This window comes from Gymnodraco acuticeps, unplaced genomic scaffold, assembly GCF_902827175.1.
Source record: "Gymnodraco acuticeps unplaced genomic scaffold, fGymAcu1.1, whole genome shotgun sequence".
Lineage (NCBI taxonomy): Eukaryota > Metazoa > Chordata > Actinopteri > Perciformes > Bathydraconidae > Gymnodraco > Gymnodraco acuticeps.
In genome coordinates, this window is record NW_022992341.1 from 265575 (window position 1) to 337663 (window position 72089).

At 41.3% G+C, this 72089-nt stretch overlaps 1 protein-coding gene across 1 annotated transcript; it reads right to left on the minus strand.

Moving 5' to 3' along the window:
- Positions 1–428: 428 nt before the first annotated feature.
- Positions 429–43984, minus strand: sv2ba (synaptic vesicle glycoprotein 2Ba). Its single transcript, XM_034208719.1, has 13 exons — positions 43858–43984; positions 39289–40006; positions 23349–23529; positions 20365–20516; positions 14324–14457; positions 10690–10779; positions 9568–9681; positions 9054–9142; positions 8010–8174; positions 6667–6800; positions 5927–6127; positions 4659–4818; positions 429–1448 (listed from the first exon to the last, which is right to left on the minus strand). The coding sequence occupies exons 2-13, from the start codon at positions 39770–39772 to the stop codon at positions 1265–1267; spliced, it is 2088 nt and encodes a 695-aa protein (XP_034064610.1). The 5' UTR covers positions 39773–40006; positions 43858–43984; the 3' UTR covers positions 429–1264.
- Between the last annotated feature and the right edge of the window lie 28105 nt (positions 43985–72089).

A 72089-nucleotide genomic window follows, 5' to 3' on the forward strand; every position in this document is an offset into this window, starting at 1 on the left:
GATGTCATGGCAAGATGTGACAGATATTCTACGTTTTCACCACTCATAATCACAGCTCTACTTTAACAAACACACACAACGTGTTTTCGAGGGACAAGAAGGAGGAGAATCCAGTCCGCTGTTCCAATAAAATACAAATAAATAACTCCTACATTTCATTAAAGGTGGGGTAGGTAAGTTTGAGAAACCGGCTCGAGATACACTTGTTGTTATATTCCATGGAATGCTCTTAACATCCCGATAGCAATGAATATCTGAAATGCTTTGACAAAAAATCCATTATGAAATCTCATCCGTGGAAGCCGTGGCGCTGTAAAAAGCTCGACCAATCATCTAAGCCGGCTAAAGTAACTGGATGGCCTACCTGCCTGTCAGCCTTCCATCTGGGCACAAACTTATCTCGTGCCCTCATTGGTCATGTGCGCGTTCGTGTGTGTTGGAGGAGGGAAGGAAGGAAGGAAGGGGCAGATTTCTTCCGGCTGTGTATTTTCAAATTCTAGCGCACTCGAGCTGCTTTCTCCAAAATGACCTACCCCACCTTTAAATGGTCAATCCAGGTTTAAGTCTGAGCAACAACATGTGGACTAAAGAAGACTATACACACAGGACGGACAGAATAAATAACGTCTGGTGAACAAAAGAGGTGTTTTCTCGGAATAACAACTGTGATATTGCTGCTGAGACTCGGCGAAAATACAACGGGATTCAAATCCAATTCGACTATAAGTCCTTCCTTTTTCGTATCCAGCGGGGGAATGAAATGAAAGCACAACATGGTAACATGAACTACCTTTCAAGTACACACATCTCTTATTCTGTTACACAAACCTCAAACAAAACACATGTTGCTACAGTGTGTGTGTGTGTACACTGAAGTGCATTATGTCAACAACTTTCCCATAATTAGGTTATTTAAAAGCAATCATATTAAGTTGAACCTATTTAAATGATTGTTTTCAGCTAACCTAATACAGTTATGTGGAGTTTGTTGACATAATACATTTAATTAAAATCAACGCTTTAGTTTTATCAGTGTGGAGGACGGAGAGTAAATGATAAAAAGGAACCACTAGTTTTTTTTAACAGGAGCCTGAGGAGCTCACAGAGGGAATAGAAAGCAACCACAGGTTCACGTAGGCAACCAGACAGGTTTTCAATTTTTTTAAATTATAACACAGCAACCAATTCAGTTGAAGCTGATACACTTTCCCAAAAAGCTTTCCTCATAGCGATACAGCGGTGGATGCTGCAGGAGTTTGGCTGTTCACTGGAGGATTTTCTCCCGAGTTTCCGGCAGCTTCAGGGCGACCAAACCTCCGCAGACGAGCGAAGCGAAGGCCAAGAAGATCGGGACTATCTTCGTGATGCCGATGAATTTGGCGAAGATGAAGCTGGCGAGGATGGCGGCAAACTTACAGATCCCGTTCAGGATACCGAACGCCGTCCCTCTGCAGAGACACAGAGCAATATTACCGAGTGCCAGAGATGGCAAAAGTACACACATCCTTTACTCAAGTCAAAGTAAAGAGGCTTTGAAATGTACTTCAGTAAAAAGTACCCATAACTAGCAGCTGTTTTAAAGAGTACCTGACCTCCCTTTATATGAATAGAACTATAATGTCATTGTTAGCTAATGAATGTTTCCATGCTGAACAACGGCAACATGACAACGTTTCCATTGGTCCCTCTTCTTTAGAGAAGACCAGGAAATGATGGATACACGGATCGTGTTCAAATCAATAGGCACGCAATGACTCTAAAGAATAATGATCACGCATCAAACACACATTCAAACTAAAGGAACCAGCTGTTTGGAAAATGAGAGAAGTAGAAAGTACAGGTATTTGAGTTCAACATGTAAGAAGTAGAAAGTACAGGTATTTGGGTTCAACATGTAAGAAGTAGAAAGTTCAGGTATTTGAGTTCAACATGTAAGAAGTAGAAAGTACAGGTATTTGAGTTCAACATGTAAGAAGTAGAAAGTACAGGTATTTGAGTTCAACATGTAAGAAGTAGAAAGTACAGGTATTTGAGTTCAACATGTAAGAAGTAGAAAGTACAGGTATTTGAGTTCAACATGTAAGAAGTAGAAAGTACAGGTATTTGTGTTCAACATGTGAGAAGTAGAAAGTACAGGTATTTGAGTTCAACATGTAAGAAGTAGAAAGTACAGGTATTTGTGTTCAACATGTAAGAAGTAGAAAGTACAGGTATTTGAGTTCAACATGTGAGAAGTAGAAAGTACAGGTATTTGAGTTCAACATGTAAGAAGTAGAAAGTACAGGTATTTGTGTTCAACATGTAAGAAGTAGAAAGTACAGGTATTTGTGTTCAAAATGTAAGAAGTAAAAGTAAAAAGTCGTCAGAAAAATAAGTAATGGAGTAAAGTACTGATAGCAGAAACATGTACTTAAGAACAGTAACGAAGTATTTGTACTCCACTACTTCCCACCTCTGCCGAGTGCTGATTTCAACATGTTTTCACAGTGCAAGTCATTATTTCCCTCCTTGGTGAGAAAGATTCAGACTCATGAATATAAAAAGATTATATTGCAAGAAAGGAAAAGTTCTAGGTGTGCTGGACGAAATGAATAAGCGCCTCGTATCAGATGACCTGTTGTCTTTGTACAGTTGAATGAGATTTTCTTTTAAATTCTCAGCCAGGAGAAAGGGCAACGTTTCCCTGGATCTTTGGTGCAAGAGGGTTGGGCCATAGAAAAAGAAGTAGAAGTGACATTAAACTATTTGCCGTGTTGTTTGGTTGTCAATGCATACTCTTCATACTCCTGAAACAACGCTAACTTGTATCGGTCATAACCAGCCACATGGCTTCAGATGTTAAACGGTTGTTGTTCCTTTTTACGGTTGTTTCCTGTTTTTAGGTCACAGTTTATTATTTTTTACAAGCATTTATCTCTATTTTGACATGATTGCTTATATTTGTTCTGCTCTTATTCTATCTCTTTATGAAGCATCATGACTTTGAAAACTTTTTACAAACCATTCTCTTGTTAGCTGTACACGAATCACTGGTTTAGCTAACAGTTCAATATCACTCTTGAACACATTTAAAACAACCTCAGTTGACCAAGGGAACAAAAACAATATATAATAATTAGGGCCGGGACTTTAACGCGTTAATTAAGATTAATTAATTACACAAAAATTAACGCATTTTAATCGCACTTATTTTTGCACCGCGGAACGTTTCTCACTGGATGAGTTTCAGGCGTACCGATTATACTGGAGCACCAACTAACGTTCATGACTTCAGACAACAACAAACCACAGTGAACAACAGTGGGAAATGTTGTTTTAAAAAACGGACGGATGGAAGCGTCGATAAGAGCACGGTTGTGTGCAAATTATGCAAAAAGGAATTCGCATATCACCGCAGCACACCAAGCCTCAAGTATCACCTCAATGCAAAACATATAGCAGCTAGCGTGGAAGCTAGCGTGGACGTTAGCCTCTTTTATCGCGTTCACACCAAAAAGAGCCGGTACTAAAATTAGTTCATGAGAACCTTTTTACCCCCACGAAAGTCCCTGCTAGAGAGCAGAGAGCTGCTAGAGAGCAGGGACTTTCGTACGGCTCTCTTGTGAGAAAAGAGCTATATTTCTGATTGGCTGGGCGGATTGCAAACCACGCCCCGTAAAACTCCCAAAAAGTTTTGTGAAGCCGCCATTTTATTATCCTCGCATTAGCATTATTAGCATTAGCATTATCCCAGCGCAGAAACGCAGAGAGACTAACTTATGGCAACACAAAATAAAACATGGGAGCGGTGGAGATGAGGAGGTGTCGGCGTTCTGGCGATTTACTCGGAAGGCTGCTGGGACTCCCAGCAGCTTCTACTGAAGCCAGTCCCCAACTCCGGGGACTTCCGGCCGGGGACTTTGGGCGGCAGTATACGCCGTGAAGTGGTTTGCGGCCTGCCAGTAAACCCAAAGCAGAAGAAGAAGAAGTGACGTCAGCGGCTTCATTTGCCTAATCCTCCCCCAGGTTCAAAGAGTTCTCATGAACTAAATTCTCATGAACCTTTGTGGGAAAAGTACTGCGGTGTGAATGCGCCTAATGGTATACTAAAATCCATGCGAAAAAAATTGCTTCTCACTGTTCTTAGGTCAAATATTTATATGTGATTAAAAATGCGATTAATTTCGATTAATTCATTACAAAGCCTCTAATTAATTAGATTAATTTTTTTAATCGAGTCCCGGCCCTAAAAATAATACAATAGTAGTAAGATAATAAAACAATAATTAAAAACAAGATAACAACATATAGAAATGTCTAAATGTCATGTTCAACTAGCATTAAGATTGAGATTGAGCTAACAGTTAATTAGCAGAAACACTTAGGGAAGTTGTAGAGACAATATTGGAGAAGATTGGACTGGATCTCTGGATCTAATGATGTTCGATACATAACGGTTTTTGCACTAAATACTGTAAATATTTACATTAATTATGTGACCATCCATGTTTCCTGTAATTATTGAATTGCTCTTTTTACCGCACTGTTAGTGTACAGTTGTATTATTTTTGTGCTGCTGTGTTTATTGTATTTTTGTAACTTTGGCACAACAATTTCCTTCGGGATGAATAAAGTCTTATCTTATCTTATATGTTCCCGTTGGGATAGTTGTACTTTACCTTTTGGCGGAGGGGTAGAGCTCCACAGAAATGACCTGTAAGCCGTTCCAGGCCGCCACGCTGGTGCCGTAGAAGAGACACTGCCAACATATTACCGCTCCTTGACTGAAACTCAGCAGCAGCAAGAAAGTACAGGCGGCCGACGCCAACATAGAACCACCTGGAAACACAGATTCAGATTTTTGTCAAAAACAACACTTAAAAAACCCTCTAAAATGCTGCAGGATTTAGCTCTGAAACCTGGAAATGTGATAGCACTTTAGCACGTTCTGTTCCCCCATCTGGACGTTTGTTTGTTGTTGTCAGCCTGAAATAAGGTCTGTGGTTAACACAAGCTACTACTTAAAGTTTGTCAGTAAATACCCCACTGTTGAATTTAAAAACGGAGTGAAAAAGTGTCTAAATGAGACGACTAAACGTCATCACGTCCAACATCAGCCGCCTTTAGCTTAGCGGTGGTGACGTGAGGTCATGTAACCGTGCTGTAGTGCCTTTATAGCCCAACATTAGCCGCCTTTAGCTTAGCGGTGGTGACGTGAAGTCATGTGACCGTGCTGTAGTTCCTTTATAGCACAACATTAGCCGCCTTTAGCTTAGCGGTGGTGACGTGAAGTCATGTGACCGTGCTGTAGTGCCTTTATAGCCCAACATTAGCCGCCTTTAGCTTAGCGGTGGTGACGTGAAGTCATGTGACCGTGCTGTAGTTCCTTTATAGCCCAACATTAGCCGCCTTTAGCTTAGCGGTGGTGACGTGAAGTCATGTGACCGTGCTGTAGTTCCTTTATAGCCCAACATTAGCTTCCTTTAGCTTAGCGGTGGTGACGTGAAGTCATGTGACCGTGCTGTAGTTCCTTTATAGCCCAACATTAGCCGCCTTTAGCTTAGCGGTGGTGACGTGAAGTCATGTGACCGTGCTGTAGTTCCTTTATAGCCCAACATTAGCCACATTTAGCTTAGCGGTGGTGACGTGAAGTCATGTGACCGTGCTGTAGTTCCTTTATAGCCCAACATTAGCCACATTTAGCTTAGCGGTGGTGACGTGAAGTCATGTGACCGTGCTGTAGTTCCTTTATAGCCCAACATTAGCTTTTTACTTCAATAATCATAAAGTGGTGTTAATATGTGGAGATTATCCGGTTTAACAGAAAGTTTAAGCGTCATAAATGTTCGACACAGAGTTTATATTCTGAAATGTTCCAAAATCCAATGTAAAAATCCCTTGCTTGCGATGCTAACTATAATGTGTTTCTTCCACATGATGATCTCACCTATAATTCGTATCCTTCCTATCTTGTCCATGAACAAAGCAGAGAGGATGTTCCCCGGTAAGACGGCCAGACTCCCCAGGAAGCTGACCATATATATTACGATGTCGTTTTCCTCCAGGAAGTTCAGGTGGCAGCCTTTCTTCGGGTGGAGGAAGGTGGTGTTCTCCATCTTGCAGTCTTTAAACTTCTCCTCCCAGAGGTCTGCAGAGAACACAGGGATATTAAAGGATAAACATTTTTGATTTACATTGTAAACTAATTATTGTAACTCTTAGAGCTGCATGATTAACATATTTGCAAAGTATTAATACTTTTTATTTAATTTCTCATTTATGGCAGCATTAAAGTTTCAAACTATATATTTTTTTTTATTTGAACTAAATCAACATTTCTGGCTGAAGCTGAGAGCAGCAAAGTTACTGAAATATTTTGTAACAAACTATCATCATAATATCCAGATTTATTTATCTCGCAACCGTGAGTTAAACTTTTTTTTTAAATAAAATACATCCAATGAATTGTGGATATTTACCATTAACACATCAAAGCTATTTGTTTTGTTTCTCTAATATAAAATCAAACCAAACAAAGATCCCACAAAATGAATATTTTTCCATCCATTACCTTCAGTTAACTGTTTATTTTGTCTTTTATAAGTACATTTATTGAGCCATAAACTTTAAGAAATCCACGTAAAGTAAAAGTCATATTAAAATGTTTTTACTAATTCTGCATGGTACCTGTGTTATAGAAGACGGTGTTTTTGATGGTGCAGTTCTCAAAGAAGGTGTTGGTGGACCTGACATCCTCAAAGTAGCAGTTTTCAAACAGAGAATCCTCGAACTTCACAGACTTAATCTCAATGTTTGCAAACCTGAATGAAAGGAAAAGGAATCTCATCAAACATAAACCTAATGTGCAGGGGCGGTTCTAGGGGGGGGGCTTAACCGGGGCCAGTGACCCCGTAACACTGACCAGGGAACCCCCTGTGGCCCCCCTCCAAAAAAAAGGTTACAATATTACGATTTATTGGAACTAAATAAAATCAGAGACCCGGATGTACAGTGGAGATTAAACTGTCCATTACCTTATAATAGCAAATACTGTTTATGTTTTTTAATTAAATTGTAACTTAAATGTACTGAAACAAATACCTCTACAAAAACAAATACCAATTACTGTATTTTATGTTTATTTTACACAATTACTTTATACTGTCTTTGTCTTTTTAACCCGCTTTTATTGTGCCCTTCTCATGAAATAACTGACCCCACCCAGCCTGGCCCCCCCAGTAAAATTGGTCAAGAGCCGCCACTGCTAAAGTGACTTTAAAGATCTCCTATTATACAATTTTTAGGCATATATAGGTCTCAGATATATAAAAAAACATGTCTTTGATGTGTTTTGCTAGAAAACACCAAACAGATCACCCATTCTAGCCTCATGCCTCATACTCCTCTATTTAAAATGCTGATTTAGCTTTTTAAAAAAAATAATAATAGGGGGTGGAGCCAATGCCTGCTCAGAATTCTACCGGCAGATTCCCAGCTAAATGCTGCCGTGATTAAACGACATATCATGTTCCAAACCACATCAAGGATTATTTCTGAAACAGTATGGAGCTCAAACTCTTTCTCTCTCTCAGGTTTATCACAAGGTGAGTTCCTTTTTATTTTCTGCTTTTTTACACATGCTCTCTCCAGTAGAGGTTAGCTCTGAGTGTTAGCGATGCTAATGTAAACAAAGACCATATTACGTCTAAAACACGTCAGGCATTGTTTTTGATAGCAAAGTTTCTGATAGGGCCGTGGGTCTAAAGCCCGCCCACATTTCAGATATTACGTCATATCGGACGCCAATCTGGATCATCTCCGTTGTAGTCCCGTTTTTAAAAGATTTGGGTACGGAGGAAAAGAGAGAGGGTTTTATTTTCTGACACTTCGTGAGTTCCCTGACACACCGGGGACACATAGTTATGTAGAAAAGACATCACAAAGTGCATTTTGCATGATAGGAGACCTTTAAAGGGCAAATGTAATATGAATATATGCAGTATGTTAGGGACGGAGAGTAGGAAACGTACTTGTCGTGGATGTACTCGCCCTCGCGGTGGATCTGGTTGACTAAAGAGAAGTTGAAGTGGAAGCGTTCGACTCGTTCTCGGTGAAACACTCGGACCTTGGACTCGTACTCTTCGTACTGCATGTATTTGATCATATCAGGAAACCACACTCCCAGCCCGTGGTAGCTGAAGCACAGAGAAACATAAACAAACTAAATAACCTTCATATATACACTTTTACACTTCTATACTTAAGCAAAATAAACAAAAACAATATTAAAATCTAGATATTATCAAGTGAGAAAACCTCTTTTTGTGATTTGGACATTTTACATTTCCAGTGACTAGTATAAGAATATCCACCCATATACTTAAAATACATGATTCGAATGAATATCCACCAGTAGGGATGTAAAAGTATTATATTAGGATATTTATGCCTTAAATCTCAACGATATAGTGCATATTATATTATATTATATATGTAGTATCATGGTATATAAGGGTATGAAAATGTACGGTTATCATGCGGTGCTCATTTGCTCAGTATTTCTTATAACTGACTCATAACTTGGATTTTAAGTTGAAGGTACACATGTTGTAAGGTCCTAGCCAGCAAGTTCATTTTTTGTCATCATTCTGATATTCCTGTTTTATTTTGTTTCTCACCTCTCCTCTCATTTCAGTGTCACCACTTCCTTCCTGTGATTGAACCCCACCTGTGTAACCATCCCTAATTAGTCTCACCTGTGTCCCGTTATCATCCCCCCCATCTGTATTTAGTCTGTGTTCACATTCCCCTCAGTGCCAGTTCATCTTTGTTCTTTCCAGCAGTACTTTCTTTCTAGTATTTAGTTTCCACGTGTACCTGACCCTGTTCCGGCCTCGCCTGTTTTGGTTTCCTTCCTGAGTGACCTACCGTGTACCGAACCTTTGCTTGTATAGACCTTCTTTGTAACCGAAGCCTCTGTCCCTAAGTCGTGCTATTGAGTCCTCTACTTGTGTTCACTCAGTCGTTACACTTGTGGATTATTCAAAGTCATATGACGTGTTTTAAAGAGCTACCTGAAGGCCAGGCAGAACCAGACGATGAGCAGGAAGAGGCCCTGCAGCCGGAGCTCAGCGGCAGAGAGCGACATGATGTTAGCCATCACCTGAAACACACACACAGGTAGATAAGGTCTGCAGAACTACACATGCAGTTTAAGTCATGCAGTCATAACATGATAAAAGACCTACACTTGTAATGATTCTGTTTGACTTTCTATTGGGTACCAGTCCCTGACAAAATTGTCAAGACTTCCTTTTAACACATTGGATAACGGTTTTTCAAATGATGCTCAAATATAATTACACTATTTGTGTAATATTGTGAGGTGTGCATTTACATGTGTCTGTGGTCAAAATAAGAGTCTAATCCCAGAACTAAATGATACAGATTTAGTGGTATCCATCCCAAATGCTTCCTGGGAAAAGGTTCAAATGAGGGCGCAACCACATACCAGGATAATATTTACATAGATGAGATCACATGTGTTATGTCGATACAAGTAAGTGCTATAATGTATGAAGTGCAGACCTGCTGCAGCATGGTCATGTGACGGACGGTCCAGCGCTGGAAAGCCGTCCCCGTGTCGCTCTGGATCTCGATGAAATCGTCCTCCTCAGTCTGTGGAGTCTTGATGTTGGTCGCCTTCACCAAAAAGAGAGGAGTTTGGATATGAACACAGTGATAACCTCCCGGTATGTCGACATACATGCTTATATTATTCTATCTCTTTGTGAAGCTTTCATTTCAGTCCAACACGATAAATAATACGTCATTGTGAGATAAAGTCGAGCATTTGAACTTTATATATGAACTATTTTAGATTAAGAAATTAGAGTTTTGGAAAAATAAATAGTCTTTTACTATCATGTGACCGAGAGAGAGGGAACGTCATGTGACCGAGAGAGAGAGGGAACGTCATGTGACCGAGAGAGAGAGGGAACGTCATGTGACCGAGAGAGAGAGGGAACGTCATGTGACCGAGAGAGAGAGGGAACGTCATGTGACCGAGAGAGAGAGGGAACGTCATGTGACCGAGAGAGAGAGCGAACGTCATGTGACCGAGAGAGAGAGGGAACGTCATGTGACCGAGAGAGAGAGGGAACGCCATGTGACCGAGAGAGAGAGGGAACGTCATGTGACCGAGAGAGAGGGAACGTCATGTGACCGAGAGAGAGGGAACGTCATGTGACCGAGAGAGAGGGAACGTCATGTGACCGAGAGAGGGAACGTCATGTGACCGAGAGAGAGGGAACGTCATGTGACCGAGAGAGAGGGAACGTCATGTGACCGAGAGAGAGGGAACGTCATGTGACCGAGAGAGAGGAAACACGTTTCATGCCAACCTCTTTCATTTATAATGCTATTATTGGGTACCAGTCCCTACAAATATCTTCGAGACATTGAATAACAGTAGATTGAAGCTTTGATTGCTTTTAAATTGTCTATTGTTTTTTACTTGCACTTGTTTTATGGTGTGTGAGCTGAGCTGTGTGATACTTGTGTTTATTTTACAGAACTTTGGTATGGAGGTTTTAAAGTTCTTTATAAATAACGGTGTATTGTAACAAAAGAACAAATCATTAAATATATAGATTTTAAACCGATTTAATGAAAATCTGAAAAGGTAAATAAATCTATTAAAAGTCTTACCGTGAAAACTCTCTCTGGTTCCCCCTTTGCCTTCCAGTTGGTGTCGTGAACTCGCCTGAGAACCATCCACGCTTCATCATGTCGAGCAGCCTGAAACACAAACAAATAAACACGTTTTTATTTAGCTTTGGAGGTCGAAGAAGTACTCAGATCTTGTTCTTGACTAAAGTAGAAGAATTCAGATCTTGTTCCTGAGTAATAGTAGAAGTACTCAGATCTTGTACTTGACTAAAGTAGAAGTACACAGGTCTTGTACTTGAGTAAAAGTAGAAGTACTCAGATATTGTGCTTGAGTAAAAGTAGAAGTACTCAGATCAGGTACTTGAGTAAAAGTAGAAGTACTCAGATCTTGTACTAGAGTAAAAGTAGAAGTACTCAGATCTTGTACTTGAGTAAAAGTAGAAGTACTCAGATCTTGTACTTGAGTCAAAGTAGAAGTACTCAGATCTTGTACTTGAGTCAAAGTAGAAGTACTCAGATCTTGTACTTGAGTCAAAGTAGAAGTACTCAGATTACATTACATTACATTGCATTTAGCTGACGCTTTTATCCAAAGCGACAATGCTACAATAAGTGCGTTCGACCAACAAAATACAAACTTGAAGAAAACAGAATCATAAAGTACATCAGGTTTCATAGAGCAAAAACATTTCAAGTGCTACTCAACTGGCTTTAGGTAAGCCAGTCCTTTATTAGTATAAAAGTGCTTTGTTAATAGTTCTATCGCTCGAAGTGGAGTCGAATGAGATGAGTTTTCAGTTTGCGCCGGAAGATGTGCAAGCTATCTGCTGTCCTGATGTCAATGGGGAGCTCATTCCACCATCTTGGAGCCAGGATAGCAAACCCACGTGTTTTCGCCGAGGGGAACTTGGGTCCCCCTCGCAGCGAGGGTGCAGCGAGTCGTTTGGCTGATGCAGAGCGTAGTGCACGCGCTGGGGTGTACGGTTTAACCATGTCCTGGATGTACGAAGGGCCAGATCCATTCGCAGCATGGTAAGCAAGTACCAGTGTCTTGAAGTGGATTCTAGCAGTTACCGGAAGCCAGTGAAGGGAGCGGAGGAGCGGAGTGGTGTGGGAAAATTTAGGAAGGTTGAAGACCAGACGAGCCGCTGCATTCTGGATGAGCTGCAGAGGTCGGATGGCACATGCAGGTAGACCAGAGGGAGTTGCAGTAGTCTAGGCGTGAGGTGACGAGAGCCTGGACCAGAACCTGCGTCGCTTTCTGAGTCAGCTGGGGACGTATCTTCCTGATGTTGTAAAGCATGTATCTGCGGCAACGGGTTGTAGCAGCGATGTTTGCAGTGAAGGACAGGTTGTTATCTAGGGTCACACCCAGATTCCTTGCAGTCTGAGTCGGGGAAACAACAGAGGTGCCGATGTTGATTGTTAGGTCAAGAGTGGGACAATCTTTTCCCGGGAGGAAGAGCAGCTCAGTCTTGTCAAGGTTGAGCTTGAGGTGGTGAGCGGACATCCACTGAGAGATGTCAGCTAGACAAGCAGAGATGCGTGCGACGACCTGGGTCTCTGAGCGGGGGAAGGACAGAATTAATTGGGTGTCGTCAGCGTAGCAGTGGTAAGAAAAACCATGCGGGCTAATGACTGATCCGAGCGAGTTTGTGTACAGGGAGAAGAGGAGGGGACCAAGAACAGAGCCCTGAGGGACCCCTGTAGTTAATTGACAAGGGTCGGACTCAGACCCTCTCCAAGTCACCCTGTAGGTACGGTCTTTCAGGTATGAGGTGAGGAGGGAAAGAGCAGAGCCTGAAACTCCAAGTTTTTGGAGAGTGCGAAGGAGGATCTGATGATTCACCGTGTCGATCTTGTACTTGAGTAAAAGTAGAAGTACTCAGATCTTGTACTTGAGTGAAAGTAGAAGTACTCAGATCTTGTACTTGAGTAAAAGTAGAAGTACTCAGATCTTGTACTTGAGTAAAAGTAGAAGTACCAGAGTGTAGGAATACTCTGTTACAGTAAAAGTCCTGCATTCAAAATGTTCCTCAAGTGAAAGTATAAAAGTATTCTCATCAAAATATAGTGAAAGTAGCGACAGTGAAAGTAGTCGTTGTGCAGATTGGTCCATTTCAGAATAATATATATGATATGTTTTATAATGATTGATCATGAAAGTGTTCTCAAAGCTGGTCAAGGTGCAGCTAGTTTGAATGGCTTTGTATACTGCAGGGTAGCTGGTGGATTTACTCCAGGTGGAACTAAAGTCTGATTCAACACTTGATTATATTTCACATCATTCATCCACATCTGTGAAGTAACTGAAGGTATTAAATACATGTAGTGGAGTAAAAGTACACCATGTACCTCTGAACTGTACTGGAGTCGAATTACACAGTAGCATAAAATGGAAATACTCAAGTAAAGTAACAGTATGTCAAATTGTACTTAAGTAAATGTACTGAGTTACTTCCCACCTCAGCTGTTCTTCCCAAAAGCACTAAAACCAGTTGAGTTGTTCCCATGAGGTCTGCTGCCTCTTATCAGATGGGGAAATGTGTGATCATTCTGGTGTGTGTGTGTGTGTGTGTGTGTGTGTGTGTGTGTGTGTGTGTGTGTGTGTGTGTGTGTGTGTGTGTGTGTGTGTGTGTGTGAGAACATGTTGGAGCAGTCACATACAAACACAATACCACATGTGGTCAGAGGTCTTTGTCCTGGAGGAGAAACGTTGGGTGGGTGGTGGCGCCTTAGCAGCCTGTCGCTAACTTAGCACAGCAGTGGCATGTTGCTGAGGATGACTCAGCATAACCAATGTTTAACACTCATATATAGTCTAGTTGCCACCATGGTGAACCCCGGAAATGTTGAGTACCCCAAGATTCTCACAATTAGCATAAATTGTGGGCAATAGTTGAAAATGGCTTGGTCGATTTCAACAATTGTGGAGTGGTTTTGGGGATCATTGAGGATGCTGAATCCATTTCTGACGTTTTAAGGATCAGAAATTTCCATATTATTACCAGAAAGTAGCAATATTTGTCCTCTCGGTGGACTGATTTTTACTACCATGAGCAGTGTTGCAACCATTGGATATAGAGAGCACAAGATGGAAATTATTGTGCTATTATGACAACTTTTCTTCCAAAAAATAGGCAATCTGTCCAATTAAAATGATCCAGAATCCACTAAAATCTCAAAATAGACGCAACATTTATAAAAAGTAGTCCAAAAATATGGCAATTTTCTGGTTAAAACTGCCACTACGGATCCTGAAAATATCAGAAACTGACATAATCTTAAATAACCCCCCAAACTACTTGTCCAAATCGGCCAAGCCACATCCAAACTATTGTCCACATACTGTAGGCTATAGTGGTAATTAATGCTAATTAACGCAACTTGTGCTAATAGTGCATATTGCCCAACATATGCAAGATATAATCCGGCAGTTTCTATGAGCTGGGGACCCGTACTATACATTTCTAACATAAAACGTTGGTACTCAACATTTCTGGGTTCACAACAAGACTCTGAGCCGTCAACTAGACTTACAGCATAATGCATATTAGGATAGAAACGCTACGTGTTATTGTGTTCGATGTTAATCTTGCTTTCAGTGTTTTTATGTTTTGCAGAAAATAAAACCACTTGTTATTTGAATTAATTTGGAGACATTGGCTCTGACCTCCAGGAGGAAACGAGGGCTCTCCGGCATGAAGATGACTCCGATGAGAGCAGCCAACGCAGGGAAGAGACACACGAAGATGAATAATCTCCAACTGTGGATCTGGATCTCTGTCCCGATGGCGAATCCCCAACCTGGGAAACAATCAGGAGAAGAGTCTGTTAGAGAGGCCCTATTCTGCTTCTTGGGGTTTTCCCTTTCCTGTAGTTTGTTCGTTTTTGTGCATGTTAGAAGTAATGGGCTTTGAAATGTACTTCAGTAAAAAGTACCCATAACTAGCAGCTGTCTTAAAGAGTACCTGACCTCCCTTTATATTAATAGAACAATAATGTCATTGTTAGCTAATGAATGTTTCCATGCTGAACAACGGCAACATGACAACGTTTCCATTGGTCCCTCTTCTTTAGAGAAGACCAGGAAATGATGGATACACGGATCGTGTTCAAATCAATAGGCACGCAATGACTCTAAAGAATAATGATCACGCACCAAACACACATTCAGACTAAAGGAACCAGCTGTTTGGGAAATGAGAGAAGTAGAAAGTACAAGTATTTGAGTTCAACATGTAAGAAGTAGAAAGTACAGGTATTTGAGTTCAACATGTAAGAAGTAGAAAGTACAGGTATTTGAGTTCAACATGTAAGAAGTAGAAAGTACAAGTATTTGTGTTCAACATGTGAGAAGTAGAAAGTACAAGTATTTGAGTTCAACATGTGAGAAGTAGAAAGTACAGGTATTTGAGTTCAACATGTGAGAAGTAGAAAGTACAGGTATTTGAGTTCAACATGTGAGAAGTAGAAAGTACAAGTATTTGAGTTCAACATGTGAGAAGTAGAAAGTACAGGTATTTGAGTTCAACATGTAAGAAGTAGAAAGTACAGGTATTTGAGTTCAACATGTGAGAAGTAGAAAGTACAGGTATTTGTGTTCAACATGTGAGAAGTAGAAAGTACAGGTATTTGTGTTCAACATGTGAGAAGTAGAAAGTACAAGTATTTGAGTTCAACATGTAAGAAGTAGAAAGTACAAGTATTTGAGTTCAACATGTAAGAAGTAGAAAGTACAGGTATTTGAGTTCAACATGTGAGAAGTAGAAAGTACAGGTATTTGTGTTCAACATGTAAGAAGTAGAAAGTACAGGTATTTGTGTTCAACATGTAAGAAGTAGAAAGTACAAGTATTTGAGTTCAACATGTAAGAAGTAGAAAGTACAGGTATTTGAGTTCAACATGTAAGAAGTAGAAAGTACAGGTATTTGAGTTCAACATGTGAGAAGTAGAAAGTACAGGTATTTGAGTTCAACATGTGAGAAGTAGAAAGTACAGGTATTTGAGTTCAACATGTGAGAAGTAGAAAGTACAGGTATTTGTGTTCAACATGTAAGAAGTAGAAAGTACAGGTATTTGAGTTCAACATGTAAGAAGTAGAAAGTACAGGTATTTGGGTTCAACATGTGAGAAGTAGAAAGTACAGGTATTTGTGTTCAACATGTAAGAAGTAGAAAGTTCAGGTATTTGGGTTCAACATGTAAGAAGTAGAAAGTACAGGTATTTGAGTTCAACATGTAAGAAGTAGAAAGTTCAGGTATTTGGGTTCAACATGTAAGAAGTAGAAAGTACAGGTATTTGAGTTCAACATGTAAGAAGTAGAAAGTACAGGTATTTGGGTTCAACATGTGAGAAGTAGAAAGTACAGGTATTTGTGTTCAACATGTAAGAAGTAGAAAGTTCAGGTATTTGGGTTCAACATGTAAGAAGTAGAAAGTACAGGTATTTGAGTTCAACATGTAAGAAGTAGAAAGTACAGGTATTTGTGTTCAACATGTAAGAAGTAGAAAGTTCAGGTATTTGGGTTCAACATGTGAGAAGTAGAAAGTACAGGTATTTGTGTTCAACATGTAAGAAGTAGAAAGTTCAGGTATTTGGGTTCAACATGTAAGAAGTAGAAAGTACAGGTATTTGTGTTCAACATGTAAGAAGTAGAAAGTTCAGGTATTTGTGTTCAACATGTAAGAAGTAGAAAGTACAGGTATTTGAGTTCAACATGTACGAAGTAGAAAGTACAGGTATTTGTGTTCAACATGTAAGAAGTAGAAAGTACAGGTATTTGTGTTCAACATGTAAGAAGTAGAAAGTTCAGGTATTTGTGTTCAACATGTAAGAAGTAGAAAGTACAGGTATTTGAGTTCAAAATGTACGAAGTAGAAAGTGCAGGTAGTTGTGTTCAACATGTAAGAAGTAGAAAGTTCAGGTATTTGTGTTCAACATGTAAGAAGTAGAAAGTACAGGTATTTGTGTTCAACATGTAAGAAGTAGAAAGTACAGGTATTTGTGTTCAACATGTAAGAAGTAGAAAGTACAAGTATTTGAGTTCAACATGTAAGAAGTAGAAAGTACAGGTATTTGAGTTCAACATGTGAGAAGTAGAAAGTACAGGTATTTGAGTTCAACATGTGAGAAGTAGAAAGTACAGGTATTTGTGTTCAACATGTAAGAAGTAGAAAGTACAGGTATTTGAGTTCAACATGTAAGAAGTAGAAAGTACAGGTATTTGGGTTCAACATGTGAGAAGTAGAAAGTACAGGTATTTGTGTTCAACATGTAAGAAGTAGAAAGTTCAGGTATTTGGGTTCAACATGTAAGAAGTAGAAAGTACAGGTATTTGAGTTCAACATGTAAGAAGTAGAAAGTTCAGGTATTTGGGTTCAACATGTAAGAAGTAGAAAGTACAGGTATTTGTGTTCAAAGTGTAAGAAGTAGAAAGTACAGGTATTTGTGTTCAACATGTAAGAAGTAGAAAGTTCAGGTATTTGGGTTCAACATGTAAGAAGTAGAAAGTACAGGTATTTGAGTTCAACATGTAAGAAGTAGAAAGTACAGGTATTTGTGTTCAACATGTAAGAAGTAGAAAGTTCAGGTATTTGGGTTCAACATGTGAGAAGTAGAAAGTACAGGTATTTGTGTTCAACATGTAAGAAGTAGAAAGTACAGGTATTTGAGTTCAACATGTAAGAAGTAGAAAGTACAGGTATTTGTGTTCAACATGTAAGAAGTAGAAAGTTCAGGTATTTGGGTTCAACATGTGAGAAGTAGAAAGTACAGGTATTTGTGTTCAACATGTAAGAAGTAGAAAGTTCAGGTATTTGGGTTCAACATGTAAGAAGTAGAAAGTACAGGTATTTGTGTTCAACATGTAAGAAGTAGAAAGTTCAGGTATTTGTGTTCAACATGTAAGAAGTAGAAAGTACAGGTATTTGAGTTCAACATGTACGAAGTAGAAAGTACAGGTATTTGTGTTCAACATGTAAGAAGTAGAAAGTACAGGTATTTGTGTTCAACATGTAAGAAGTAGAAAGTACAGGTATTTGTGTTCAACATGTAAGAAGTAGAAAGTTCAGGTATTTGTGTTCAACATGTAAGAAGTAGAAAGTACAGGTATTTGAGTTCAAAATGTACGAAGTAGAAAGTGCAGGTAGTTGTGTTCAACATGTAAGAAGTAGAAAGTACAGGTATTTGGGTTCAACATGTAAGAAGTAGAAAGTACAGGTATTTGAGTTCAAAATGTACGAAGTAGAAAGTGCAGGTAGTTGTGTTCAACATGTAAGAAGTAGAAAGTACAGGTAGTTGTGTTCAACATGTAAGAAGTAGAAAGTACAGGTATTTGGGTTCAACATGTAAGAAGTAGAAAGTACAGGTATTTGAGTTCAAAATGTACGAAGTAGAAAGTACAGGTATTTGAGTTCAAAATGTACGAAGTAGAAAGTACAGGTATTTGAGTTCAAAATGTAAGAAGTAGAAAGTACAGGTATTTGGGTTCAACATGTAAGAAGTAGAAAGTACAGGTATTTGAGTTCAAAATGTAAGAAGTAGAAAGTACAGGTATTTGAGTTCAAAATGTACGAAGTAGAAAGTGCAGGTAGTTGTGTTCAACATGTAAGAAGTAGAAAGTACAGGTATTTGGGTTCAACATGTAAGAAGTAGAAAGTACAGGTATTTGAGTTCAAAATGTACGAAGTAGAAAATACAGGTATTTGAGTTCAAAATGTACGAAGTAGAAAGTACAGGTATTTGGGTTCAACATGTAAGAAGTAGAAAGTACAGGTATTTGAGTTCAAAATGTACGAAGTAGAAAGTACAGGTATTTGTGTTCAACATGTAAGAAGTAGAAAGTACAGGTATTTGAGTTCAACATGTAAGAAGTAGAAAGTACAGGTATTTGTGTTCAACATGTAAGAAGTAGAAAGTACAGGTATTTGGGTTCAAAGTGTACGAAGTAGAAAGTGCAGGTATTTGTGTTCAACATGTAAGAAGTAGAAAGTGCAGGTATTTGTGTTCAAAGTGTAAGAAGTAGAAAGTACAGGTATTTGAGTTCAACATGTAAGAAGTAGAAAGTACAGGTATTTGGGTTCAAAGTGTAAGAAGTAGAAAGTACAGGTATTTGTGTTCAACATGTAAGAAGTAGAAAGTACAGGTATTTGGGTTCAAAGTGTAAGAAGTAGAAAGTACAGGTATTTGTGTTCAAAGTGTAAGAAGTAGAAAGTACAGGTATTTGAGTTCAACATGTAAGAAGTAGAAAGTACAGGTATTTGTGTTCAACATGTAAGAAGTAGAAAGTACAGGTATTTGAGTTCAACATGTAAGAAGTAGAAAGTACAGGTATTTGGGTTCAAAGTGTAAGAAGTAGAAAGTACAGGTATTTGAGTTCAACATGTAAGAAGTAGAAAGTACAGGTATTTGAGTTCAACATGTAAGAAGTAGAAAGTACAGGTATTTGAGTTCAACATGTAAGAAGTAGAAAGTACAGGTATTTGAGTTCAACATGTAAGAAGTAGAAAGTACAGGTATTTGAGTTCAACATGTAAGAAGTAGAAAGTACAGGTATTTGTGTTCAACATGTAAGAAGTAGAAAGTACAGGTATTTGAGTTCAACATGTAAGAAGTAGAAAGTACAGGTATTTGTGTTCAACATGTAAGAAGTAGAAAGTACAGGTATTTGGGTTCAACATGTAAGAAGTAGAAAGTTCAGGTATTTGAGTTCAAAATGTACGAAGTAGAAAGTGCAGGTATTTGTGTTCAACATGTAAGAAGTAGAAAGTACAGGTATTTGTGTTCAACATGTAAGAAGTAGAAAGTACAGGTATTTGAGTTCAACATGTAAGAAGTAGAAAGTACAGGTATTTGAGTTCAACATGTAAGAAGTAGAAAGTACAGGTATTTGTGTTCAACATGTAAGAAGTAGAAAGTACAGGTATTTGTGTTCAACATGTAAGAAGTAGAAAGTACAGGTATTTGTGTTCAACATGTAAGAAGTAGAAAGTACAGGTATTTGTGTTCAACATGTAAGAAGTAGAAAGTACAGGTATTTGGGTTCAACATGTAAGAAGTAGAAAGTACAGGTATTTGAGTTCAACATGTAAGAAGTAGAAAGTACAGGTATTTGTGTTCAACATGTAAGAAGTAGAAAGTACAGGTATTTGGGTTCAACATGTAAGAAGTAGAAAGTACAGGTATTTGAGTTCAACATGTAAGAAGTAGAAAGTACAGGTATTTGGGTTCAAAGTGTAAGAAGTAGAAAGTACAGGTATTTGTGTTCAACATGTAAGAAGTAGAAAGTACAGGTATTTGAGTTCAACATGTAAGAAGTAGAAAGTACAGGTATTTGGGTTCAACATGTACGAAGTAGAAAGTACAGGTATTTGGGTTCAACATGTAAGAAGTAGAAAGTACAGGTATTTGGGTTCAACATGTAGGAAGTAGAAAGTTAAAAGTCGTCAGAAGAATAAGTAGTGGAGTAAAGTACTGATACCAGAAAAATGTACAAAGTATTTGTACTCCACTACTTCCCACCTCTGTTTAATAGTGTGTGTGTGTGTGTGGTGTGCGTGTGCGTGTGTGTGTGTGTGTGTGTGTGTGTATGTGTGTGTGCGTGTGTGTGTGTGTGTGTGTGTGTATGTGTGTGTGTGTGTGTGTGTGTGTGTGTGTGTGTGTGTGCGTGTGTGTGTGTGTGTGTGTGTGTATGTGTATGTGTGTGTGTGTTACCGTAGTGTGGGATGATTCCCCAGGCGGTGAAAGAGGCGTAAAGCCCCCCCAACATCCAGAACATGCAGAGCCAGCTCAGATGTTCTCCACGTTTATCCATCTGCAGGAACTCAGTGAAGTAGGTGTAAACGATCGGGATGGAGCCGCCAATTCTGGGGAGGACACGCAAATATAAATCTCTAAAACAACACTTGATCGTTGGAGGATTTAGTGGATCATTTCCTGTGGTGTCGGGCATTTGAATAAAGGTGCATAAAGAAGGAACTATGTCAAACATTATTTGTAGTCACTGTTGGGTTCATAAACATATTTGGGTCATTTTAGGATGATATCTTATCGTTTGTTTTAGTTAATAATAATAATAATAATACATTGCATTTCAAAGCGCTTTTCCAGGTGCTCAAAGACGCTTTACAGTGGTGATAAAACATGATAAAATAGAATTTAAAAGTTATTAAAACAATATAAAATAACACTTAAAAGTTATTAAAACAGCAATACAGCATAATTCACAGATTAAAAGCCAGTCTGAAGAGGTGTGTTTTGGTCAGTGTTTTGAAAGTGGGGGGGTCAGTGCAGTCTCTGATGTGTTGTGGGAGGGAGTTCCAGAGGGTGGGGGCAGCGATGGAGAAGGCTCTATCCCCCCAGGTTCGGAGCTTGGTTTTCTTGGGGATAGAGAGGAGGTTCGCTTCTGATGAGCGAAGGCTGGGGAAGGGGTGTAGTGGTGGATCAGGTCGGAGAGGTAGGGGGGAGCCTGGTTATTGAGAGCTTTGTGTGTTAGCAGAAGGATTTTGAAGTGTATTCGTTGACGAACAGGGAGCCAGTGCAGGTTTTGAAGGACGGGGGTGATGTGGTCTCTGGAGCGGGTGTGGGTGAGGAGGCGGGCAGCGCAGTTCTGGATGTATTGTAGTTTATTTAGTTGTAGCTTAGACCCTACATTGCATTCCTTTGTATGGCCGATGCACGTTTGTTACTTCTGATTGAATGTGCATTGTGTGCTTTGTTATTGTTCAAATACATCATTTCTCAACATGTATTGGACCTGAACTCCTGACCCAGCTTTCTTTTTTACAGATAGTGCGTTTAAAAAATGATAGGGACACATTCTGCTGTTTGCAAAGCTCACCAGTGTAAAGGACGCCTGTGGGAAACACGACTGCATGTATTAATGCTGTCATTGTTCTGTTGACTTCACCTGGAAGTTTTACCTTCTGTTCTAAAACAGCACTTCTCACTACTCCTCATATCTAGCTATACAGAAAATACGGCTGCTATCCAAGAGGGAAATCAAATGATGTTTAACTTCAAAACAATCATAGTGCTCCCTGTGTTTAGTGAAGAAACACGGGGACAGTTAATCAAGGGCCTCAGACGACTTGTTATTCTTTGGCTCAGCAAAAACATAAATGTTGCATGTCTAGGTACACTCAGGCTGTTATCATTATCAAAGTGTGACAGCGGCATCAATCTGTGCACAGCGACGGTTTCACCCCGAGGTGTTCGAGACAGCAGGAAGTCCGCAATAAAAAGCTCACATGAAAAACAAGAGCATTGTTCACTAATTGGTGCGATAATGAACAGAGTAAACACACACACATCTCCTGTTGTGAGGCATATGTAAATGTGATTTATATTTGAAGGAAAACTGATTGATTCACCGTCATTATTCAGTGCACTGTTATTTTGTATTGTTGTGCTTTTATCTTAATGTGTGTATACATGTGTCTGTTGATTGTGTATATATAGGATATACATATCTTACACATATTTTTATATATATTTGTGTTTTTGTATTCAGGATTGTGGGGAACGGTATTTCGATCTCTCTGTCTGCACACACAAACTGAAAGATTGACAATAAAGTTGACTTTCATTACTCATCAAACTTTAAATGTCAGGCGTCTTATTCCGGAACAAATATCATTAAAAATGCGAATACGGGGATTTGCTTTTCCCGTCAAACTAAAGGATCAATTATGGAAAATGACAGTTATTATAAAATCAACTCTGGTGGTAAAGGTAGATGTGCTTTTCCCGTCAAAATGTGACAAACTAAAAGGATACATTATGGAAAAGGTCAGTTGTTATAACAAAAACTCAACACAACACAATTAGCATAGGTTGATGGCTCGACCGATTTGGACCATTTTGAAGATGTTTTGGGGGTAAGTGAATCCATTTTCTGACATTTTCAGGATCCTAACGGCCCCTACACACGGCGGCGTGCGTTGTCGCTTGCCGGCGGGAGGGCTGAAACTCAACCAACAACCAGTCACAGGAATCTCCCGCCCCAGACACACAACCACGCGGTTTGATTGGCTAGAGCTTGTACTGGCATATTACATGTTACTTGTTAGACGCTTTTTATCCAAAGCGACTTACATACTCAATACTGTGGGCAATCCCCACAGGAGCAATTAGGGGTGAAGTGTCCCAGAGACACAACGACATGCTGACTGCAGTGGGGTTTGAACCTGTGCTCCCCGGATCCGAACACCAACGCACTAGGCCACTACGCCACACGCCTCCCACTCCCATATGATTCGATTGGCTGACGCTTCCGTCGAGGCGTCAAAAGTAGAACATTGCTCTACTTTTGCAGCGAGCACCGCGAGAGAAGCTACGCTTTGCTCCCACAATGCAGTTCGGCGAATCGCGACGTCATCCCATTCAAAGTGAATGGGCAGAAGCGTTGAAGCGGCACGCCGCCGTGTGTAGGGGCCGTAAGTGGCAGTTTTAACCAGAAAATAAGATAAGATAGAGCTTTATTGTCTCCCTTAGGAGAAATGTGTCTTGGGCATCGAGATAATACATAAAACATTCAGGTCAATCAGTCATAGATACAGAACAGAGATCACATATCACATGGCAAAGAAACAAACAAGAAACATACAGGTACAGAACTTTCCCTATTGCACACACATGGTCCTATTTGTGCTCCCGGTGGACTGATTTTTATATTCATGTAAAATGTGCCCTCTCACCCGAAGCCGGAGCAGATCCTGAAGAAGAGGAAGAAGCCGTAGCCCTGCGCGAAGCAGGAGAGGAAGGAGAAGACCAGGTCGATGCTCAGGACGTAGATCAGACACTTCCTCCTGCCCATCTTATCACTCAGACCCCCCCACACCAAAGCCCCCACCATCATCGCCACGTACACCAGCAGACCTGCAAGAAAACACACAAACCTCATTATAGGAGGAATTTGACATTTTACACTCAAAGGACAAGTTACATTTTTACTCCAATCGGAAAAAATAGGCCATTGTTGGTCGAAGCACTGCACGTACTTCACTTAAGTTAAAGTAAAGATACTATGGACTTAAAGGGGCTCTATTATGTTGATGTTCAGGTGTATATCAGTATGTAGTGTCTCTACTTTAAAGAGTCCTCTCCTGCTGATGTTCAGGTGTATATCAGTATGTAGTGTCTCTACTTTAAAGAGTCCCTCTCCTGCTGATGTTCAGGTGTATATCAGTATGTAGTGTCTCTACTTTAAAGAGTCCTCTCCTGCTGATGTTCAGGTGTATATCAGTATGTAGTGTCTCTACTTTAAAGAGTCCTCTCCTGCTGATGTTCATGGTGTATATCAGTATGTAGTGTCTCTACTTTAAAGAGTCCTCTCCTGCTGATGTTCAGGTGTATATCAGTATGTAGTGTCTCTACTTTAAAGAGTCCTCTCCTGCTGATGTTCAGGTGTATATCAGTATGTAGTGTCTCTACTTTAAAGAGTCCTCTCCTGCTGATGTTCAGGTGTATATCAGTATGTAGTGTCTCTACTTTAAAGAGTCCTCTCCTGCTGATGTTCAGGTGTATATCAGTATGTAGTGTCTCTACTTTAAAGAGTCCTCTCCTGCTGATGTTCAGGTGTATATCAGTATGTAGTGTCTCTACTTTAAAGAGTCCTCTCCTGCTGATGTTCAGGTGTATATCAGTATGTAGTGTCTCTACTTTAAAGAGTCCTCTCCTGCTGATGTTCAGGTGTATATCAGTATGTAGTGTCTCTACTTTAAAGAGTCCTCTCCTGCTGATGTTCAGGTGTATATCAGTATGTAGTGTCTCTACTTTAAAGAGTCCTCCTCCTGCTGATGTTCAGGTGTATATCAGTATGTAGTGTCTCTACTTTAAAGAGTCCTCTCCTGCTGATGTTCAGGTGTATATCAGTATGTAGTGTCTCTACTTTAAAGAGTCCTCTCCTACTGATGTTCAGGTGTATATCAGTATGTAGTGTCTCTACTTTAAAGAGTCCTCTCCTGCTGATGTTCAGGTGTATATCAGTATGTAGTGTCTCTACTTTAAAGAGTCCTCTCCTGCTGATGTTCAGGTGTATATCAGTATGTAGTGTCTCTACTTTAAAGAGTCCTCTCCTGCTGATGTTCAGGTGTATATCAGTATGTAGTGTCTCTACTTTAAAGAGTCCTCTCCTGCTGATGTTCAGGTGTATATCAGTATGTAGTGTCTCTACTTTAAAGAGTCCTCTCCTGCTGATGTTCAGGTGTATATCAGTATGTAGTGTCTCTACTTTAAAGAGTTCTCTCCTGCTGATGTTCAGGTGTATATCAGTATGTAGTGTCTCTACTTTAAAGAGTCCTCTCCTGCTGATGTTCAGGTGTATATCAGTATGTAGTGTCTCTACTTTAAAGAGTCATCTCCTGCTGATGTTCAGGTGTATATCAGTATGTAGTGTCTCTACTTTAAAGAGTCCTCGCCTGCTGATGTTCAGGTGTATATCAGTATATAGTGTCTCTTCTTTAAAGAGTCCTCTCCTGCTGATGTTCAGGTGTATATCAGTATGTAGTGTCTCTACTTTAAAGAGTCCTCTCCTGCTGATGTTCAGGTGTATATCAGTATGTAGTGTCTCTACTTTAAAGAGTCCTCTCCTGCTGATGTCCAGGTGTATATCAGTATGTAGTGTCTCTACTTTAAAGAGTCCTCTCCTGCTGATGTCCAGGTGTATATCAGTATGTAGTGTCTCTACTTTAAAGAGTCCTCGCCTGCTGATGTTCAGGTGTATATCAGTATATAGTGTCTCTTCTTTAAAGAGTCCTCTCCTGCTGATGTTCAGGTGTATATCAGTATGTAGTGTCTCTACTTTAAAGAGTCCTCTCCTGCTGATGTTCAGGTGTATATCAGTATGTAGTGTCTCTACTTTAAAGAGTCCTCTCCTGCTGATGTCCAGGTGTATATCAGTATGTAGTGTTTCTACTTTAAAGAGTCCTCTCCTGCTGATGTTCAGGTGTATATCAGTATGTAGTGTCTCTACTTTAAAGAGTCCTCTCCTGCTGATGTTCAGGTGTATATCAGTATGTAGTGTCTCTACTTTAAAGAGTCCTCTCCTGCTGATGTTCAGGTGTATATCAGTATGTAGTGTCTCTACTTTAAAGAGTCCTCTCCTGCTGATGTCCAGGTGTATATCAGTATGTAGTGTCTCTACTTTAAAGAGTCCTCTCCTGCTGATGTCCAGGTGTATATCAGTATGTAGTGTCTCTACTTTAAAGAGTCCTCTCCTGCTGATGTTCAGGTGTATATCAGTATGTAGTGTCTCTACTTTAAAGAGTCCTCTCCTGCTGATGTTCAGGTGTATATCAGTATGTAGTGTCTCTACTTTAAAGAGTCCTCTCCTGCTGATGTCCAGGTGTATATCAGTATGTAGTGTTTCTACTTTAAAGAGTCCTCTCCTGCTGATGTTCAGGTGTATATCAGTATGTAGTGTCTCTACTTTAAAGAGTCCTCTCCTGCTGATGTTCAGGTGTATATCAGTATGTAGTGTCTCTACTTTAAAGAGTCCTCTCCTGCTGATGTTCAGGTGTATATCAGTATGTAGTGTCTCTACTTTAAAGAGTCCTCTCCTGCTGATGTTCAGGTGTATATCAGTATGTAGTGTCTCTACTTTAAAGAGTCCTCTCCTGCTGATGTCCAGGTGTATATCAGTATGTAGTGTTTCTACTTTAAAGAGTCCTCTCCTGCTGATGTTCAGGTGTATATCAGTATGTAGTGTCTCTACTTTAAAGAGTCCTCTCCTGCTGATGTCCAGGTGTATATTAGTATGTAGTGTCTCTACTTTAAAGAGTCCTCTCCTGCTGATGTTCAGGTGTATATCAGTATGTAGTGTCTCTACTTTAAAGAGTCCTCTCCTGCTGATGTTCAGGTGTATATCAGTATGTAGTGTCTCTACTTTAAAGAGTCCTCTCCTGCTGATGTTCAGGTGTATATCAGTATGTAGTGTCTCTACTTTAAAGAGTCCTCTCCTGCTGATGTTCAGGTGTATATCAGTATGTAGTGTCTCTACTTTAAAGAGTCCTCTCCTGCTGATGTTCAGGTGTATATCAGTATGTAGTGTCTCTACTTTAAAGAGTCCTCTCCTGCTGATGTTCAGGTGTATATCAGTATGTAGTCTCTCTACTTTAAAGAGTAAAAAAGAGTCCTGATTTCCACAAGGGGGCTCTCTTTACCCTTGTATGAGTTCTGAGGTTTAGAGAAACAATAATAAAACCCTCTCAGCTTGAAGTCACTGTGATGCTCTGATAATCTGAATATTCATAATGATGTACGGAGAACAATAAATCCACGTTTGCCTGATAATAGCATTCCCAGAAAAGCTGAGTCATAAAGGTCATTGAATGCATCGTTTCCACAATATTTTACCTTTCAAATCTGACATTTTATTTTTGTTTATTGCAAAATGGATTTCTTCTCGCCATTTTATCTGCAGATTTCCGCTCTGAGTGACAGCGAGGTGGAGCCTTTTCCCAGCATGCACCAGGCAGAAAGTCCACTTTGGCATTTCATTTAGCAGTGAAGCAACAGCTTTTTACCAGCCTCCAACTGCGCTGCCCATTACTGCTGCAAGGAGATAACAATGATTATATTCCTGCTTTTCTTAACGACTCTCCGGGAGAGAGAGGCGTCAGGATTTAAATCCTACAACCTGGGCACTTCTCTTCTCCGTGTAGTTTTAAATCTTTACCTGCTGCCTGCTCCGTGTTTTTACTACACAGCCCTAATTACAGCAGGAATAAGCTGCTTAACGGCACGAGGATCCATAGTGTTCACCTTGTGGATTACTCGACTATCCAAACACGCCAAGCCGCAAAAAAACGAACAAGACAACGATAAGGACACCTGGAAATAAAGCTTCAAGGCTAATATGTCACCTCTTATCTTGGCCAAGTTGTTGCTTAAGGCCATGTGCATGCTTTTAAGGTGCACACATGGACAGTTTGACAGGATGGCCTTGTGATTGGACAGCCTGTCCTTCAGGTGGAGGATCAAACTCTGCAGAAACAAGCCGCCATGCACCTGCTAGTGTCCTTGAGAACAGGGAAGACAACGAATCCCTGCAGGGGAAATGGGGATTTTGTCATTTCCTGCATTATTAGAAGTGGAAGCGGACATCTGGATAAAGAGATAATGACTCGGGAGAATAAATAACGTCAGGCACTGGAGTAGCATGCCTTCCAATATCGACCGTGTGCATTATCAAAGAAAATGAGGCTTTTCTAGATGACTTTTTAGAGTGTTATGACCACTGAGCGATGGACACCCTGCACAGGTTGAACCAAACAAGCTTGATTACACTTCATTGAAACTCTGGTGCATCCAATCGTTCTGCTTTTCTTTGGTTGACTATTGAATGATTTTGTCACGATCTGTCTTTATTGTATTTTGTCTTGTCTTGTTTCATGTTTTATGTTGAAAGGTCTTCACCTCCTGTCTTGCCTGTTTCTGTCTGCGTTGTGTCTTGTTTAAATCTGTCTGTGGTTCCCTGTCGTTAGTTTCCCTGGTGTGTCTAATTTACCCGATTGTGTTCACCTGGTGTCCCTGTGTTTTCTCCTCCCTCCTCACCTGTGTCTTGTTTGTGTGATTAGTCTTGTGTGTATTTAAGTTCTGGTTTTTCTGTCTGTCTTTGTCGGTTCGTCTTTTGTCATGACTAGTTCGTCGGTGAGTGTTCTGTTCTGTCTGTGTTATCACCTAGCCTTGAAATAAAGGAACTTTCACTTTAATCTGCATTTGGGTCCTACCTGCTTCACACACCGTGACAGATTTAGTAGCAATTCAATGAGTTTCAAGTGTTGGTCTGCAGCCTGAACCATCTGTTCATAAATTCAAAATTAAGAAACCCTATTTTGAATGTTGTCACAAATGAAATGAACGTTATCAGTGGGTAATCCTATGATTTGTCGTAACTGCTTCCACTATGTTTTAAAGCAACGTTGAAACTAAAAAACATCACAAAACTGAAGGAATCTTCACATTTTGTCCGTGTTGAAATAAAGGAAAGGGAAACGTAATGTTGGAAACACAAAGACACCAAAACTGACCTCCTGTCTTACATTTCTCTGTTTTGTGTCCAACGCTTCGCTCATAACTTCCTCCTATCATGGAGTTGGTTGCTCTGTACCACATCAACTCACTTGTATCTGAGCTCTTGTCCTAACAACAGAAGCTAGAGCCTGTTATCTTTTGTATGGCTATTTGCAATGATCAACCGAGTGCATACTTACACTAAATCTATGACGCTCCACTGATTATGATAATTTAATTGGCCGATAACATTCATATGTGGTGTCTTATTCTATGTTGCTTGCTAATATCGAGAAACTTAATGTGGTATACATGTGACCTTACAGTTGATACAAAGTATATTTTTAAATGACATTCAACAAAAATGACACCAAATATCTCAAAAATACAAAATATTGTGCCAATAAATCTAGACTAAGTTGTCATTATGATGTTGGCTACGATATTACCCTCTCACTCTAAACTACTAGAATGCTACTAACTCTTAAACATATATCTGCACTCTGCAAATCTCTATCCATTAATTAAACCTGTGTAGCTACTTGTAAAAGGTTACATCGATAGGTGATTGGTATTGATGGAAGGTGGTGCCATGGATGCTAAAGCTTACGTGTTATATCTGTTCTTGCTTCTCATTAGTCAGCATTAAAGGACGTTATAGCAACTTCATACATTGCTTTAGTTTAAATAAAGCAACCAGCTAGGTTTTACAAAGACTTAGGAAGAGCTTCAAACACCTTGACCTAGGACAAGCTAGCGCAAACAAATCCAGAGATCAACGTCTGTACACCAGAGATGTATTATTTACATGTCATGCAACAGTAAAAGTAGTTTGTTTAGAGTTCATCAAAGAAAGAAAATCTCTACAAACCTTTAAAAAGTCAAAGATAATCAAACGGGAAAAGACGTAAAACAAAACTGGACATCTTATTTGATTGTCTTCATGTTAAACACGAAATATATGTTTGACTATCCCTTTAATAGTTGCAGGGAAACATCATCAAACCATCTTGTTATGAAAGACCTTTGTAATTGCAAGTTTAGCAAATCCTTGAGAGAACTCGTTAAATGCACACGCAGCCTGATATTTAAAAACGGCCTGAACTTCCTCTTCTTTGTCCCCAGAGTCTCCCACTATACGCCTCTTTCATTTTCACCCGAAAGGATAAACAAGTACACCACCTTCAAGGGTAAGGGCGCCCACAATTATTCCTCCTCTTTTTAACAAAAGTGTTGGGAGTCTATCTGCTTTCAAAGACTACGGTTAAGATTGAAAACATGTCTGCTCCTGTGAGTCTGTTAACACTTTGCTAGCATGCTTGCGTTAGCATTTAGCTCTAAGAATGGCTGTAGGACGGGTTAGGGTAACTGTAGACTTTTAGTATTGTTTCCCTTTTTTGTGTTAATTATTACATCTTCAGAACAATACTGGTTGAAATTAACAGCCTTGCTGTTTGCCAAATATCTTTTTTTCCAGATTGTTATTTCATTTTGGAACAAATAGCCTTCAATTCGCACCAGTATCCAGTTCCCCCTTTCTCTCCGTTTGCCGTCACTTACCCAGCATGCCTTTCTCAGAGTTTAAAGGTCCCCTATCATACTGTTTCTCATTAATATATTATAGATCATTGCAGCATTACCCATAATCCCCTCTGTTTCAGCCCCGTTCCCAAAGTGCTGATTCTCTGTCTGTTACTTTAGATGAAAATAAGGAGCCCCTCCCCACGCCCCTCTGAGAGACATTTGGTGACAAAGAACTCAATGGTGCTCCAGGAGGAGATTCAGGTGATAAGGTGGGGGGGGGGGGTACCTTGGTTGCTGATTGGCTAATAGTTACACAAGACAACACATCGTTATGACATCATAAAGTGGCCAAAATCTGATCAGCTCATTTTCAGACAGGTTTTTATAGAAATGGATCAAAAAGAGAGAGAATCTTTGTTCCTGAAACTTTCAGAGTCTCTTTCCACAGAGGGGACACATGTTGATGTAGAAGAGACATGAAGAAGAGGGGACACATGTTGATGTAGAAGAGACATGAAGAAGAGGGGACACATGTTGATGTAGAAGAGACATGAAGAAGAGGGGACACATGTTGATGTAGAAGAGACATGAAGAAGAGGGGACACATGTTGATGTAGAAGAGACATGAAGAAGAGGGGACACATGTTGATGTAGAAGAGACATGAAGAAGAGGGGACACATGTTGATGTAGAAGAGACATGAAGAAGAGGGGACACATGTTGATGTAGAAGAGACATGAAGAAGAGGGGACACATGTTGATGTAGAAGAGTCATGAAGAAGAGGGGACACATGTTGATGTAGAAGAGACATGAAGAAGAGGGGACACATGTTGATGTAGAAGAGACGTGAAGAAGAGGGGACACATGTTGATGTAGAAGAGACGTGAAGAAGAGGGGACACATGTTGATGTAGAAGAGACGTGAAGAAGAGGGGACACATGTTGATGTAGAAGAGACATGAAGAAGAGGGAACACATGTTGATGTAGAAGAGACATGAAGAAGAGGGGACACATGTTGATGTAGAAGAGACATGAAGAAGAGGGGACACATGTTGATGTAGAAGAGACATGAAGAAGAGGGGACACATGTTGATGTAGAAGAGACATGAAGAAGAGGGGACACATGTTGATGTCGAAGAGACGTGAAGAAGAGGGGACACATGTTGATGTAGAAGAGACATGAAGAAGAGGGGACACATGTTGATGTAGAAGAGACATGAAGAAGAGGGGACACATGTTGATGTAGAAGAGACGTGAAGAAGAGGGGACACATGTTGATGTAGAAGAGACATGGAGAAGAGGGGACACATGTTGATGTAGAAGAGACTGTCTGCTTTCCAAGACGAAGGTTAAGAGTGGAAACATTTCTGCTGAGTCTGTTGAACAGAGCATGAGTCTGCAGATCTACTTCATATTCTCAGCCAATGATCAGTGCCCCCCTTCCCGCTCTGCACTAACACACCCTGTGATTTCATTTTCTCCGTCCTTTTCTCCTGATACACCCAGTCAGAGGCCTGAAGGCTCTCTGACTGCTGCAACATGCTCCATATTAGCCCGGGAACACACAGCGAATACAATCACCACCGGGATCCTCATCAATCTCTCGCGAAGCCTCATCCCAGGAGCCCGTTGTTACGATGAAATGAGCGAATGAGCAATCTGCCACATCGCCTGGCTACACACGAAGCCTGGGAAATAAGGTGAGGGGCTTTAATTTGCAGCATGGTTGTCTGCACAGAAAGTCAGGAGCTTTCAAGGTGCATTTCCCACCAAGTTGCTGCATACAGATCTCAGTGTTTACTGCACGGAAGAAACTGAAACGTTGACTTTAATTACGTGTTTTCTGTCAACAGATTTCACTTAACTGTAATCAACGTTTTGGAAGAGCCATGGAAGCTACAAAGTGGGGAATTTAGTTGTAAGAGTAATTAAGTTTGTACTTGTGTATATGTTTTGTATGGGTAATGGTTTGTATTGTTGTTATATATTGTTGTGTGATCGTAATTGGTCGGTTTCGGTCACATGGTTGTGGGCGGCACTCATAGGGATTATGCACTGAACAAATTAGACGTTGACTTTAATTAAATGTATTTTGTCATCAGATTTCAAACACTCCACCTGTGGAAGAGCGGGTGAGATGACTGCAAACTTATAGGGTTATTAATTAAACGTCTTTGTCAACGTTGTAATAAGTTGATTACTCATTAAATTACATTTTGATCTCAGCAATGAATGTTTTGTTAGCGTAGAAGATAAGTACAGCCAGGCCCAACCCGATTTAATTTGTTTCCTTAAGTTTGTCACAAACTTGGAAACACAAGGTATTATTATTAGACAGAGGTAAAGTATGAGTAAGATACTTTATTTCCAAAGAACAGGATAATAAATAAGGATCGACACTCTTGATGAGGTGACAAAAAGGTTAAAAAGGCACAAAAGAAAATTGCTCACTAAGTGAGGAACAAACTTACAAAATAATTCCAGAGCATAAATCAGGCTTGAGACAAGGTGAGTAATCGCATGGAGACAGGACAAGACAAACTGACACAAAACAAGGGGAGACTGGGGAATTTAAACAAGAGGTAACAGTGGAAACAATCAGGGGCGGGGCTGGCGCTGATGAGAGCGGGAGACACACACAAGGGTAGGGAGTCAAGAGACTGGGGGCCCTTCTCACTTCTCTTATTTTTCATTTCCTCGCTCCTCGCTCCTCGGTCTCACCGGAAGTTGATTTGTCTGCGCCATCCTTGTACACAAACTCGCTCGGATCAGTCATTAGCCCGCATGGTTTTTCTTACCACTGCTACGCTGACGATACCCAATTAATTCTGTCCTTTCCCCGCTCAGAGACCCAGGTCGTCGCACGCATCTCTGCTTGTCTAGCTGACATCTCTCAGTGGATGTCTGCTCATCACCTCAAGCTCAACCTTGACAAGACTGAGCTGCTTTTCCTTCCGGGAAAAGATTGTCCCACTCTTGACCTAACAATCAGACTGCAAGGAATCTGGGTGTGACCCTAGATAACAACCTGTCCTTCACTGCAAACATAGCTGCTACAACCCGCTGCTGCAGATACACACTTTACAACATCAGGAGGATGCGTCCCCAGCTGACCCAGAAAGCGACGCAGGTTCTGGTCCAGGCTCTCGTCACCTCACGCCTAGACTACTGCAACTCCCTCCTGGCTGGTCTACCTGCATGTGCCATCCGACCTCTGCAGCTCATCCAGAATGCAGCGGCTCGCCTGGTCTTCAACCTTCCTAAATTCTCCCACACCACTCCGCTCCTCCGCTCCCTTCACTGGCTTCCGGTAACTGCTAGAATCCACTTCAAGACACTGGTACTTGCTTACCATGCTGCGAATGGATCTGGCCCTTCCTACATCCAGGACATGGTTAAACCGTACACCCCAGCACGTGCACTACGCTCTGCATCAGCCAAACGGCTCGCTGCACCCTCGCTGCGAGGGGGACCCAAGTTCCCATCAGCAAAAACCTGGCTCCAAAATGGTGGAATGAGCTCCCCATTGACATCAGGACAGCAGAAAGCTTACACACCTTCCAGCGCAGACTGAAAACTCATCTCTTTCGACTCCACTTTGAGCGATAGAACTATTAACAAAGCACTTATATACTAATAAAGGGCTGGCTTATCTAAAGCCAGTTGAGTAGCACTTGAAATGTTTTTGCTCTATGAAGCCTAATGTACTTATATGATTCTGTTTTCTACAAGTTTGTATTTTGTTGGTCGAATGCACTTATTGTAAGTCGCTTTGGATAAAAGCATCAGCTAAATGCAATGTAATGTAATGTAATGTTGAGTAGCGTCCCAATGGCCTCATTTTTGCCGGAGGACCGAGGAGTGAGGAGCGAGGAGCGATAATAGAGGAGCTATAATCGAGGAACCACCAGACTATCCTTCGATGAAATCCTCAGACACTCGCGCCGCCCCCTTACTGTGTATCGCTCACTGATTGGACGAGGCAGTGCATGCACTGATCTGATGCTTCTTGACCGTTCTTGACATGAGAGCAGTTTCCCAGCGGAGTGAACCATGAACCTCACGGGAGTCACTCCTCAGTTTATACTGTGTTTTGTTTCAATTAATGTATCATTTAGTTACAAATATGTGATATATCTGAACAACAAAGTGGTAAAAAATCATTTTCTTCATTTATTGGAAACATTTTCATGATCGCTTTTTTCGTTTATACATTTTAAGAATGGCGTTTATCTTTTTTGAGAATGCGTTCTTATTTTTATTTAATGTATTTGGGTCTACAACAGATGATACAAATGTTTGTGTCAGTAAATGTGTACTAACAGAGGCGGGGGGTGTGTGGAAATAACGGGGACAGAGCTGCTGTCAGACGATCAGCTGTGCAGCGTCATCACAAACGGACATCGCTTCACGTGACGCTCCGGAGGAAAGGACGTCCCATTGCTCTTAAAACTCATTTCCCTGCTTCTCGTGGTTTCCTTGCGTCTCTCCATGCTTCCCTGGAGGGAGGGACTAGTCGCAGGGAAACGACGCAAGTGAGGGACGCAAGGAATCCATTTAACCGAAGTGAGAAGGGCCCCTGGAATGAAGCATAACGGGAGGCTGTGGCTCAGTGGATAGTGTGCTGGACTTCGAATCAGGGGGTAGCAAGTTCGAGTCCCACTGCAGTCAGTATGTCAGTGTGTCCCTGGGCAAGACACTTCACCCCAAAGTGCTCCTGTGGGGATTGTCCACAGTACTTAATGTCTGTAAGTCGCTTTGGATAAAAGCGTATAACAAATGACATGTTATGTAATGTGATGCATAACAGGTGAGTGTCAAAATAAAACAGGAAGTGGGACACAATACGAAAATGAGCCAAACATGAAAAAAGACTAAACTCAACACTTTTGACGGGACACAACAAAGTTGCTATAGAGAGGCGAAGTCCCTCCCCTTCCGGTGGACCTCCATGGGACCTTATTTAGAAAAGATTATGTATTGAAGTCAATGGAGAGAGAAAGATTATCTTTCGATCCCGTTCGAATTGTGCCACGAATTACACATATGATGTTTGTCAATTTAAAAGATAATCTTGCAAGTCAAAAAAATAAAAATGTGTCGTAAAACTGTGAAGTAACACATTTGTTTGTGTGAAACGCTGAATGAACTACCTCTCTGGTCTCCCACAACAACACACGTCACCAAGATGGCCGTCACTACTGTCTCGTCAACAAAACGATTGACTACCCTCACTATCACCACAATGAAACACGTCCAGAAGGACATGCAAAGCTGCCTGCCTGCCTTCCTTTGATTCTCTCTGAACTGCCTGATCTTTTTAAAGTTTAATGTCAACCATTTGTGCAGATAGCGTGAAGTAGAAAAGATCGGCGATCGCCGATGCTAGCGTTAGCATTTCTCCCCCGGGCTTAAATTGTGTATTTTAGAATGATCACCCCGGTGTGACAGTACTGTTCAAAGAGTTCACGAAATATGACTACTACTCTTACTGTTTAACATGTTGGGTTACTTAATGTTACTTCATGTTAAGGCTAATAAAAATGACAAGGCTGTAATGCTAACTAACGTGCTAGCTACTAGCTAGGTAGCTAACTTGATCCAGTCAGCCACTCCTGGTCCTTTCATCAGACGGGAAGCGAAAGAACGAGCAAGACCCATTGCTGGTATGATAACAACCTGGTACTAAGCACACAGGCATCTTGTTAAAGTTATCTTAGCCAGCGCCTATATGGCGCTGATCTTAGCTATCTCTTATGCGGCTTTCACACCAGCGCTTTTCCCTTTCTAGCTCCGAGCTAGAGCTTTTCTGGTTCAGCTCCGGTTTCCCTTTTCTGCTCCCGCTCTGTTCACACCGCCCAGCACCCGACTGGTGCTGCCGCTGCTGCGTCATGACGTCACCGTTTACATCGCTGATTTGCTCCCCAACGGCGTTACGGCGCTCACAACAACAACAACGGGGAACTGCGTCGGGTCGATGATCGTGTTGCTTTTAATCACACGAAGCCAGAATAAATTGAATAACGACTTCTCCAACCTTATACATTGCTCCAGAGTGCCGTGGTTCATTGTGTATTAATGTGTTTCTGCAGCATTTACCGACCGCTGCAGTGTTGACTGCTCTTCCACGGGAGTGTATTCTCCTCCGTTAGCTCCCGGTTAGCTCACACTGCAGCTCTAAAGTATTCACTGTCCGACTCACACAAGCAGCTGATACATATCCCCAGTTCCCCTTAGCCTAAGTGAATGTGTGTCAGTCTGAATTGACGCTGTTTGGCATCACAACGCTGTTATGAAAGTGTCTCTGGTATAAAATGGGTGATGTTAGCATAGCAACCGAAGCTAAACTGACTACTTGCTAATTGCTATCCTATTGTGGCATAAACCGTTTTCTACAGGTACATTTTACCGGCGTATTTTTATTATGATTCTACTTGTGATAGTCGGACACGAAAACCTGTGCAGCCCATGTATTGATTCCATCCGATAGCTGCTATAATACAAAACAAAACGTCTGCCTCTCTCCACAATGATCAATAACAGTGAACGGATGGTCAAAGTAAGGTACAAATAAACAGAATCACACGAAGCCTGGTTAGTGTTGCCTGACTTTATAAAGTGTGTTTATAAGCACTACTGCTTGTAGGCAGGCATGACAGTCGACCCATGTTCAGGGGAGGTGGGTTTAGTTTCCTGCACTCCTCGACGTAAGAGAGACGTAAGCGACGCCGCCTCTTAGCTCCGAAGCTCTTGCCTCTAGACCGACAATTTTTTGGAGCTGGAAGTGAACCGGATTCCGGAGCTAAGAGCCGGCGCCACTGCGGTGTGAACAGGAAAAACCGGCGCTTTTCAGGCTCCAGCTCCGAGCAGGAGCTGAAAAAGCGCTGGTGTGAAAGGGGCATGAGTGGAAGAAAACAGTTGTGACATCACTTACGCGACTCTGGGATTTGTAGTCTTTCTAGTTGTGTATTTTTCATAGTCTTATATTTCAACAGTTTTACGACAAACTGTGACTTTTTTGATACGGAAATGATTTTTTAAGATTGACAAACATCATATGTGTAATTCGTGGCACAATTCAAACGGGATCGAAAGATAAGTTTTCTCTCTCCATTGACTTCAATACATTATTTTTCCGAAATAAGGTTCCATGGACCGGAAGTAGATGGGCGTGACTTCGCCACTCTATAACTGTTTATGGTTTCTTAATACACAATACTCAACATTGATTATATGTTAAAAGCAGCTGCCCATTCCTATGTCTAGCATTTAACATGTGGTGTGCTGTGCCTAAAGTCAACATCCAGACGGTTGTGGTACTAACGCCAAGCCTCACTATCCAGTAACTGCATAGTGGTTCCACTATAGTCCATCTTTTAGGATTCACACTGTTGGGTATGTTCTCATTTTTAGCATTTGCCCAAAAAAGAGTCACGCTTTTTCCCCATCATTTGTTCCAGGGGCTGAGGGTATTTCTGCCTGACGCACTGTTCTGAAACCATGAGCCAACAAGAAAAGCCAACTGCAGCATTTTGTTTCTGCAAAGCACTGCAGCCAATCATCTCTCTGATGGGGTTCATCCTCACTGGATAGATTGGATCATTAGAGTTACCAAAAGGGTGTATATCCGTTTATAGGACATTTGTTTTAGCCTTCATGCTAACTAAATAGTTGGAGTGATGGCAATGCTTGTCAGTCACTTAGTTCACCAAAGTCCAGAGTGAAATATATCGGCAATATTAAATGGATTGTTGCGACATTGTGTAAAGACATTCATGGTAACGAGAGGATACATTCTCTAAACCTGAATGCCCTGAAATGTCCTGTCGCGCCATCAAGCCGTTAACATTTCTTAACTATTGGTTGGATTACAATGAACTCTGATATAGTTTGAAATACAACTCAAATCATCCTATAACTTTACCCCTTACATGACTAAATAAACTGCACAATAAATGACATTCCCATCCAATTAGGGATTACTTTTGGTTTGGTTATTACTAGCAAGTACTAGCATGCTAACAAGCTAAACTTAGATAATGAACATGGTTTTCATCATACAACACTTTGCTAGCATACTTACGTTAGCATTTAGCTCGAAGAGTTGCTGGAGGACGGGTTAGGGTTAGCATAACTGTAGACTTGTATTATTGTTTCCCCTTTTTGCATTAACTATTACATCTTCAGAACAATACTGGTTGAAATGAACAGTCTTTGTTTGCGAAATATCTTTTTTTCAAGATTATCATTTCATTTAGGCACAAATACAATTCCCACCACATACATCACGTTTTCCCACCTTCCCTCCTTTTTATTCCAAAAAGATTAAAAAGTGTTATGGTCATATGCCCATAAGCTACAGCCTGGATGTGGATCATTCCAATTTACATGATAAATAGTTCATAGCATCACAATAAATAAGTAAATAAATAATCAAGTTAAAAAACCTGTCAAGAATTTAAAAGTTTGAGTGCAGAGGGGATGACTGATTCTGAAAAGCGATTTGTCTTGAGAGCAGGTAGAGCATATCTTCGCCCTGATGGCAACAAATGAACTTAATCTGCAACAACATGACCTGGAGAGGCCAGTATGCTCTCTGCTCTCCGCAGAATCGGCTGGTTGCAGAAGGAGTTTAAGTCTCTCTCATGGCCTGTGGGATAAAGCTGTCCCTGAGTTTGGCGGTTTTACTCCGGTATGTACAAATACAATTCGCACCACATGCATCAAGTTTTTTCCCCACCTTCCCTCCCGTTGCCGTCACTTAGCCAGCATCCCTTTGTCAGAGTTGGATATGTCCTCTGCACTTTTTCATTTCTATTTGTATTCCACACACATGTCTTCTCATTTTGCTGTAACTCCGTCATATACAATGTTGTTGTTTGTTTTTAATCTGTAAAGCCCAACTTTCTTTGTGATATTGGGCTCGACAAATAAAGTTTGATTTGATTTATTTTGATGTATTGCTGTCACTTACCCAGCAGTTGGATATACACATGTCAGGACAAATTACCATTTAAGTAACAAGTGGGTACAAGTGACTTTCCATCGCACCACATGCATCAAGTTTTCCCCACCTTCCCTCCCGTTGCCGTCACTTACCCAGCATCCCTTTGTCAGAGTTGGATATGCACATGTCCTTCTCAGCGCTGGGCAGCACAAAGCCCACCACGAAGCCGTCTACGCCGTCAGCCATCAGCGCCAGACCCAGCACGGCGAACAGCATCCACTGGAATCGCCCGTGGCCACAATCCTCCATCAGGGTTTCGTATTGCTCCGGCAGGTTGTCTTCCTCCTCCTCTTGCTGTGCAGCCTGACGAGCTTTCCTCCTAGCCTCCAACCGAGCCGCCCTCCGAGCCTCCTTGATCTCATCGGGATGGGGAACGCCTTGATACTCGCCCTCGTACATCTGCTCGTCATCGTCCGCGCCCTCGGTGGCGTCGCTTCGAGCGTCTTCTTCCTGAGGAGGGTAGTCCGCCTGGTAAGGGTAGCCATCTTGACCTCCTCCTCCTCCTTCCTGGGTGTAGGTGTATTCTCCACCTCCTGTCCCCTGCTTGGTCACATTGTTGTGATAGGGGTCATCCATGGTTCCTGCTTGGTGTTAGCAAAGCAGGACTGACTTTTCCCGGTAGCCGTGGTACTCTAAGAAAAGCTCAAGTTGTAACCTATAATGGCATAATCCTCCCAAGGAGCCGTAAATTCCTCTCAGTGCTGCTGCAGGTGAGATCTTCTGAGGAGCGTAAGTCTCGACTTTAAGTCCTCAACGGCTGCGTCGAAAGACTTTTACCTTCGTTGATGTGCACAGTGCTGCATGCTGAACCTGAAACACACAGTGCACATCACACATTATCTAAGTAATCACTTGTGGAGCAGAGACATCACCATGCAACGTCTCCTTCGGGACAGAAGTCATAATTACTGTCTCGACGGGATTCACAACAAAGCTTTAGGAGTATGACCTTTGACTCTCTTTGGAAAAATCCTCCAAAAGATAGAGAAAAAATGCACGGGATTTGCCTTAAATATGTTGTGCCATGGTAGATGAGCAAGACATTCTTTATTGCTTTGAATTGAACTTCTGTTCATGTAGCTTTTTGCTGCTTAACTTTACTTCCCTATCAATCCAATCATGATGTTTCTAACTTCTTGTAAAGGACTTGAGGTCATACATAAATGCAGGATTGTATTCAAATCAGAAATTCAAAGGGACATTATACAGGACAAATCAGTGACTCCCAGCATGCCTTGCAGGCTGCGTGTCCTTCCTCACTAGCAGATAATCTCATTGTCTCTACACTCAGATGCCGTGACGCCATTTTGATCCGTCACACAGCGCTGTGCAGCTGTGACACGTTCAGATCCGTCTTTATTTGTGTGGAGACCGGAGGCTCCAACAGGACGACAATAACACACTTTGCATATTAGGAACATCGCTGGCTGCTGCGCTGACATCATTAGATGAGTGCACGCTAATGTCAGTCTTACAAACCAAACATTGTTCAACCTGAGGCTGGATCTTGTGTTTTATACAGATTGCAAAAGGAGACGTATGATATTAAGCTGCATAGATGCTAAACTCTGTGCACACGAGGAATGAGTAACACTGTCTAACTGTAGGGTGCTCAATCTGGAGTGTATTTTTTAAATCACTTGTCAACTACCCTACACTCCCTGCTAAAGGCACCTTGACAGTTAGCTTTGAAGCTAGCCATGCAGCTTTTGATGGATTTTAGGCAATATTAGGCTGCTTATAAACGCCTTTTCATTTGTTCATTTTAAACTTTTGTGTTGCTTTTTCTGATATCTACCTGTTCACGTTTTTTTGTGTTGTTTCTTTTATATCTTAGTTTTTTACAATTGTATTTATTTAATTATTATTATATTTGTATGTCTTGTATATATTGTCAATATACTTATCTTTTTTGTTTTATTCTTGTGTATCTTTGACGCTCTTTTTAAACGTTGTAAGATGTAAAAATCTGTATGAAAGCGTTTTAAACCGAAAAATGCTTATTATGGCAAACACTAAAACTTACAGTAACAATCAGAAATCCTTTATTTGTGCCACAGCTGGGGAATTAACAGTAATTGCACATTAAGGAAGATAAATAAAATCAACTGATCGGTGATGTCAGCAACACAACAATCTCGATCTTAAAGTTAGCTAATAGAAGCTAACATTAGCCTTCATAAGCTGTATTATAATAAAAAAACTGTGATTTATAGACAACAAATTACGTTTCTATCTTACAAGTGTTGTTGTTTCTCTTACTTTTGACACATTTGACTCATAAACACTATTTGTAATACTTTGCCAAACATGTTGCGGACGTATGCTGAAGGACATGATACTATTTGGTTCTGGGTATTGCAATTTAAATCTATTTAAATGTGAACGCAAACTAGTTGCTTTTATGGCACCAAACCGAGGTGTTTTTCCCTCGCAAGCTCAAAAACATGCATAATATTTTAAGTCAAATGAAAGACACAGCAGGGACAACTTCGTCGGATTGAATCCTCATTTAACATATCCAGAGGAGCTCTAAAAGACTTTGCAAATATTAACATGTTATCAGTCATACAGGGTTAATGAGGTAAAAGGTTTTCCATGTCGTTTTTGAATTAATACATCCTTTAATAATCCAATTCCATTTTACGGTTGTTTTTCGGTATTCCCTGTGACATCAACATTACTTTTTCAACCCAGAAACAACCGTATTCGTATCATCTGACAAATGCATGCTGTGTTCGGGCTGCTGTGTCCTGGTTTGGAGCCGCGATGACGAACACAGTAATTTAATCCAGATTAAGAGTGCAGATTTTTTTCATTTTACCCTCACATTATTGTTTCATCATCACGAGTCGCAGAGGTGGCCGACTGAGGATTACTGAGTTTGCATTGATGGCAAAATCCCATATATATGCATTGATTTGTTTTGTTGCCTGGAGAGCAATAAACCCAATCACAGTTTCACAATCATATGAGCATGTTTCCTCCACTAACATGAATAATGCATGCTTGATTCAGGAGAGAAAGTGAGAGGGTTTTCAGAGCTTTTACTCACACAGCTGGCGCTTACATAACACATCCCCCTCTCCCCTCTCCTCTCACTTATTGATCTGTGTTTATAATTCACATGTCAAATCAGCATTTATGTGCAGAGTTTGAAAAGGTCACGATCTGCCTCCTTGTGAGAGTGTTCGCCCGGAGTTTAAAAAGTCAACGAGCTTCCCTTGAATCATGAAAATCAATGGCAGTCTGAGTTTTAACAGGAAGCAGATAGGTCACTCTGTAATTTACAGGAAAGATATCTTCATTTCTCAAGTGACCTTTTGGATCATTTACGAGTGGGAACGAGCCAAACTCTGTCTTCATAGCTTCCTGCGTTTCTGTAGATCGTTCTACCGACACATTGTGCAGTCAAATACGATGACTTTTGAAGTAAAGCTGTATAAACACACGGCAGATTCAACAGTTCAGCTGATCTGGGGTCAGCTTTAGCCTCATTTACATTCACCTGGACTTCGCTCATGCCTTCCCATCAGAGAGAGATTAGGAAGAAGAGTTTATTTATTCACAATCTTCCCCCATATTTGCGGATGTAAGGTGTAATTAACTTTGCAGAACATGTTATTAATTATCTTCCACATTCAAGGTTGTGATTAAATATTTAACCTCAGATTCATCAAGTCACACTTTTTCTCTTAATCTCAATCTGCTTTTATTGAGGTTTTTTCACACTGTACTAAACTTGGAACTGCTCCAAGGGAGTTGATTTGAAGGAAACATATCATAACCTGACAATTCATTTGATTTGTCATTTGTGCATTGGGATTTAATGCACTTTTTGAACAATGCAAACATGTTTCTTTGCTTGAAAATAAGCAAAATTGAACAACTAGAACGTCTAGACTTCTGTTTGTCCTGGTACAAATGATCACAGGGTTAGATGCCACTGAGGTCAGATGAATTACAAACATATCCTGATTCTTTTTGCATGGATCTACTACAAGCTGTCAAAGCAGCGAGTTCACATTAATCTCAGCCGTGACTTTAAAGAGGTCAAAGGACCGTCTTTAATGATTTCTCGGTGACTTCCTGTCCGCTCACCTGCCACATTCATTTATCAGCTGCACATCTATGAGTTAAATATTGTCACCACGTAATTTACAAAGCAAAAGCAGCCTTTCTGGGCCGTATCAAATGTGTAACTTGGTATTTGTAGGCACATGCATAAACGCAAATATGCTAGGTTGAAATAATCCTGATTCCAGAGACTTTAGATTTCTCTTAAAAGCAATTGAAGACAATAAACTGGTTTTAAAGTATTGTTTTCTACATATCTCTACACATCAGCTATAATGAGGAGCAGAGGCTTTGACTGATGTTAAAATGCATAGAAAAACAACATGTTTTTAAATTATAATACCATTGATTCGTTGATTGTAACCGCTCTTTTTTGAAGTATATTTGTTTGCATGTATTGTAATCTTTCTGGATTAATAAGAAGTTAAAAGTTGTTGCAACAGATGCGTAAAAAACAAATGATGGCACTGCAAGTACATCACCAGCCTATTTTTATTCTGACGTCCTCCCCTCAATTTTTAAAACAGCAAATTAAAGAGCAAGCACAGCAAACATTTAAGAAAGAATAAAGTTTTCGGCCTTACCAGAGTTGGCATTCCCTTTGGATAAAAAGGACTTCTGATTTAATCATTTAAATAATTGCTAACGTCCAAGTAGCATTTTTCAAATGTCCATGTCAGTTTATCCTACTAAGGCCGTGTTGCAGCCAACGCTGAGGGATTAGGATCCAACATCACAATCCCCCACAACCTGCCCCCCCCCCCCCCACCAGGGCTCATCCCCACCGGAAACTCCCCGGAAATAACCCCCCCACCTTTGGGACGCATTGGTACAGTCCGTCCAGTGTAAAGAGCAACAGGAAGGATCCACTGATAGGAAGTACAAACTGTGGAGAGAGGCCCAATCCCAATTTCCAAACCAAGGCCTTAATCCAGGGGTGTCCAAACTTTTTTCATGAGGGCCACTTACAGAAAAATATACTAAGCGATTGGCCGCTCACTAGAGATGAAGTATATTGCGTCATAAATTAAAGGTGGGGTAGGTAAGTTTGAGAAACCGGCTCGAGATACACTTGTTATATTCCATGGAATGCTCTTAACATCCCGATAGCAATGAATATCTGAAGTGCTTTGACAAAAAATCCATTATCTTCATCCGTGGAAGCCGTGGCGCTGTAAAAAGCACGACCAATCATCTGAGCCGGCCCGGCTAAAGTAACTGGATGGCCTACCTGCCTGTCAGCCTTCCATCTGGGCACAAACTTATCTCGTGCCCTCATTGGTCATGTGCGCGTTCGTGTGTGTTGGAGGAGGGGCTCTGGCGCACTCGAGCTGGTTTCTCCAAAATTACCTACATCACCTTTAAGTTATAAATTAGCTAAATCAAACACGGGTACGTAAATTATGCTTGATTCTTGAAAATGCTTTAAGAAAACAAACAGCCTACTATCACAGCCCTCCATAAGGTTTCATTTATTTTGTTAGCAGCTCATTCATTAAAACAGAAGCTCAGATTGATTATAATGAGAGGAAATAGGAAGAGTTTATTTCAAGTTTGTTCTGCAAATAAGTTATTGGGCTTTTTTCTCATCAACTAAGATTTGTTAGAAAACGTTTTCAACTTTAATTGACTGAATTTATGTGAAAAGTGGGCTTATTAACACATGAATACTACTGTGTATATATATGTTTACATATATATATTTAAGAAGTACAATATAAGACAAGCACACGTTTAATTTGTGGGCCGTATTACATTATACTTTCTGAATCTGCTGAGGGTCGATTCAAAAATGGCCCACGGGCCGCATTTGGCCCCCGGGCCGTAGTTTGGACACCCCTGCCTTAATCTGTCTGAGTGTGAGAGTCAGCAAGGGCTTGAAAAGGATGTCAATAAAAATTGAATAGCTCTTATGTTACAAATAATAGGCAAAAGTAGCCATTGGTACAGTCCATCTAATGTAAAGGACAAAGGTAGCTAATTGGTCCTTCTAGTGCAAATAATAGGCAAAAGTAACCACTACAAGATTTTTAGAGATAGGCCCAATCCCAATGTCCAAACTAAGGCCTTTAACTGTCTGAGTATGAGGGTCTGCAAGGGCTTGAAAATACCTTGATGACACCAAGACATGTTACGTTAAAGGCAGGGGCGGACTGGCCATCGGTACGTTCGGGACAAATCCCGTTGGGCCGGTACTGAAGTGGGCCGGTCGGACGATATGGGCCGGTCGAGAGTCCCGGGCTGATTTGTAGTCCCAGTCCGCCCCTGGTTAAAGGCCAAGGAACCTAATTGGTGCAAATAATGGTGCAAATATTAGGCAACAGTAACCATTGGTACAGTCCATCCAGTGCAAAGAGCAACAGGCTTTAGGAACTACAAACTGTGGAGACTCACTTTAGAGATAGGCCCAATCCCAATGTCCAAAATAAGGCTTTTCTCTGAACAAAAGCACATATAGGAATGTGATATCTCTTATCATGTCTTCATGACACCAAGACATGTTACGTTAAAGGCAGGGGCGGACTGGCCATCGGTACGTTCGGGACGAATCCCGTTGGGCCGGTACTGAAGTGGACCGGTCGGACGATATGGGCCGGTCGAGAGTCCCGGGCTGATTTGTAGTCCCAGTCCGCCCCTGGTTAAAGGCCAAGGAACCTAATTGGTGCAAATAATGGTGCAAATATTAGGCAACAGTAACCATTGGTACAGTCCATCCAGTGCAAAGAGCAACAGGCTATAGGAACTACAAACTGTGGAGACTCACTTTAGAGATAGGCCCAATCCCAATGTCCAAACTAAGGCCTCACTCTGTCCGAGTTTGAGGCTTAAAGTGTGCATAGGCTTACAACTGTAAATAAAAATGGGGTATCTCTTATCATGTGGCCTCGGTGACACCAAGACATGCTACGTTAAAGGCCAAGGAACCTGATTGGTCCTGCAAATAATAGGCAAAAAGAAAAAAAGAACATTAAATGAAGAGGGAAGCACGCATTCATGGAAATAAAAAACATAGGTACATATCCATGGGAAGATAGCAGCAAAGAGAGAGCTGATGAAAACATGTGGGTTGTAATATAGTGATATGATTTGATGTGTTTAATGTACTGGTGTATGTGGGTCCTTGTAAATGTGTTTATCTGTAAATCTAGGCTTACCAGAGCAACAAATATGTACCAGTCTTACTTGGCTTTTCATGGTAACTCTGAGTTTGACCTTAGTGTATATCAGAAGTGGATGTTATCACCATGACGTCACTCATTGGTTTATGGACTACAGTTTTTAACCCTTAAGTTTTGACGTTTGGCCGTCGCCATCTTTGTTTGTGCAACTAGAGGTTACTTGGCAGGATGGAGCAAAGTAAAACCAAAACGATGAAAAAGGGCATTTTTGGGCAACCGAAAATGTTCCAATGAAAACGCACGAATAGTTAAAGGGTTAAAGTTCAAATACGTGGACAACAACAACAAAGACATATTTACTAAGGTAATAAATCAAGTTTAAAGTCGAGTGATTGTCTCATACACTTCTATACAGTTTGACTTGCAACCAGACGAGTCGTCACCTGCTGAATATGGATGATTTCAAGGCACTAATGCTTTGGTTTGACGTTTACAAACATGGAATTGTCGCCTGTTTTTTATGTCATAGCGCTATGAACTGTGGGTTGTTCTCTTAAGCAGGGTCTGCAGAAATACAAATGTACAGAAAAGATCGTAAAGGGCAAAACATTTCAGCAAGAGTCTCATGTGGACCGACCAGAAATTAGGAGGAAAGTCTGAGAGTCCTTGAATGTGGACAATATAATTTATCAATGTTTATTATAAGACTTGAATCTGATCTGCACTTGCTTCCAATACCTCATTCACACCAACGCAACACCGGTTCAAGCTCCGTGCTAGAGCTTTTCAGGTTCAGAACCAGTTCTTCGGTTTAGCTCTGGCTCTTTTCACACCGCCCAGAGTCCGACTGGTAATCTGCTGGTAATGCGTCGTTGCGTCATCGTTTGCGTCATGACGTAACCGTTTGCGTGCCTGCTTCATAAAGCCAAACCGCGCGGATGAAATCAGTTGCATTCATTTCTTATGGCTCTATCTGCAGCTTTTCCGGAGTCATTTCTGTGGTTTAGTTATATTCTTATAAAAAAGTGTACTCGTGTCAATAAAGTTTTTTTTAAAACACAACTGTTTCCGAGGTCGGTCTTATTTCTTAAGGTGGACTGAACCATGAGTGTGGAGTAACGTTGTATCTTTCATTTAAATGAACTGTAACCTTCACCCAGGTATGTAACAGCTGTTCTCAAATGAACACGTGAAGTAAAGTTTAATATTTATAGTTTTATAGATTTATAATGAGTTATAATGAGAGGTGATCAACGTGAATGCTCAGGTTCCACCTTAACACGCAGACACGTTGCTTCACCATGAGCAGAAACCTTTATATATACAGTCTATGGCAGAAACACTGAAACTCCTGTTAAGTTTCTCCATCGTTGTGTACAAACTGGATAAAACGCGGGCTTTTTGTTGTTATTCAGGAGTTGATCTGTCTCTGCCCTCGCCTCGATGTAAGCGTGACGTATGCGGTGCTTTTGCTCTGGCCGGACAATTTGTTGGTGCTTGAAACGAACCGGATTCCGGAGCTAAGAGGCTGCTCCGCTGCGGTGTGAAGAGGAAAACTCGGTGCTTTTCAAGCTCCAGCTCCGAACCGGCCCTGAAACACCGTTGGTGTGAATGAGGTACAAGAGACCTCCAGGAGTGTGCACACTTAAGTTTCTACCACACTTTATATGCACACAATGGTTGTCTACAGTCACAGCAGCCAGGATGAGCCTTTCTGTCCTTTAAGTATAGAGCTCACCCCCACTATGGCTCTATGTTGTGCTGAAGTGTCCTTGAGTGAGACACCGACTCTCAGCAGCCGCTCATCCATCCTCAGACTCCAAATAAGCATATCAGCAGAAAAGAAACCAGCTGAAATATTACTCTTCCCTTGAAGAAGGAAGGACGGCCCGGTGGTTATTGTTTTGTTGGGTGAGTGCAGAGGGGATAATGGATGAGTCTGTGTGGAGATGGATAATCTCAGCTCTCCGGCAACACTCATCATTCCTGTGGTTTACATACAGGAATATAGAGAGGTGGGAAGTAGTGGAGTACAAATACTTTGTTATTGTACTTAAGTACATTTCTCTGGTATCAGTACTTTACTCCACTACTTATTTTTCGGAAAACTTTTTATTTTGACTTCTTACATGTTGAACACAAATACCTGTACTTTCTACTTCTTACATGTTGAACTCAAATACCTGTACTTTCTACTTCTCACATGTTGAACACAAATACCTGTACTTTCTACTTCTTACATGTTGAACACAAATACCTGTACTTTCTACTTCTTACATGTTGAACACAAATACCTGTACTTTCTACTTCTCACATGTTGAACACAAATACCTGTACTTTCTACTTCTTACATGTTGAACACAAATACCTGTACTTTCTACTTCTTACATGTTAAACACAAATACCTGTACTTTCTACTTCTTACATGTTGAACACAAATACCTGTACTTTCTACTTCTCACATGTTGAACCCAAATACCTGTACTTTCTACTTCTTACATGTTGAACACAAATACCTGTAGTATTTTTAAACACGAGTATCTGTACTTCTACTTGAGGAAAGGATGTGTACTTTTGCCCTCTCTGACGGAGAGCAGCTACAGTCAGAGGAACGATGCCAAGCCATTCCCAAAAGATGGTATATAATAACACATAAATAAATACATGGTACTTCGACCCAGGAGGCTTCTACTGTCTGCAGTCGGACAAGATATCTTTATGTCGTTTGTTTTAACTGGCGGTTTCACACCGTCCTCCTGTAAAATGAAATGATTGATGCAAAAAAATGTGCATCGAGACGCTTAAATCTCCAGAACGTCTGCTGTATATTTGAAGTAAGTAAATACACAATGTAATTTCTATGGCACTTGTGGATTTGTTGAGCATTATTTTTTATGTTAATTGAGTAATTGTTCTTTCTATAAAACGTCTACCATTACAAACAATTCCTTAAAGTGGCCCTATTATGCTCGTTGGGGTTTTCCCTTTACTGTATGTTAAAGTTAGTCATTGATAGACATCATTTTCTGCTCAAGCTAATACATAAATGCGAATAATCCAATAATATCATATCATCACTTTTTGTATTTACGGGTAAATAAAATGTTGTTGCCTATCATTTTGTACTTTAAGTGTTTTTTTATTTTACTTTTTAAATAATCCACTGAATTGGCTGGTATGCTTTTTTCACGGTATGGTTGATATTTTAATATTTTGAGACATTTATGTGTTAATTATTCTGTGCCTTTCTTATGCTATTTAAACATTTGTATACTTGGCTATGTAAGACTTAACATGTAATAAAAAACCACCCTTATCTATTTATTGCATTGAAGGGGCTGTTTTTATTCAAGCTATTTAGATAATGCATCTTTTGTAGCACTGCTTTAAAACTTTGTTGTCTTGTGATCCATGCACTTTTTGCATATTGTTACCAAGAGGGTTATTCCCCTGTTTTAAAGCATTACAAATCATTTACAGATTCAATTTTCGATCCCCAGATTGGACACCATCTCTGCCCAGAATGAGATAATATGACACAATGCTTATGTAATATGCAGCAGTACTTAATACACATTTATATCTGCTCTGTATACTTCTCTAACTCACCAGGTTATCATTTTACTATCAATATGATTTGCTACTTATGTGCCATCTGTCACAATTGCATGCTCTCTACATCACATTGCATGTATGGAAACCACCACAAATGGAGAGGCCATTTTAGAGCAAATACTGACAAACTTTGGCCCATATAAGGACTCCTTTATTCATTGCAGTGTCCAGTCTGGCACCTCATCCACCCCCACGAGGGCACATGGTACGGCCCATTATGGGACATCATTATAGAGAGTAGATGTCTTGCATAGAGGCAAAGCCCTCTAATCCGAAGGCCAGATAATTCGAGTGCAAAGAGGATTAGCTCCACCCCAGCAGAGCCATTGGCTAAATTTAGCCCCCACACTCTTCACCAGTTTCTATTCAATCCCTCCTCCAAGCCCGCCCTCTAACCGCCATTACCCATACATCCAGACGCACCATCAACCATTCACACGCTGCGGTTCGGCTTAACCCTCATGCAATGCAAGGCAAGTTTATTTATACAGTACATTTCAACACAAGGCAATTCAAAGTGCTTCACACAAATGACATTAAGAGCATAAAACAGATTATAAACATTAGAAAGCAAAGATAATAAAACATGAATACAAGTGACAGTGCAGATGTGAATAGTTCAATTAAAAGCAGCGGCAAAAAGAAAAGTCTTCAGACTGGATTTAAAAGTAATTAGAGTAACAGCGGACCTGCAGGTTTCTGGGAGTTTGTTCCAGATGTTTGGTAATATCCCTAATCTAATTCTCACATTCCTCTACCCCTAGTCTTCCCCTGAAATTATAGTTATTTTGACACTATATGCAAGAGATAATCCACAATCCAAGCCCAAAAATATGGGTTATAAAGTGTGCAATCAGGCCTTGATGTGAGGGGACGCTGGTGTTTTGATGCTATCAATGATTTCCCCCGCTGCCCTTCCTCTTACGTCCTCTGCACACTTTGGGATTACAGCTGATGGATCACAGAGAGGTCTCATGCACACAGGAACTCAATAGCTTCCAGCAGGAGGATTCTGGGAAAAAGTGATAAACCCAACCCTGTGTGTCCCTGTTTTACTGGTCTGACGTGTCTAAGCTGTGGATATTTGGTATCTTTAGACTCGATAAATATATATACAACTTTTGGACTCAAGTGCTCATATTAAAGGGGCCCTGTCATGCTCATGTTCAGGTGTATATCAGTATACTCTTTTGCGACATTGTGTTGGATGTATAGGTGGGAGTATATCACCAAAACACTATCAGTATATCAATAGGTTGGAGACCCCTTCATGTTTGTCCCCTGGAATAGATTGATGTATACAATTTACTCTATTATTTTGATCTAGTTCTTTTATTAAGTGTTTTTGGACGTTTGGTTTAAAATCTGGCAAGATATTGATTAAAGTGCTCTTATCATTCTTATTTTCAGTATGTAGTGTCTCTACTTTAAAGAGTCCTCTCCTGCTGATGTTCAGGTGTATATCAGTATTTAATGTGTCTACTTTAAAGAGTCCTCTCCTGCTGATGTTCTGGTGTATATCAGTATGTAGTGTCTCTACTTTAAAGAGTCCTCTCCTGTTGATGTTCAGGTGTATATCAGTATGTAGTGTCTCTACTTTAAAGAGTCCTCTCCTGCTGATGTTCAGGTGTATATCAGTATGTAGTGTCTCTACTTTAAAGAGTCCTCTCCTGCTGATGTTCAGGTGTATATCAGTATGTAGTGTCTCTACTTTAAAGAGTCCTCTCCTGCTGATGTTCAGGTGTATATCAGTATGTAGTGTCTCTACTTTAAAGAGTCCTCTCCTGCTGATGTTCAGGTGTATATCAGTATGTAGTGTCTCTACTTTAAAGAGTCCTCTCCTGCTGATGTTCAGGTGTATATCAGTATGTAGCGTCTCTACTTTAAAGAGTCCTATCCTGCTGATGTTCAGGTGTATATCAGTATTTAATGTCTCTACTTTAAAGAGTCCTCTCCAGCTGATGTTCTGGTGTATATCAGTATGTAGTGTCTCTACTTTAAAGAGTCCTCTCCTGCTCATGTTCAGGTGTATATCAGTATGTAGTGTCTCTACTGTAAAGAGTCCTCTCCTGCTGATGTTCAGGTGTATATCAGTATGTAGTGTCTCTACTTTATAGAGTCCTCTCTTGCTGATGTCCAGGTGTATATCAGTGTGTAGTGTCTCTACTTTAAAGAGTCCTCTCCTGCTGATGTTCAGGTGTATATCAGTATGTAGTGTCTCTACTTTAAAGAGTCCTCTCCAGCTGATGTTCTGGTGTATATCAGTATGTAGTGTGTCTCTACTTTAAAGAGTCCTCTCCTGCTGATGTTCAGGTGTATATCAGTATGTAGTGTCTCTACTTTAAAGAGTCCTCTCCTGCTGATGTTCAGGTGTATATCAGTATTTAATGTCTCTACTTTAAAGAGTCCTCTCCTGCTGATGTTCAGGTGTATATCAGTATGTAGTGTCTCTACTTTAAAGAGTCCTCTCCAGCTGATGTTCTGGTGTATATCAGTATGTAGTGTGTCTCTACTTTAAAGAGTCCTCTCCTGCTGATGTTCAGGTGTATATCAGTATGTAGTGTCTCTACTTTAAAGAGTCCTCTCCTGCTGATGTTCTGGTGTATATCAGTATGTAGTGTCTCTACTTTAAAGAGTCCTCTCCTGTTGATGTTCAGGTGTATATCAGTATGTAGTGTCTCTACTTTAAAGAGTCCTCTCCTGCTCATGTTCAGGTGTATATCAGTATGTAGTGTCTCTACTTTAAAGAGTCCTCTCCTGCTGATGTTCAGGTGTATATCAGTATGTAGTGTCTCTACTTTAAAGAGTCCTCTCCTGCTGATGTTCAGGTGTATATCAGTATGTAGTGTCTCTACTTTAAAGAGTCCTCTCCTGCTGATGTTCAGGTGTATATCAGTATGTAGTGTCTCTACTTTAAAGAGTCCTCTCCTGCTGATGTTCAGGTGTATATCAGTATGTAGTGTCTCTACTTTAAAGAGTCCTATCCTGCTGATGTTCAGGTGTATATCAGTATTTAATGTCTCTACTTTAAAGAGTCCTCTCCAGCTGATGTTCTGGTGTATATCAGTATGTAGTGTCTCTACTTTAAAGAGTCCTCTCCTGCTGATGTTCAGGTGTATATCAGTATGTAGTGTCTCTACTTTAAAGAGTCCTCTCCTGCTCATGTTCAGGTGTATATCAGTATGTAGTGTCTCTACTTTAAAGAGTCCTCTCCTGCTGATGTTCAGGTGTATATCAGTATGTAGTGTCTCTACTTTAAAGAGTCCTCTCCAGCTGATGTTCTGGTGTATATCAGTATGTAGTGTGTCTCTACTTTAAAGAGTCCTCTCCTGCTGATGTTCAGGTGTATATCAGTATGTAGTGTCTCTACTTTAAAGAGTCCTCTCCTGCTGATGTTCAGGTGTATATCAGTACGTAGTGTCTCTACTTTAAAGAGTCCTCTCCTGCTGATGTTCAGGTGTATATCAGTATGTAGTGTCTCTACTTTAAAGAGTCCTCTCCTGCTGATGTTCAGGTGTATATCAGTATGTAGTGTCTCTACTTTAAAGAGTCCTCTCCAGCTGATGTTCTGGTGTATATCAGTATGTAGTGTGTCTCTACTTTAAAGAGTCCTCTCCTGCTGATGTTCAGGTGTATATCAGTATGTAGTGTCTCTACTTTAAAGAGTCCTCTCCTGCTGATGTTCAGGTGTATATCAGTACGTAGTGTCTCTACTTTAAAGAGTCCTCTCCTGCTGATGTTCAGGTGTATATCAGTATGTAGTGTCTCTACTTTAAAGAGTCCTCTCCTGCTGATGTTCAGGTGTATATCAGTATGTAGTGTCTCTACTTTAAAGAGTCCTCTCGTGAACTCTTGATAAATGTTGGTGTTGTTTGTTCTCTCTGATGTTTCTGAATCAGAAGCCCCTCAGGATTTCACCTGCTCATGTTTCACTTCACATTTCTTTATTGTGCCTCATCTTGTGTATGCAATAACTTTGAAATAACAAGCAGAGGAGAGACACAGGAACCAAAGCCCTACTGTGTAAATTAATGCTACGCTATAAACTGTGTGTTGCTGTTATTCCTGTGCTGACTGGGCTCTAATTGAGACGGTGTTACATTTTTTAGGGTGGATGTTTTTGCATCTCAGGCTAAAAGGCAAGTCCTGGAAACATCCTGGAAGTTTTGATTCCTTTCTTCTCTCTCTTTGTCTGAAAGTGTTTAAAAAATCCTACAAGGTGGAAGAATTGCCCCCTCATCTGAATGGATTCATAATGTGAAATATAATCCATACATGCCACACCTGCAAAATGTATGCTCTGATTTAATTTAAGTAGACTAATATAAAATAAAATTGTCTAAAATAAGAATACATGGAATACAACATACAAGGAATTTGCTTTGGTACATAATGGTGCATACCAACAAATTAAGGTGTAAAAGAGAAGCAAAAATGTAATAATTATATAAATATAAGAATAAAAATAAGAGTACAACAAGACGTTAATCTAAAGAAATGTATGTGCAGTATAATATTTTCAATTGCAATAGCTGTGCAGGTTTCATCACAATACAGCAGCTTTGTTATCCATTCAGTGCAAAACACAAATTAACAGAACAGCAGTAAAAGTACAAATGAAGTAAAATAAAGTAAAAATATCCCTTAAAAAAAACAATTTAAAAACGTTTTAAATATCAGGGTCGACAAAGTACTACAACACCCACACAAAAATAAATATACTAAAGAATAAACAAAAAAATGTAAATAAATTAGAAATACAAAATAAACACAACATTTTTTTATTTAACCTCTTGCCTGTTTTTCAGGTATCAGGCTCGAAAATGCCACTAACACAACAATGACTATATCTTCACTTCTAAAAGGGGTACATTCATAATCTTTTCTCTCAAAACAAGGTTACATCTGTGAGTTGGATGAAGTGTCAGAATCAATATAGATGTTTTTATTTTAAAGTAAATTCAGATGGAACATAGTAAAAACATGTAAATTCTAATGTCCGCCTAAAAAAAAAACATTACTTATAGTGAAAACCACCCTTGAATGATGGGTTAGTAGACTAAAAGCTTTAGGAATCCAAACTATAACATATAATAAGTACCCTGTATCAAGATTGATGCAAAACAAGTGAAATTTGAGCTTTTTAGAGAGGTTTAGAAAAATAAAGTCCAGGCGGACTCACCTCTGGGTAATTTTGGAACCATCAGTTCCATTTGACCTTTTTCACTGTAAAAATCATTGTATTACTTTGAATTATCACTATAGGTATTCATTCCATCCAAATACAACTGTTGTGAAAAAAAAAACATACTCTGTTATCCTCTTAGGCCCCACAGACCCGGTTCCGGGGCCGAAATCGCGTCATTTGCAGGAAACAACGTCTAAGGAACCTTAATATTGAATAAACTATGAATATTTTATATCCATATAATGGGAAAAATCTAATTTAACTGATCGTTTTCATTTTTTTTCTCTCCAAAAAACACACAATGCTAACAGTGAGCCTCTGAATTAGCCCCGAGCGAAAAATGCTAACCTATTACTGCACCGAAAATCCATCCTAGCTCCCTTGTTACTTATCCTAGCTGCACATCGTTTATGATCGTAAAGACACATAATCTAACGGTGCCCACCTCAACACTGAAAGATACAAACTCGCGACGTTATCAAAACAAGTGGCGCTGGGTACTAACATGCACTAGGCTAACATGGCTTACCTTCCTCTTTGTCTGGTCTAAACTGGTCTTCAATGGCATTAAAACGATAACAACGATGATGTAGTTAATCCATAGGTTAATATCCAATGGGGCTGTGTCCCCTTTGAAATGTTCTGATAATCTATAAGCAATACAACTGCAATTCCGTTATCTGCTGTCCGCTCTGTGCTCCGTGCTCTGGGTCCTGCAATTCCTGCTTCCTTACGTAGTAAACAATAAGTAAAGTCTGCTGCGTAATGTGCTTACGCTGACTGGCATTCTTTATACTTTACGCAGGACCATATCTCTGGAACCCATTGGTCGATTTGGGTGATTTACACCTTTTTCTTAACCATTACATCCAATAGAATCGATGGGCAGTTCCCAAATCCACGTACACATTACCATTGCGGACGTAATAGAGAAGCAAACGAAGCATATCTGAAAGTACAAGCCTGGACGGCAAAACTTTATACCCAGTATATTGCCATAAATATGATGATGGATTATCAGTAAACATTTCTACGTGACACAAAGACATTGGATTAACCTTGAGCGGTGTTTTTATTCCGTTGAACACAACTTTTGATCACAAATCAAAAAAGGTAAGATGTAATTATTGTAATCTCTTTGAAACCGGATGTTGTTTACTTTCTCTTTTCTGGCTGATAGCTCCAGGAATTCAGGGTCGTACAGTGATGACATTACATGTGTGGAATCTCAGCTTTAATCGGATATCTTGTTTGTGCAGTTACGATGAGTAATAAGGGCATTTCTACCGTGAGTGCTGTGCAAAAGTCCGTTAGCATTAGTTAGCATTTTTTCGCTCCATGCTAATTTAAAGGCTTGGTATTACTCTTGTGTTTCTTTTAGCTAAAAATGGTTCATATTGTCAGTTAGCTGAGTTTCTTACCGTTAAAAGGGTATGGAACATTAATAGTTTCATAAATGTTAAGAAGCCCTGAGACATAGTCTCGTAAAAAAACGGTGGGAGGGGTCCACTGGGGGGACCCTCTGGTTTAAGAGGCACTAGAACCGCCAATCGGGTCAATTTGACACAGAGCTGTTTTTATTGTATGTAACTTTTTTTCAATACAATATTAAAGTCTCCCAGTCCGTGACTTTTCCTGAAAGTGTGTTATGTTACGTAGCACCCTATGTTGTTAAAAATTGTCAATATGAAGTCAGATTGAAGAAATCGCCCAAAAAATTGCCACTTATACCTATTTCCGCCAAGCGGGTCATATTGACCCCACCCCTTTTCGCGCTATAGAGAGGCGAAGTCCCTCCCTTTCCGGGGGAGCTCCATGGGACCTTATTTCGGAAAAATTATGTATTGAAGTCAATGGAGAGAGAAAGATTATCTTTCGATCCCGTTTGAATTGTGCCACGAATTACACATATGATGTTTGTCAATTTAAAAGATAATTTTGCAAGTCAAATGTGTCGTAAAACTATTTGTTTGTGTGAAACGCTCAATGAACTACATCTCTGGTCTCGCGGAACAACACACGTCAACAAGATGGCCGTCACTACTGTCTTGTCAACAAAAGGATTGACTACCCTCACTATCACCACAATGAAACACGTCCAGAGGAATGTCATTCAAAGCTGCCTGCCTGCCTTCCTTTGATTCTCTCTGAACTGCCTGGTCTTTTTAATGTTTAATGTCAACCATTTGTGCAGATAGCGTGAAGTAGAAAAGATCGGCGATCGCCGATGCTAGCGTTAGCATTTCTCCCCCGGGCTTAAATTGTGTATTATAGAATGATCACCCCGGTGTGAAAGTACTCTTCAAAGGGTTCACGAAATATGACTACTACTCTTACTGTTTAACATGTTGGGTTACTTAATGTTACTTCATGTTAAGGCTAATAAAAATGACAATGCTGTAATGCTAACCAACGTGCTAGCTACTAGCTAGGTAGCTAACTTGATCCAGCCACTCCTGGTCCTTTCATCAGACGGGAAGCGAAAGAACGAGCAAGACCCATTGCTGGAACCTGGTACTAAGCACACAGGCATCTTGTTAAAGTTATCTTATCTTAGCCAGCTGATCTTAGCTATCTCTTAGTGGAGGAAAACAGTTATGACATCACTTACGCGACTCTGGGATTTGTAGTCTTTCTAGTTACGTATTTTTCAGTCTATTTCAACAGTTTTACGACAAACTGTGACTTTTTTGACATGGAAATAATTCTTTAAGATCGACAAACATCATATGTGTAATTCATGGCACAATTCAAACGGGATCGAAAGATAAGTTTTCTCTCTTCATTGACTTCAATGCATAATTTTTCCGAAATAAGGTCCCATGGACCGGAAGTAGATGGGCGTGACTTCGCCACTCTATTGATTTCACGTGTAAAACATGACGTGTTGCTATAGTAACGCCTTGTGTCTACTGCGGTTCCTTATAGATTGAGAGATAGATTGAGAGAGAGAGAGATATATTGAGAGAGAGAGAGATAGATAGATAGATATATTGATAGCGACAGTCTGTAGTGAAGGAGCGTGCTCCCGCTCACGGGAGACTGCTCGCGCTGTGCTCTGCAGCAAACAGCTGTTTGCTTTTCACCCAACAACGACAACCGCCTCACGAAACGCTATGTTGTACCGTTAATAAACGAAACAATTTAACAAAATTGCTTGTCAAAATACCAATACCACAGGACCATTTTTCTTTTTAAAGCAATACTTTTACCTTGAAAATCAATGCATTCTAATGCCGGGTCAATTTGACACCGGTGGCGGTTTTAGGTATAAAAAATCTCTGGCGGTTCGAGTGTTAAAAGGAAAAGTAATTAAATAAATATTTTTAAAAAACAATAAGAAATACAAAATAAATACAAAATAAATACAGAATGAATGCAAAATAAATACTAAATATATACTAAATAAATACAGAATAAATACTAAATACTAAATACAATATTGTGTCTTGTACAGACACAATAATTATAACAATTGAAGCAAGTTAATATTGATAATTTTGATAAATAAGAATAAGTTATGGAAGAGTACATGGTTGAAGCTTTTAAATAGAGAAATGTTGTTCATGTTTTATATAATTCACTTTATTTTCTCCATATGAAACCTCCTATGTAACCCACTGGACAAAAGCTCTGCAGGTTGTATAGAAATATTCACAGAGATTACACTTGCAGCAACAATAAATCAGCCCCTCTTTGTTTATCCCCCCGACTGTGGGCGCTTTTGAGTTTCCTCTCTGAGGCTTCCCTCCTCCTGTTTACTCCTAATTACAGAGAGAGATCTGAGGAGTTAATCTGCGGGGCTTTGCTGGGTGGAGGTGGGATGTGGAGGTGGGACACACACACACACACACACACACACACACACACACACACACACACACACACACACACACACAGCAGCATGGCTCCCAACGCCCCAAATCCCTCTCCTTTGATTGGGAACACCACCCCAGCTTAAAGTCACCTGACCTGGCGTGCATCCAGCAGGACTTCATGACACACAAACGTGCACTAGTGCGTTCAAACGTTGACTTAAACACACACACACACATACACACACACACACACACACACACACACGGTATAATAAGCAAACGTACAAATGTGCAGGAACTCCTAAACATAGGCTACATCCTGTGTTAAAAGTCATTTATTTCATCATCTTAGGTCTGAACAAGTTATTTAACTCTCTGGAATGATTGGTGGACCACACACACACACGCACACACACACACTCACACACACACCCACGCTCTCACAAATGGTGTGACAGTGATTTGTATGGTGGTGGGTTACAGTAAATCCCAGTTGATGGGATCATATGGATTTCGAGACGAGCAGCACCACACACACTGACCTCTGGTGGACAGGTACTGGGGTTATTCGTTAGGGATGTTAATTATAAAATAAATGTATATTTATATCATAAACATCTGAATTCTGACCATTGACAGTGAAAAGTCTCCTACTTGTTTTTCTCTGTCTGTCTAATGTTTTTACTCATGTTACCCTTAGATGCATAAGTGGGTCTTTTTGGACCCGGTGAGGTGGTTTTCTTGAAGTATCTTTGTAATTACATTTTTTTAATGGACTCAACATCGCTCTACAATATAAGGTTAGGGTGGGGGGTATAGGACTATCAGACTTGATCAACCGGCATGGATTGATGGGGGGGGGGTTTATGAGTAGACAAGAGGAGAAGAGATGAGTCTTGAAAAGGGACTGGAATACTGTGAGGGTCTCAGAATAGTGGACATCTTTGGGACAATATGCTCAAAACGTTTTTTTTTCAAAATGTAAAAAAAATATGATACAAGTGATTTTTCTTAACCAAAATGACAACAATGTCATAAAACACATTATTCTAATACGGGTCCTTTTAGACCCACTTATGGAAGAGTGTAGGGTCCAGTCACTCGTGCATCTAAGGGTTACATCTGTATCAAATGTCTGTTTTCAGCAAATACCTATGATTTAAAGAGGTCTATTGTTTATAGCAAATCTGAATTAAAAATTGGTTTAAATAAGAATTGGTTACGGAAAAGTACAACGTTTCAGTGTTTTCATAAATGTCGTGTCTGTGGGAGCACCTATAAACCTTATGTAACACCTCCCAAAGGCCCGTATTTTGATCCCAGGAACTCACATGGTTTATAAATGTTTCACAAGAGGTGCTACAGTCCAAAGCAACATGGACAGCAATTGAATAGAAACCTAAGACCAGTCCAGAAAATCAAGTATATTCAATTGCTGGCATTAGCATTATTAGCATTAGTGTTACGTGCCGTAGTGTTTGTGTGGTCGTGTGGGTGTTTTTCTCTCTCTCCTTCTCCCCGGGCTGGATGTGTGCAGCGTGGTGTCCATGTCTCCAATATATATATATAGTTGTAGCGAGATTTGTTTTGCAAGTTAGCTGGTGAGCCGTGTTCCTGTTTGATCATTAAACGACTTGTTCGTCCCTCAGAGATTTTCTCTCCCTTTTTGTCGTGCTTGGTCTTCCTGGTGTGTCGCTACTTCCCTTTGTACCCCCTAGCTCTACAAGGGAACGTAACAATTAGCATTAGCCCCGCGCACTAACGCAGAGAGAATAACTTATGGCAACACAAAAAAAAACATGGAGTGATGAGGAGGTGTCGGCATTCTGGCGTATTTACTCGGAAGGCTTCAGTAGAAGCTTCAATCTTTGGTGTACTTGTCCTTCTTTTGTGTGTTTGCAGTGTTTGTATTTGGTCCTTTTCCTTCCTTTTACGTATCTTCAAAATACTTTTTACATTGTCAACAAATCTCATGATTAAAAACTGGGCACTATAGTTATAAACAAATACTATTCTGTGTAGTACTGTGTTTTTGCTTCGATCTATTTTCAGCAGCAGAATAATAAACAGCTCTGGTTACTGGCTCCAGCAGAATGTGGGAATGCCTCAAAATAGTTATTATAGCTATAAAAAACATTCCCCAATGCAACAATAATGTGATTTTAATAGTTATTGGACAACATTGGAGCTTCTTGGTAGAGCAGTGAGCTTTGTTTTCACAGGGACTGTTGATATCAGGATCGATCTATACCTGGTTTGATGTTTTTCTAACATTATTTGTTGTAAGAATTTAAAAAACATAAGATTAACCTTTAATAGGAGCACACACACATTGGTTTGGTTGGACGGCATTGTTGGATATTTCCCAATCCAATCTGCTGAATGACAGCAACATGACTGGTGTTCTGTTATCTGTGCAATTACACCGCACATCAAGATAATCCTGAGATGCCTTCCTGATGCTCTGACACTTTCTCACCAGCTGAGAAGAGGGTAAAAAACACGGCTGCTAGAACATCACACATCCAGAGTCAATTTAAAGCCGACAGTAACGTGTGTGAAATGCCCTGAGAATTGTTTTTCCTCAGGGGTTAGCATGTAGAAATTCCAGTGAAAAACAAATGGTGGGTGGCAGCTGAGTGAGCTTTGCTGCCAGGCAAACAGACAGCTTCAACCCGGAGGACGCTTACAGATATTATTTTGGTCGTTACGCTGTCAGAACTTTTTATACTGTGTCAACTAAACCCGAAATGACGATGATGAGAAACTTTAAAGCAAAACAGTGAGGGAATCATTTTGGTTTCGTTTTAGAAACAAGTCAAATATTTACACGGAGAGATTCTTCTTGAGCTTTACAAGTCTCAAATAGACAAACGTGCCAAGACACATGAAAATGAAGAAACATCTTCACCATCTTGAGGAGACATACGCAGCGTTTACTAAAAGCTGCAGAAACCCAAGGCTGCAAGAAGCTCAAAACACAACGGAGACCATGGGGACACTAAAGAGTGACGCACACAGCTGGGAGACCAGGGGACACTAAAGAGTGACACACACAGCTGGGAGACCAGGGGACACTAAAGAGTGACGCACACAGCTGGGAGACCAGGGGACACTAAAGAGTGACGCACACAGCTGGGAGACCAGGGGACACTAAAGAGTGACGCACACAGCTGGGAGACCAGGGGACACTAAAGAGTGACGCACACAGCTGGGAGACCAGGGGACACTAAAGAGTGACGCACACAGCTGGGAGACCAGGGGACACTAAAGAGTGACGCACACAGCTGGGAGACCAGGGGACACTAAAGAGTGACGCACACAGCTGGGAGACCAGGGGACACTAAAGAGTGACGCACACAGCTGGGAGACCAGGGGACACTAAAGAGTGACGCACACAGCTGGGAGACCAGGGGACACTAAAAAGTGACGCACACAGCTGGGAGACATGGGGACACTAAAGAGTGACGCACACAGCTGGCAGACCGGGGGACACTAAAGAGTGACGCACACAGCTGGGAGACCAGGGGACACTAAAGAGTGACACACACAGCTGGGAGACCAGGGGACACTAAAGAGTGACGCACACAGCTGGGAGACCAGGGGACACTAAAGAGTGACGCACACAGCTGGGAGACCAGGGGACACTAAAGAGTGACGCACACAGCTGGGAGACCAGGGGACACTAAAGAGTGACGCACACAGCTGGGAGACCAGGGGACACTAAAGAGTGACGCACACAGCTGGGAGACCAGGGGACACTAAAAAGTGACGCACACAGCTGGGAGACATGGGGACACTAAAGAGTGACGCACACAGCTGGCAGACCGGGGGACACTAAAGAGTGACGCACACAGCTGGGAGACCAGGGGACACAAAAGAGTGACGCACACAGCTGGGAGACCAGGGGACACTAAAAAGTGACGCACACAGCTGGGAGACATGGGGACACTAAAGAGTGACGCACACAGCTGGCAGACCAGGGGACACTAAAGAGTGACGCACACAGCTGGGAGACCAGGGGACACAAAAGAGTGACGCACACAGCTGGGAGACCAGGGGACACTAAAAAGTGACGCACACAGCTGGGAGACCAGGGGACACTAAAGAGTGACGCACACAGCTGGGAGACCAGGGGACGCAAAAGAGTGACGCACACAGCTGGGAGACCAGGGGACACTAAAAAGTGACGCACACAGCTGGGAGACATGGGGACACTAAAGAGTGACGCACACAGCTGGCAGACCGTGGCACACTAAAGAGTGACGCACACAGCTGGGAGACCAGGGGACACAAAAGAGTGACGCACACAGCTGGGAGACCAGGGGACACTAAAAAGTGAAGCACACAGCTGGGAGACATGGGGACACTAAAGAGTGACGCACAGCTGGGAGACATGGGGACACTAAAGAGTGACGCACACAGCTGGCAGACCGGGGGACATTAAAAAGTGACGCACACAGTTGGGAGACATGGGGACACTAAAGAGTGACGCACACAGCTGGGAGACCAGGGGACACAAAAGAGTGACGCACACAGCTGGGAGACCAGGGGACACTAAAAAGTGACGCACACAGCTGGCAGACCGGGGGACATTAAAAAGTGACGCACACAGCTGGGAGACATGGGTTGCATTCCAATAGTCCATTTAGCTTAGGAACCTTCCTAACGGAGTGAAATGACCCGGAAGTACGTCACTGGCAGCCATGATAAGTGCCGTTCCAATTCTCCAAATGAAAGGAAAGGAGGTTTCAAACTTCCTTTATAACCTCCTTTAGCTTTGGAACCACTGGACCTCCCTAACCGAAAGGAGAGGAGAAAATGCTGCCCCACAATGCATTGCAGCCGCAGCATTTGCCATCACAACAGTCGGCCGTTCACGGAAACAACCGATTATGACCGAGAAATTATATCATGAAAGTTACGGTGCTTATTAAGCATTTTAAAACGTATGTGGTAAGTTGCCAAAGTGCTTTGTTTTGAACGTTCATCAGTATTATAATCAAAAAGAGAAATATGAACGTTAGTTTTTACTGAAATGATCAAATAAAGTCAACATCTCACAGTCTTTACTGAGCTGTGGGGTTTGTTCAACTTTTAAAAGATGTTTGAATGGTGATATACACAGTGATAGATGGTAAGGACTAACGTTTATAATAAATACATTTATGATTTTAAGATATTTTCATACAATCATACGTATTGGGATAATTTGTATTAATGTGGACCGGAGGGAGAGGGTGACGAGCATAAGTTTCACTTTCCTTTTTTATTTCAATTCCAACTTTGGTCATGAAGAAGATGTTTCTCTGTTGTCCCCGTTCATACAGCAACAGCATCAGAGCACGGTGCAGAGTCTCTAGATGAGTTTACAGTAGACCCTCGTTCTTATTAAACATCCATGTTGTAGTCCGCTGTATAGAAAACTGTAGTTTCCATAGTTTCCCCACTGCAGCAGACGCACATTCATGACGTCCGCTGGCGCATCATAAATACGTCGGATAGTGAAAGTGCATTCGGATTCTCTAAAGTACTGCGGTCTCTTCTCCTAAATCCTTTTGAATTCTTCTATCCACTATCCCTTAACCCCGTGACGTTTCACTCAGAGGTCAAGGAATAGGAGATAGGGTTAGAATTTAGGAGCTGATTTTTGGATTATCGGAACGCAACCATGGAGACACTAAAGAGTGACGCACACAGCTGGGAGACCAGGGGACACTAAAAAGTGACGCACACAGCTGGGACGGAGCGCTTGGTGACATTCAGGATTATAAAGCTGAACATCTGTCCCTGTTGTTGGAAACTCACCTAAAATGTTTTATGGTCTTATTTGAACAATGTGATCACATGACTCCTTCTGATGTTACTGCAGATCTGCTGTAAGCTAGCTAGCTAACGTAGCTAACCTAGTCATTTCAGATATACTGACAAACACTTACAGTTATGAGACAGAATAACTCTGCAACAGAGACAGTTGTTCAGCTTTATAATCCTGAACGTCACCAAGCGCTCCGTCCCAGCTGTGTGCGTCACTCTTTAGTGCCCCCTGTTCTCCCAGCTGTGTAGTCACTCTTTAGCGTCCCCTGGTCTCCCAGCTGTGTGCGTCACTCTTTAGTGTCCCCTGGTCTCCCAGCTGTGTGCGTCACTCTTTAGTGTCCCCTGGTCTCCCAGCTGTGTGCGTCACTCTTTAGTGTCCCCTGGTCTCCCAGCTGTGTGCATCACTCTTTAGTGTCCCCTGGTCTCCAGCTGTGTGCGTCACTTTTTAGTGTCCCCTGGTCTCCAGCTGTGTGCGTCACTTTTTAGTGTTCCATAGGGTGTTTCTCAATGTCGAGGACGCTTGCTTGGTACCACACGTACCTCCGAGTCAGTTGCTTCAGAAGCGAGGCAAGAATCCTTCCTAGCCTCGGAAAACGAAGAATTGTGGAACAAGCTATCAGGTGTGCGTCATATGCGAGGCCCCGCCGTAAATGGAGCACGACTTCCGCCAAAGATTTGGAAATTGGTCCGTGCGCAAAGCATTGTGGGGATTTTAAGACCGCAGAGTCTACACATGTGCAGCCTCGAAATTTCTCGCTACAAAGTACGCCGGCCTCGGTAGAATTCCAAGTATGCTGGACATTGGAACAGTCCTTCGGCGGCACTCGATGACGCAGTATGCTTGAAATAGTGGCTCTGGAGCAGCTTTACTCGACATTGAGAAACACCCCCTGATCTCCCAGCTGTGTGCATCACTCTTTAGTGTCCCCTGGTCTCCCAGCTGTGTGCGTCACTCTTTAGTGTCCCCTGGTCTCCTAGCTGTGTGCATCACTCTTTAGTGTCCCCTGGTCTCCCAGCTGTGTGCATCACTCTTTAGTGTCCCCTGGTCTCCCAGCTGTGTGCATCACTCTTTAGTGTCCCCTGGTCTCCCAGCTGTGTGCATCACTCTTTAGTGTCCCGTGGTCTCCCAGTTGTGTGCATCACTCTTTAGTGTCCCCTGGTCTCCCTGCTGTGTGCATCACTCTTTAGTGTCCCCTGGTTTCCCAGCTGTGTGCATCACTCTTTAGTGTCCCCTGGTCTCCCAGCTGTGTGCATCACTCTTTAGTGTCCCCTGATCTCCCAGCTGTGTGCATCACTCTTTAGTGTCCCCTGGTCTCCCAGCTGTGTACGTCACTCTTTAGTGTCCCCTGGTCTCCCAGCTGTGTGCGTCACTCTTTAGTGTCCCCTGGTCTCCCAGCTGTGTGCATCACTCTTTAGTGTCCCCTGGTCTCCCTGCTGTGTGCGCCACTTCTTTTTTTTTACCGTGTGAGTCCCCAGCGTTTGGTTTATGCAGCACTTTTAGTAAACGCTGCATGTTTCATCAATGTTGTAATGTTTTCTAAATGCAGCATGTGTTGAAGTTGTTGAAGATGTTTCTTCATGTGTTTTTGCATATTTTTGTTTTCACATTTGCATCGTTTCAGAAGATGCAGCCGGATGGAAATGTTTTGGGCTGTTGCTATTGAACACTGGCTGTGATTAGTTTGGGTTTCGAAGTTCAAACTACTCCAAGCATGTAAGAAGCTTCCCACTGAATATGCAGCACTCTGAAGGCCCTTCAGCCAAATGATATGCCTCTCCTTTCTCAGTGTGTATTTGTCTCTACATCCAAGTGTTTACTCTGGCTGGATTTTTTTCAGCGCTATCTGTTCCATCCTCTTCCAACCAAGTCCTCAAACTTACAAAACCTCCTTTTTACTGCAGCACAAAGGCAGCTATGTACTTCTTTGTGTCACGCTTGTCTCCCCTTCTCGCTCATGTCCTGGCAGTCTGCACACAGCCCTGATTCCACATTCCCACCACGTCTCCACTCCCCCTCCAGACTGCAATAATGTGTCTAAGTGCGGCTCAGCATGGCGGTGAATGGGCACTCCTTTCAATACCACCTGCTATTTATCTAACCCTCGGCTGGTTGCAGGTGGAGGAGAGACGAGAAAGCCTGGATGAAGGCCTGGCTGCCTGCTGGGCCTTCAAAACAACCTTTCTGTGGTTCAATTTCACATACAGTGATGGAAACTCCATGTTTCTAAAATTGTGTGCACAAGTTTGATGAGGTGCCAGATACAGAAAGTACACAAAGTAGATCTTTTGAGGGCAATACAGTTTGCAGCACAGTATGTCTTTGTAACTGAGCTGCTGCAGGAGCTGAATACTGGTCGTGAAAATCACAATACCTTTCTCTAAAGGAAAGAGATCAACTCAAGTTTAGATATGTGTCCAATTTTTAAGATCCCTATAATTTATCCAAACAATAGCACAGCTGTTCCTCAAGTTTGCAGACATTTCAGAAGTCAAACGTTGGTTTATGTTACGCATCTCTACGCATCAGGCTTGAAGCAACATTATGTTATAATTTGACAAAAGATTCATAGTTTAAAATGTATTTCGATGCCATGCTTGTTCTTAAACTATGTGACTTTGGTGGTTGGATCTTGCTATATGTGCTTCAGAAATGCAAAAAGCTTTACAGCTATTAGTTGATCTTGTTAAACTGTAATATATTTTATGGAGAATATGTTTTCAAGTTTCCCTCCGATATCCTCCGGCTGGTCTATGACCCTGTTTGCACCAAGTACTTTGCCGTATTTAGTTCCCAGCACTTAGTTCCCCCGTGGAACTAAAGAGCCGATCGCGTTCACACCGGAATAAGTTCCCTGAGGGAAGATTACTCAAATGAAGCCGCTGACGTCACTTCGTCTTCTTCTGCTTTGGGTTTACTGGCAGGCCGCAAACCACTTCACGGCGTATACTGCCGCCCGAAGTCCCCGGCCGGAAGTCCCCGGAGTTGGGGACTGGCTTCAGTAGAAGCTGCTGGGACTCCCAGCAGCTTCTACTGAAGCCTTCCGAGTAAATCGCCAGAACGCCGACACCTCCTCATCTCCACCGCTCCCATGTTTTCTTTTGTGTTGCCATAAGTTAGTCTCTCTCCGTTGGTGCGCGGGGCTAATGCTAATGCTAATGATGCTAATGCCAGCAAATACAATGGCGGCATCAAAAGCTTTTCAGAGTTTTACGGGGCGTGGTTTGCAATTCGCCCAGCCAATCATAAATTGGTACTTTTCCCCCAGGATAGTCCCACCTCTGATGCCCCTTTCACACCAGCGCTTTTTCAGCTCCGACTCGGAGCTGGAGCCTGAAAAGCGCCGGTTTTTGCTGTTCACACCGCAGCGGCGCCGGGTCTTAGCTCCGGAATCCGGCTTACGTCTCTCTTACGTCGAGGCGTGCAGGAAACTAAACCCACCTCCCCTGAACATGGGTCGACTGTCATGCCTGCCTACAAGCATTAGTGCTTATAAACACACTTTATAAAGTCAGGCAACACTAACCAGGCTTCGTGTGATTCTGTTTATTTGAACCTTACTTTGACCATCCGTTCACTGTTATTGATCATTGTGGAGAGAGGCAGACGTTTTGTTTTGTATTATAGCAGCAATCGGATGGAATCAATACATGGGCTGCACAGGTTGTCGTGTCCGACTATCACTAGTCGAATCATAATAAAAATACGCCGGTAAAATGTGCCTGTAGAAAACGGTTTATGCCACAATAGGATAGCAATAGCAAGTAGTCAGTTTAGCTTCGGTTGCTATGCTAACGTCACCCATTTTATACCAGAGAAACTTTCATAACAGCGTTGTGATGCCAAACAACGTCAATTCAGACTGACACACATTCACTTAAGGGGAACTGGGGATATGTATCAGCTGCTTGTGCGAGTCGGACAGTGAATACTTTAGAGCGGCCGCTGCAGTGTGAGCTAACCGGGAGCTAACGGAGGAGAATAAACTTCCGTAGAAGAGCAGCCAACACTGCAGCGGTCGGTAAATGCTGCAGAAACACATTAATAAACAATGAACCACGGCACTCTGGAGCAAAGTATAAGGTTGGAGAAGTCGTTATTCAATTTATTCTGGCTTCGTGTGATTAAAAGCAACACGATCATCGACCCGACGCAGTTCCCCGTTGTTGTTGTGAGCGCCGTAATGCCGTTGGGGAGCAAATCAGCGATGTAAACGGTGACGTCATGACGCAGCAGCGGCAGCACCAGTCGGGTGCTGGGCGGTGTGAACAGAGCGGGAGCAGAAAAGGGAAACCGGAGCTGAACCAGAAAAGCTCTAGCTCGGAGCTAGAAAGGGAAAAGCGCTGGTGTGAAAGCCGCACGCAGGCACTACAAAGGGGGGTAAAAGTTCTCAGAACTAAGTACTCTTTTTGGTGTGAACGCAAAATTCCAGGAACTATCGAAACTAAACGGGAAAAGTACGGGGAAAAGAACTCCGGTGTGAAAGCGCCTCTTGATGCTCTTTAGCATAAGCCTATTTGTTGCATTAGTCTATTATGTAGGAAAGCGGTGTAAGAGTGAATTCCTCTGAATCTGTAGGGGCGTTATATCCAGATTAATCCAGAATACAACATAATGGTGCTTCAATGTCTTTGAAGCTGAGGACACAGTGACAAAAAAACAGGATATTTATTGTGTTTTTCTCTTTCTGGCAGCAGGCATTTATTGGAAATGTCAGCAGATAACGTTGTGTTCTATCAGTAATGCTTTTGTCACGGTTATGACCCATGCAAGCAGATAAGCAATGCTGAGAGTGGAACAAAAACATGGCCTGGCTGTGATAGGTCAGTCTGCTTTCACAGCCATCACTGAAATACGTCTTTTATTATGTGCAGTTATCAAGGCTCCCACTGTTTAATGTTTTTCATATTTTCATACCCAGGGACCACTCTGACTCTACTATAGCAATTATTTGAAGTGTGGGCTCACATGAACGTTTTTTTTCCATAACCACATAATACAACCTCTGTTTAATTCACTCTAAAGACGCCAGTCAGATGAGTTTTGGGAAGGGAAGGATTTGAAACAGATCTTTATCTCATGTGTTATCTTTTTACTTGATCTGCAAGCTAGAATGGATCTTTTTGATTCTGTCCTTTATTATAGAAAACATACTTTTATTTGCTCACTAAAGCCAGGGAATGAATGTCCTTCTCAGCTGCGCTCTGCTTTTCATTCATCTGCACAATAATGCATAGAAACCTAGTGAAAAGTAAGGTTATTCCAAACACTGCACCCTTTATACACAGGTGTGTGCACAACAAACACACAAGGTCTTTGCACAATTCATTTCCATGCAAGGTTGATTTGGAAACCTTTCACACTAATGGACTGCAGCGGACTGGAGGAAATTGAATGCTAAACAGCTTTTATAAGAGACAGAGAAACATCTATACGGATGACCGTTCTACTGCATGAGTTGTTTTGTTGCTTTATGCTTGAGTTTGCTTTTATAATGGTGTTCACCTTTCGGCCACTGTACTAAAGTGATATATAACACTCTTAAGATGAACATCCAGAAGAGCATTTTAGTGCAAAAGCATTTGTCCTTTTCACCATCAGTTCAGCGTTTAACTCCAGTATTTGGCCTGTTTATTTAATTTAATTTAATTTATTTATTTAATTTAATTTAATTTATTTAATTTATTTTATTTATTTATTTATTTATTTATTTTATTTATTTATTTATTTATTTATTTTATTTATTTTATTTATTTTATTTATTTTATTTATTTTATTTATTTATTATTTTATTTATTTTATTTATTTTATTTATTTTATTTGTTTTATTTATTTTATTTATTTTTATTTAGTATTTATTTTATTTATTTCATTTGTTTTTATTTTGTATTTATTCATGCACTTACTTAATTTATTTTTTATTTATTCATGCATTTACTTCATTTATTTTTATTTCATTTATTTATCCATCCATCCATCCATCTTCTCCCGCTTATCCGTGGTCGGGTCGCGGGGGTAGCAGTTCCAGCAGAGAGCCCCAAACTTTCTTTTCCCTGGCGACATCAACCAGCTCTGACTGGGGGATCCCAAGGCGCTCCCAGGCCAGCGAAGAGATATAATCCCTCCACCTGGTCCTAGGTCTACCCCTTGGTCTCTTCCCAGCTGGACGTGCCTGGAACACCTCCCTAGGGAGGCGCCCAGGTGGCATCCTAACTAGGTGCCCGAACAACCTCAACTGGCTCCTTTCGACGCGAAGGAGGAGCGGCTCAACTCCGAGTCCCTCCCTGATGACCGAACTTCTCACCTTATCCCTAAGGGAGACACCAGCCACCCTGCGGAGAAAACCCATCTCGGCCGCTTGTATCCGCGATCTCGTTCTTTCGGTCATGACCCATCCTTCATGACCATAGGTGAGGGTAGGAACGAAAATGGCCCGGTAGACAGAGAGCTTTGCCTTCTGGCTCAGCTCCCTTTTCGTCACAACGGTGCAGTAAAGCGACTGCAGTACCGCTCCCGCTGCTCCGATTCTCCGGCCCATCTCACGCTCCATTGTTCCCTCACTCGAGAACAAGACCCCGAGATACTTGAACTCCTTCACTTGGGGTAAGGACTCATTCCCTACTTGAAGTGGACAGTCCATCGGTTTCCTGCTGAGAACCATGGCCTCAGATTTGGAGGTGCTGATCCTCATCCCAGCCGCTTCACACTCGGTTGCGAACCGATCCAGTGAGTGCTGAAGGTCGCAGACCGATGAAGCCATTAGAACCACATCATCTGCAAAAAGCAGTGGTGCAATCCTTAGTCCACCGAACGGCAGACCCCCTCCCCCATGACTACGCCTCGAAATCCGATCCATGTATATTACAAACAGGATTGGTGACAAAGCGCAGCCCTGGCGGAGGCCAACCCTCACCGGAAATGGGTCCGACTTACTGCCGAGGACCCGGACACAGCTCTCGCTTTGGGAGTATAGAGATTGGATGGCCCTGAGTAGAGACCCCCTCACCCCATACTCCCGCAGCACCTCCCACAGTAACTCCCTGGGAACTCGGTCATACGCCTTCTCCAAGTCTACAAAACACATGTAGACCGGATAAGCGTACTCCCAGGCCCCCTCCAGGATCCTTGCGAGAGTAAAAAGCTGATCCGTCGTTCCACGACCAGGACGGAATCCGCATTGTTCCTCCTCAATCTGAGGTTCGACAATCGGCCTGACCCTCCTTTCGAGTACCTTAGAGTAAACTTTCCCGGGGAGGCTGAG

Coding starts and splice junctions, on each gene's coding strand:
- sv2ba (XM_034208719.1), bottom strand. CDS start 39,772: ATGGATGACCCCTATCACAACAATGTGACCAAGCAGGGGACAGGAGGT. Junction 14,458..20,364: donor GGGAATCATCCCACACTACG/GTAACACACACA, acceptor ATTGTTTCCCAG/GTTGGGGATTCGCCATCGGG. Junction 8,175..9,053: donor TGGTTCTGCCTGGCCTTCAG/GTAGCTCTTTAA, acceptor TCTGTGCTTCAG/CTACCACGGGCTGGGAGTGT.